This window comes from Macaca fascicularis, chromosome 19, assembly GCF_037993035.2.
Source record: "Macaca fascicularis isolate 582-1 chromosome 19, T2T-MFA8v1.1".
Classification (NCBI taxonomy): Eukaryota; Metazoa; Chordata; class Mammalia; order Primates; family Cercopithecidae; genus Macaca; species Macaca fascicularis.
The window spans coordinates 3,769,719-3,832,500 of NC_088393.1; the positions used below are offsets into that span (position 1 = coordinate 3,769,719).

The 62,782-nt window shown below is 56.5% G+C and overlaps 1 protein-coding gene across 1 annotated transcript; it reads left to right on the plus strand.

The window, feature by feature from the left end:
• Positions 1 to 23,298: 23,298 nt before the first annotated feature.
• On the plus strand, positions 23,299 to 52,240 carry GNA11 (G protein subunit alpha 11). Its single transcript, XM_005587494.4, has 7 exons — positions 23,299 to 23,724; positions 39,261 to 39,445; positions 42,149 to 42,303; positions 43,322 to 43,450; positions 47,163 to 47,292; positions 47,445 to 47,598; positions 49,303 to 52,240. Exons 1-7 carry the CDS (start codon positions 23,589 to 23,591, stop codon positions 49,491 to 49,493), a joined length of 1,080 nt encoding a protein of 359 aa, XP_005587551.1. The 5' UTR covers positions 23,299 to 23,588; the 3' UTR covers positions 49,494 to 52,240.
• The last annotated feature ends 10,542 nt before the right edge of the window (positions 52,241 to 62,782 follow it).

Genomic DNA, 62,782 nt, shown 5'->3' on the forward strand with positions numbered 1-62,782 from the left:
CACACCGTGGGTAGGGGGCAGAACCAAGATGTAATCCCAGGCCTTTGACCTTGACCTTGGGCCTTTGAGCACTCTGCAGTGTGGTTTCTGGCAGAGACACGATGGTGGCACGTGCTGCTGGGCTGAGGAGCTGGGATTTTATCTGGAGGGCACCAGGGAGCCACGGGAGGTTTTTTTTTTTTTGGTTTGAGACGGAGTCTCGCTCTGTCCCGCAGGCCGGAGTGCAGTGGCCGGATCTCAGCTCACTGCAAGCTCCGCCTCCCGGGTTTACGCCATTCTCCTGCCTCAGCCTCCCAAGTAGTTGAGATCACAGGCGCCCGCCACCTCGCCCGGCTAGTTTTTTTGTACTTTTTTTTTTTTTTAGTAGAGACGGGGTTTCACCGTGTTTGCCAGGATGGTCTCGATCTCCTGACCTAGTGATCCACCCGTCTCGGCCTCCCAAAGTGCTGGGATTACAGGCTTGAGCCACTGCGCCCGGCCCATGGGAGGTTTTAGAGCAAGATTTTTCAGTTAGTGCCATTGCATTCCACCCTGGGCGACACAGCGAGACTCCATCTCAAAAAATAAAAGTAGATTGCATCAAAATAGTGTTTATCCTGATGACTTAGGTTTTGGCATCCTCTTAGCTTTTTTATTTTATTTATTTTTTATTTATTTATTTATTTATTTATTTTTGAGACGGAGTCTCGCTCTGTCGCCCAGACTGGAGTGCAGTGGCCAGATCTCAGCTCACTGCAAGCTCCACCTCCTGGGTTCACGCCATTCTCCTGCCTCAGCCTCCCTAGTAGCTGGGACTACAGGCGCCCGCCACCTCGCCCGACTAGTTTTTTGTATTTTTTAGTAGAGACGGGGTTTCACTGTGTTAGCCAGGATGGTCTCGATCTCCTGACCTAGTGATCCACCCGCCTCGGCCTCCCAAAGTGCTGGGATTACAGGCTTGAGCCACTGCGCCCAGCCTGCTTTTTTATTTTTATTGTTTTTTTTTTGAGATGGAGTTCTGATTCTGTTACCCATGCTGGAGTGCAGTGGTGTGACTTTGGTTCACTGAAGCCTCAACCTCCCGGGCTCAAGCAATCCGCCCACTTCAGCTTCCCGAGTATGTGGGACGACAGGCGTGCGCCACCACGCCCGACTAATTTTTGTTTTTCATAGAGATGGGGTGTCACCATGTTACCCAGACTGGTCTTGAACTTCTGGGCTCAAGCAATCTGCCCTCTTCAGCCTCCCAAAATGCTGGGATTACAGGTGTGAGCTACCACGCCTGGCCCCTCTTACGTTTGACACCAGAAGAAAGGACCTCACGCTCAAGCACACTCACCCTGGTCCTAGCCCTGCCTCAATCAAACAGGGAAGTCTGCTGTTTGGACATTCTGGCCCAAATCATTCATTCTCTTGAGGGGCGAGGGGCGTCCTGGGCACTGCAGGGTGCTGAGCAGTGTCCGTCTACTCACTCCATGCCAGGGGCACCCCCGAGATGTTCCCCCCACAGATGTCCCCAGACATCGCCCAGTGTCCCACGAGGGGCACAATGACATGAGAATGAGCATCCCGGCTTCGAGCATGGAAGAAAGAAGGCAGCTGGTGGTAGAAGTTTCTCCCTGGTAGTGTGACGGGAGGATCAGGCGAGAGACGGGCAGCCTGGGCTGGGCCCACTGCAGAGAGCGTTACAAGAACAGAACGCGGGTGGCGGGAGGGTGAGGAAGGGCAGACGGCTTGCCGCAGGAGGGAATGTGTAATTAATTGGTGAGAATTGGGGTTTAAGCACATCACACTGTCTGGGTGGCTGTCCCTGAGCCCCCCTACCCCGCACACATACCCCTCCACCCCCGTCCCTGACCCCACGTGTCCAGCTCACAGTCTTTCCTCTCCCTGGGATTCTCAGGGCCACATCTGGGGCCAAGGCGGGGCGGGGATCTGTCTCATGGATCCAACCGTCTGAGACCAGCCTCAAGGCCTGGTTACAAATGAGTGCTGGGCCCCGTGGCCTCCAGGGCAGAGCCTGGCGCTGGCACGTGATGGATGGGGCTGCATGGCCATTAATCACAGGCCGGGGAGGGAAACAGGTGGTCTCCGTGCAGAAGCAGGGACCTCCCTCTGCTGGGCCCCGGGGAAGGTGGGGCTCAGCTGTCCAGCCCTGGAGTTGAGCGCCTGGACTGCTGCTACCTGGAGTTGAGCGCCTGGACTGCTGCTACCTGACCGGGTGACGTGGGGCCATACGCGTTGACTGTTCAAGACCTTAGTGTCACCCCACCCCCACTCCCGCATGCAACTTGCAAATACTTAGAGAGCACTTACTCTGTGTCAGGCATGCTTGCTTGTAAGTGGAGGTTCCGAGCAGTGACCAAGGAGGAGAGAAATCCCCCCTCCACCTTTTGGAGCTGATAAGCTTAAAACTTTTATTTATTTATATTTTCGGAGACAGAGTTTAGCTCTTGTTGCCCAAGCCAGAGTGCAGTGGCACAATCTCGGTTCACTGCAACCCCTGCCTCCCAGGTTCAAGCTATTCTCCTGCCTCAGCCTCCCGAGTAGCTGGGATTACAGGCGTGAGCCACCATGCCTGGCTAATTTTTTGTATTTTTGGTAGAGATGGTGTTTCTCCATGTTGGCAAGGCTGGTCTTGAACTCCTGACCTCAGGTGATCCTCCCATCTTGGCCTCCCAAAGTGCTGGGATTACAGGAGTGAGCCACCACACTCTGCCTTAATTTTTTATTCTTAGTAGAGGCAGGGTTTTGCCATGTTGGCCAGGGTGGTCTCGAACTCTTGACCTCAGGTGATCCACCTGCCTTGGCCTCCCAAAGTGCTGGGATTACTGGTGTGAGCCACTGTGCCCGGCTGACAGTAATTATTTATTATCCTCATATTCCTGATGAGGAAACTGTGGCTCACAAAGGGGCAATCATGGATTTTGTCTGCCTTCCTCTCCACCCCCAGAGCTCTGTCACACAACAGGCCTTCATTGAACACTTGAATGCTTGGTCTTCGTCTAGATGATAGGGATAGAGTGACCCACGTAGCTCCAACCTTACAGCCTAGCAGGGGAGCCAGACATTCATCAAATCACTATACAAACATATGTGGTTATAATCCCTCAGCAATCCCATTGGCTCCAGCTTTACCAATACACCCAGAATCCGATCAATTCCCACCAACTACAGGGTTACCATCCTGGCTCACGTCCCCATCAACTTGCTCAGTGCAGCAATCTCTCATCTCATGTAGCATTTTTTGGGTGGACGTGACAACAGTAATAACGACAAAAACAAAAACAAAAAAAAACGGAATGGCTTAAGTGCATGGAACTGAACATTCATGACATTAGGGTTGACTTCAGGCATGGCTCGATCCAGGGGCTCCAAAATTATCAGGATCCTGTGTCACTGTGCATAGCTGGGACAGCTGTCTCCCATGGCGGCAAACAAACACAGTTCCCCAGCAGCTGTAGGCTTTCATCCTCCCAGCTCAGCAACTCAGGCCAATTCCTTCTGCTTAATTACAGCATGTCTTAGGACTCATTCTCATTGGCCAGGCTTATGTTACACGACACCCCTGATTTAATCCCTGTATTCTGACTGGAATCCTCTGATTGACCAATCTTGGGTCACATGACTTTTCCATTTCAATCTTTTTTTTTTTTTTTTAAATGGAGATGGAGTCTCACTCTGTTGCCCAGGCTAGAGTGCAGTGGCATGATCCTGGCTTACTGCAACCTCCACCTACCGGGTTCAAGCGATTCTCCTGCCTCAGCCTCCAGGTAGCTGGGATTACAGGCATGTACCACCACGCCCAGCTAATTTTGTATATTTAGTAGAGACAGGGTTTCACCTTGTAGCCAGGCTGATCTCCGTCTCAAAATAATAATAATAATAATAGTAATAATAATAATAAAACAAGAGCTTCTTCTTTTTTTTTTTTTTTTAGACAGAGTCTCACTATGTCACCAGGCTGGAGTACAGTGGCACAATCTTAACTCACTGCAACCTCCGACTCCTGGGTTCAAGCGATTCTCCCGCCTCAGCCTCCTGAGTAGCTGGGACTGCAGGCACACGCCACCACACCCGGCTAATTTTTGTATTTTTAGTAGAGACGGGGTTTCAGCATGTTGGCCAGGATTGTCTCGATCTCCTGACCTCGTAATCCACCCAGCGTGGACGCCCAAAGTGTAGTGATTACAGGCATGAGCTGCCGCGCTGGGCCAAATGTTTTGTTTTTGTGCTTTTCACTGTCCCCAGCGCTCCCAGCTGCTGCCCTTGGGAGCCTGGTGTTGGCAGGACTATGAGTCACTGCTGGGGTGTTTAAGGGCCTTTAAAAGGTGTTCCCAGCATTTCCCGGGGGCTGTGCACTAATAAGGTGATTAGTAGGCTGGCTCCAGCAGATATCTGTTTGGGGATACCAGGGGACTGGGGGGAGCAGGGAAGTGTGGCTGCCAACCAGGCCTGCCCTCCAGAGGCCCCACTGCCTCCCCGTAGACACGCAAGGGGTAAATGCCAGCCTCAGCTTTGGGATGGGTGGGCTGTGTGTCTCTGGACAAGTGGCTGTCCCTCTCTGGTCCCATCTATCTGCTTTCCCATCTATCTAGTGGGCTGTGGGCATATACTGTGGTCCTGTAGGACCTGGAGCCACTATTCTTGCTCCCTGGTGCTCAGATACCTCTAACCTCTCCTCCCAGCAAAATAATCATCCCCTTTATCATAAATGGCTGAGGTTTACCAAACTCTCAGAGCCCCAGAACTGATCCAGGCCTTGAAGCTAGGTGCAGTTATTACTACCATTTTTTTCTTTTTCTTTCCTTTTACTTTAATTTCAGAGACAGGGTTGGGCTCTGTCGCCCAGGCTGGAGTGCAGTGGCGTGATCACAGCTCACTGCAGCCTCCACCTCCCAGGCTCAAATGATCCTCTCAGCTCAGCTTCCTGAGTAGCCAGGACTACAGGTGCACACCACCACGCCTGGCTAATTTTAACATTTTTTTGTAGGGAAGGGGTCTCCCTATGTTACCCAGACTGGTTTTGAAATCCTGGGCTCAATTGATCCACCCGCCTTGGCCTCCCAAATTGTTGGGATCACAGGTGTGAGCCACTGTACCTGGCCAAATTTTGTGGGATTTTTTTGTTGTTTGTGTTTTTTGAGACAGAGTCTTGCTCTGTTGCCCAGGCTGGAGTGCAATGGCACGATCTTGGCTCACTGCAACGTCCGCCTCCCAGGCTCAAGCAATTCTCCTGCTTCAGCCTCCCAAGTAGCTGGGATTCCAGCTGCCCACCACTATACCCGGCTAATTTTTGTATTTTTAGTAGAGATGGGGTTTCACCATGTTGGCCAGGCTGGTTTTGAACTCCTGACCTCAAATGATCCACCCTCCTCGGCCTCCCAAAGACCTGGGGTTACAGGCGTGAGCCACAAAAATTGAGTCCAATCTCTGCTCACACCAGAGACCAGGATAAACTCCCAATGGGGCAGACATCACAAACCAGGGCGAACCCAGCTTCTGGGATTCTCCTCCTCTCTCCCTCCCCACTCAGGGTGTGGATTTCAATGTGTTCAGCCTCCTAGACCCAGCAGGGGAGATGATCATGGGACGCAGAGTCTCTTGCGGGGGGGGGGGGGGTCCGTGGAATCCCATAACTCAGAGGGTCTCAACCAGGGTGATTCTCCTCCCAGGGGGCACTGGGTGATGTCTGGGGACATTTGTGATTGTCACAATGGTGGGTGCTCTTGGCATGGAGTGGGTGGAGGCCAGGGATGCTGCTCAGCACGCTGCAGTGCCCAGGATGGCTTCACCCCAGAGAACTATTTAGCTCCAAATGTCCACAGCGTCCAGGGGAGAGACCTCATTCTAGAGCTCAGTAGCCACCAACCATGCATGGTTACTTACACGTTTACACTGAGATGGATGGAAACGGGCCAGGCTGTAATTAACCCCAGCGCTTTGGGAGGTCGAGGTGGGAGGATTGATTGAACCCAGGAGGTCGAGGCTGCGGTGCGCTATGGTCGCGGCCCTGCACTCCAGCCTAGGTAGCGGTGACATGCTGTCTGTATTAAAAAAAAAAAAAAAGGCCGGGCGCGGTGGCTCAAGCCTGTAATCCCAGCACTTTGGGAGGCCGAGACGGGCGGATCACAAGGTCAGGAGATCGAGACCATCCTGGTTAACACGGTGAAACCCCGTCTCTACTAAAAAATCCAAAAAACTAGCCGGGCGAGGTGGCGGGCGCCTGTAGTCCCAGCTACTCGGGAGGCTGAGGCAGGAGAATGGCGTGAACCCGGGAGGCGGAGCTTGCAGTGAGCTAAGATCAGGCCACTGCACTCCAGCCTGGGTGACAGAGCAAGAGTCTGTCTCAAAAAAAAAAAAAACCAAAAAAAAAAGATAAAAATTAGATGAAAGATGCATTTCCTCAGTTGCCCTGGCCACGATTCAGGGGCTCAGCAGCCACCAATGGTCACCACGTGGGACGCCGCGGAGCTAGAATGTAGGCGTTGTGGCAGAACGTCCTAGTGGGCCGCGCTGCGCGGAGACCTCCCCGGGTGCAGGCGCTCCCCGCCCCCCACCCGCCCCCGGCACGCCGGTGCCGCCGGCCGCGGTTCCACAGATGCCCACACGGGGGCAGTGTGTCATCAGGATCCCGCGCACCTTGGCTCAGGTCGCCTGCACCTGCCCTCTCCCCAGGGAGGGTGAGTGAGGCCACTAGGGGTTTGGAAACAGCAGCCTCTCGGCTTACAAATCCTTTGCGAGCCCCTGCTGTGTGCCAGGCTGTGTGCTTGGACAGCTCAGTAAATCAGTCTCATGCATGCTTTCTCCACCTGCTCACCGTGGACATCATGGGAGGGATGGTTCTTTGGGGCGGGGCTGTCCTGGGCACTGCAGGGTGCTGAGCAGCGTCCCTGGCCTCCACCCACTCCATGCCAAGAGCACCCACCATTGTGACAACCACAAATGTCCCCAGACATCACCCAGTGCCCCCTGGAAGCAGAATCACCCTCCAGATGAGACTCCCTGGGTTATGGGATTCCACAGACACCCAAGAGACTCTGCGTCCCATGATCCTCTGCCCTGCTGAAGTCCCAGGAGGCTGCACACATTGAAATCCACACCCTGAGTGGGGAGGGAGAGAGGAGGTGAATCCCAGGAGCTGGGGGTCCCCCTGGTTTACACCGACTGCCCCATTGGGAGCTTGTTCTGCTCTCTCGTGTGAGCAGGGAGCAGACTCAATTTTTCCCCCAAATAATTAATTAAGAGCTCCCCATTCTCGGCACTGTGGACGTTCAGGGCTGGATCGTTCTCTGGGGCGAGGCCATCTTGGGCACTGCAGGGTGCTGAGTAGTGTCCCTGGCCTCCACCCACTGCATGCCAGGAGCACCTCCTCCCCAAGTCCTGACAACCAGAAATGTCCCCAGACACTGCTGTCAATCTCCTTATCAGGGGGTGCAAAATCACCCCCACCTGAGAATTCCTTTCTTTTTTTTTTTTTTTTTTTTTGAGACGGAGTCTTGCTCTGTCGCCCAGGCTGGAGTGCAGTGGCACAATCTTAGCTCACTGCAAGATCCGCCTCTTGGGTTCGTGCCATTCTCCTGCCTCAGCCTCCAGAGTACCTGGGACTACAGGTGCCCGCCACCACGCCCGGATAATTTTTTTGTATTTTTAAAATTATTATTATTTTTTTAAATTTATTATTTATTTTATTTTATTTTATTATTTTTTTTTTTTTTGTATTTTTAGCAGAGATGGGGTTCCACTGTGTTAGCCAGGATGCTCTCGATCTCCTGACCTCGTGATCTGCCCGCCTCGGCCTCCCAAAGTGCTGGGATTACAGGAGTGAGCCATCACGCCCAGCCAATAATTCCTTTTTAGTGAATCAACTCATCACACATATGAATAAATAAATAAATATTTATTTATTTAGTTTTATTTAGTTTTTTTGAGATGGAATCTTGCTCTTCTCACCCAGGCTGGAATGCAATGGCATGATCTCAGCTCACTGCAGCCTCCGCCTCCCAGGTTCAAGTGACTTTCCTGCCTCAGCCTCCCGGGTAACTTGGATTACAGGCACCTGCCACTGCGCCCAGCTAATTTTTGTATTTTTTAGTAGAGATGGGGTTTTGCCATGTTGGCCAGGCTGGTCTTGAACTTGTTAAGGCTGGTCTTGGTTTCTATTAAAAATGCAAAAGTTAGCCGGGTGTGGTGGTGGAAGCCTGTAATCCCAGCTACTCAGGAGGCTGAGGCAGGAGAATCATTTGGCTGAGGCGGACGTTGCAGTGAGCCGATATCATGCTATTGCATTCCAGCCTGGGTGAGAAGAGCAAGATTCCATCTCAAAAAAATAAATTAAAAAAAAATTGGCCAGGCACGGTGGCTCACACCTGTAATCCCAGCACTTTGGGAGGCCGAGGCGGGCAGATCATGAGGTCAGGAGATCGAGACCATCTTGGCTAACATGGTGAAACCCCGTCTCTACTAAAAACACAAAAAAATTAGCCGGGCATGGTGGCGGGCGCCTGTAGTCTCAGCTACTCAGGAGGCCGAGGCAGGAGAATGGTGTGAACCCGGGAAGGAGAGCTTGCAATGTGCCGAGATTGTGCCACTGTACTCCAGCCTGGGTGACAGAGCGAGACTCCGTCTCAAAAATAAATAAATAAATTAATTAATTAACAGTAGCCAGGCACGGTGGCTCATGCCTATAATCCCAGCACTTTGGGAAGCTGAGGTGGGAGGATCACTTGAGCCCAGGAGGTTGAGGCTGAAGTGAGCCGGGATTGCACCACTGCGCTCCAGCCTGGGTGACAGAGTGAGACTCTGACTAAAAATAAATAAATAAATAAATAAATAAATAAATAAATAAAAACCCCTCCTTTTCACTTTATTTACCTATTTTCCAAATAGATTCATGGATTCTCTCTCTCTCTCTTTTTTTTGTTTTGTTTTGTTTTAGACGGAGTTTCGCTCTGTTGCCCAGGCTGGAGTGCAGTGGTACAATCTCAGCTCACTGCAACCTCTGCCTCCTGGGTTCAAGCAGTTCTCGTGCCTCAGCCGCCCTAGTAGCTGGAATTGCAGGCATGCATCACCACACCCAGCTTATTTTTGTATTTTTAGTAGAGATGGGAATTTGCCACGTTGGCCAGGCTGGTCTCGAACTCCTGATCTCAGGGTATCTGCCTGTCTTGACCTCCCGAAGTGTTGGGATTACTGCAGCCTCCCAAGTAGCTGGGACTACAGGTGCCATCACGCCTGGCAAATTTTATTTTATTTTTTGTGGAGACAGGTTCTCCCTAACAAGCCCAGGCTGGTCTTGAACTCTTGGGCTCAAGTAATGTGCCTGCCTTGGCCTCCCAAGGTGTTGAGACTACAGGCATGAGACGCCTCGCCTGGCCCAGAAGGAGGGGTTTAGAAGGGGTAAAAGGGAGAGACAAAGCTAGATTGTGCAGGGATGGAGTTCACACGGTGGGTAGAGAGTTCCAGGCAGAAGGCACAGGCTGTGCAAAGGCCCTGGGGTAGGACTGTGTCTGACGAGTTGGAGGAACACTAGGGAGACCTGTGTGGCTGGAGCAGAGTGAGGAAAGTGAGAGAGGGAGGAGGGAGGGCGGGGAGGGGCTGGCGCAGGTCCTGCAAGGCCTCGTGGGTCATGGGGCAGACTTGGGCTTTTCCAGCAGGAAGATGGGAGCCATGGAGGGCTGTGAGCCAAGGAGGGACAGGCGCTGACTCAGGTTTGAATTCAGCTGTGAAGGCTGGGTGTGGTGGCTCATGCCTGTAATCCCGGCACTTTGGTAGGCTGAGGCGGGAGGATCACTTGAGGTCAGGAGCTCGAAACCAGCCTGGCCAACATGGTGAAACCCCGGATCTACTAAGAAATACAAAAATTAAGGCCGGGCGCGGTGGCTCAAGCCTGTAATCCCAGCACTTTGGGAGGCCGAGGCGGGTGGATCACGAGGTCAGGAGATCGAGACCATCCTGGCGAACACGGTGAAACCCCGTCTCTACTAAAAAAATACGGCCGGGCGCGGTGGCTCAAGCCTGTAATCCCAGCACTTTGGGAGGCCGAGGCGGGCGGATCACAAGGTCAGGAGATCGAGACCACAGTGAAACCCCGTCTCTACTAAAAATACAAAAAATTAGCCGGGCGCGGTGGCGGGCGCCTGTAGTCCCAGCTACTCAGGAGGCTGAGGCAGGAGAATGGCGTGAACCCGGGAGGCGGAGCTTGCAGTGAGCTGAGATCGCGCCACTGCACTCCAGCGTGGGCAACAGCGCGAGACTCCGTCTCAAAAAAAAAAAAAAAAAAAAAAAGAAATACAAAAATTAGCCGGACGTGGTGGCGCCCATCTGCAGTCCCAGCTACTCAGGAGGCTGAGTCACAAGACTCGCTCGAACCCAGGAGGGGAAGGTTACAGTGAGCCGAGATTGCACCACCGTACTCCAGACTGGGCAACAGCGTAAGACTCCGTCGGAAAAATAAATAAATACATAAATAAAATAAATATAGTGAGCCGAGATTGCACCACCGTACTCCAGACTGGGCAACAGCGTAAGACTCCATCGGAAAAATAAATAAATAAATAAATAGATATAGATAGATAAATAAATAAATAAAATAAAAATAATTCAATGTGAATTTAACACGAAGAGGCTTCTCCACTAAATCCATGTCTGTAGAAACCAGGCAGGAGCTGTCCCTGGCTGTGCGTGGGGACGTCTGTGGATGTTCAGACCTCCCTGGGCTCAGAATGGGCTTGTTTCAAATGCAGCTTCCTGGGGCCGACTCTCTGCACAGTCTAATTCAGCAAAGGCGGGGCAGAGTCAGAGCTGTGACCCCGTGTCCCGGGTGTTTCCCGAATCATAAGCTCAGATGAGCCTGTGGGCAGAAGCTTTGTAGGAGGCCGTGTGCGTGGCCAGAGCCGGCAGCGCTGGGTGCAATCCGTTTTGCCCTTACTTGGGAATAAGAAACTCAACCTGCTCACAGGATGAAATGGTTTCTAATGTTTGTTTTTTTAAAACAGAAAGTCTTGGCTCAGTTATTTGCCCGAAGCCAGAATTGGGATCATCAAGGAACTTAACCAAAACATTCATTCATTCGGATTTAGTGCATTTCTTTATTTTTATTTTTATTTTTTTAGGTACAGGGTCTTGCTCTCTCGCCTGGGCTGGAGTGCAGCGGTGCCATCATAGCTCACTGCAGCCTCAGCCTCCTGGGCTCAAGTGATCCTTCCTCCTCAACCTCCTGAGTAGCTGGGATTAAGGTGTGCGCTATGGCACCCTGCCAGATTTAATATATATATATACACACACACACACATATATATATTTGAGGTGGAGTCTTGCTCTGTTGCCCAGGCTGGAGATCATAGTGTGATCTCAGCTCACTGCGACCTCTGCCTCCCGGGTTCAAGTGATTATCCTGCCTCCTGCCTCAGCTCCCCAGTAGCTGGGACTACAGGCTTGCATCACCATGCCTGGCTAATTTTTGTATTTTTAGTAGACACTGAGTGATCCTGACCTCAGGTGATCTGCCTGCCTTGGCTTCCCAATTTTTTTTTTTTTTGAGACAGTTTCCCTCTTGTTGCTCAGGCTGGAGTGCAATGGCATGATATCGGTTCACTGCAACCTCCGCCTCCCGGGCTCCAGTAATTATCACGCCTCAGTCTGCTGAGTAGCTGGGATTACAGGTGCCCACCACCACGCCTGGCTAATTTTTGTATTTTTAGTAGAGATGGGGTTTCACCATGTTGGCCAGGCTGGTCTCAAACTCCTGACCTCAGGTGATCGGCCTGCCTCTGCCTCCCAAAGTGCTGGGATTACAGACGGGAGCCACCACGCCCGGCCACAGGTAACTCTTATATCCCTGTTTTGCCAAAAGGAAATGGAGGCTGAGGAAGGCTGAGTCCCTGGTTCAAGGTCACAGCTCAAGGTCATGGAGTTGGGTGGGACAGCAAGGAGGGAGAGTGGGGATTTGAACCCAGGGATTGTGGGTGCAGGGTCTGTGTTGTTATCTGCCCCAAAACTTCTCCACATGTGCACAGCCTCCACCTGGGCACAGCCCTATCCTCCCTCACCTTGACGAGCCAAGTCCTGTCTGCCCTGGTCCCCTTGATGCAGGACAGGTGAGCCCCAAAACTGGGGCTTGGCCTGGGAGGGTTCTTGGCTTGACCCAGGAAAGATTTCAAGGGCAGGTGGAATTAGAAAGGAGGTTTTTGTTTGTTTGTTTGTTTTTTGTTTTTTGAGACGGATTCTCTTTCTGTCACCCAGGCTGGAGTGCAGTGGCAAGATCTTGGCTCACCGCAGCCTCTGTCTCTTGGGTTCAAGCGATTCTCCTGCCTCAGCCTCCCAAGAGCTGGGATTACAGGCACGCGCCACCACGCCTGGCTAATTCTTGTATTTTTAGTAGAGTTGGGGTTTTACCATGTTGGCCAGGCTGGTCTCGAACTCCTGACCTCAGGTGATCTGCCTGCCTCGGCCTCCCAAAGTGCTGGGATTACAGGCATGAGCCATGGTGCCCAGCCTGTTTATTTTTTTGAGACAGGGCCTTGCTCTGTTGCCAAGGCTAGAGTGCAGTTGGTGCAATCATCGCTTACTACAGCCTCAACCTCCCAGGCTCAAGCAATCCTCTCACCTTAGCTTCTTGAGTAGCTGGGACTGCAGGTGCATGCCACCACACCTGGCTACTTTTTAATGTTGTATTTTTAGTACAGATGGGGTCTGGATATGTTGCCCAAGCTGTTCTTGGACTCCTGGGCTCAAACAATTCTCTGGTCTCAGCCTCCCAAAGTGCTGTGATTCCAGGTGTGGGGCACTGGGCCTGGCCAAGCATCTTTCCATGTGCCCATTGGTATATGGAAATTTTTATCACTACACTTGTTTCACCAATGAAGAGATGGAGATTCAGAGAGGGCAAGCCGCCCCCTGAAAGTCACACAGCCTGGGGAGGGTGTGCTAGATGAGAACCAGAGAGCTGGACTCCCAGCTTCCAGCAGCGTAAACCACGGCTGTTGTTAGTATGGAGCGTAGGCGTCTGTATTGACATGTCTTCATTTCTGTTGGCAAAATACCTAGGAATGAAATGGCTAGATCCTGTTTACTTATTTAAAATAAATATAAATAGATCCTGTTTATTTTATTTATTTATCTATTTATTTATTTAATATATATTTTTTCAGACGGAGTCTCACTCTGTTGCCCAGGCTGGATTGCAGTGGCATCTAAGCTCACCGCAACCTTCGCCTCCTGGGTTCAAGCAATTCTCTCGCCTCAGCCTCCCGAGTAGCTGGGATGACAGGCACCTGCCACCACGCCCAGCTACCTTTCATTTTTTTTTTTTGAGACAGTGTCTCGCTTTGTCACCAGGCTGGAGTGCAGTGGCGCGATCTCTGCTCACTGCAACCTCTGCCTCCCTGGTTCAAGCGATTCTCCTGCCTCAGCCTCCTGAGTAGCTGGGACTACAGATGCGTGCCACCACACCCAGTTAATTTTTGTATTTTTAGTAGAGATGGGGTTTCACCGTGTTGGCCAAGATGGTCTCGATCTCTTGACCTCGTGATCTGCCCACCTCGGCCTCCCAAAGTGCTGGGATTACAGGTGTGAGTCACCGTGCCCGGCCACTTTTGTATTTTTAGTAGAGACGAGGTTTCATCATGTTGGCCAGTCTGGTCTCGAACTCCTGAGCTCAAGTGATCCACCCACCTCGGCCTCCCAAAGTTCTGGGTATACAGGTATGAACCACTGTGCCCGGCCCTAGATCCTGTTTAAATTTTTAAGAATCCAGCCAGGCGCGGTGGCTTATGCCTGTAATCCCAGCACTTTGGGAGGCTGAGGCGGGTGGATCACAAGGTCAGGAGATCAAGACCATCCTGGCTAACACGGTGAAACCCCGTCTCTACTAAAAAATACAAAAAAAATTAGCCGGGCGTGGGGTTGGGCGCCTGTAGTCCCAGTTACTCAGGAGGCTGAGGCAGGAGAATGGCACGAACCCAAGAGGTGGGGCTTGCAGTGAGCCGAGATCATGCCACTGCACTCTAGCCTGGGCAACAGAGCGAGACTCCGTCTCAAAAAAAAAAAAAAAATTAAAAAAAATTCTGCTAGACGTTTTTCCAAAGTAGCTGCACTATTTCAAATTCCCACCAGTCCCAAAGGAGAATTCCAGTTGCTCCCTTTTTTTGTTTGTTTGTTTTTAGATTAGAGGTTCTCGTTCTGTGTGCCAGGCTGGAGAGCAGTGGCGTGATCATAGCTCACTGCAGCCTCGGATTCCTGGGCTCAATCGATCCTGCCACCTCAGCCTCCCAAGAAACTGAGACCACAGGCATGCACCACCATGCCTTACTCATTTATTATTTTTTGTAGAGATGGGGTCTTGCTGTGTTGCCCAGGCTACTCTTGAACTCCTGAGCTTAGATGATCCTCATGCCTTGGCCTCCCAAGTAGCTGGGACCAGAGGCATGTGCCACCATTCCCAGCTTGATGATTTTTTTATTTTTTTTTTTTTATTTTTTTTTTTTTTTTTTTTTTTTTTTTTTTTGAGACGGAGTCTCGCTGTGTCGCCCAGGCTGGAGTACAGTGGCCGGATCTCAGCTCACCGCAAGCCCCACCTCCCGGGTTTACGCCATTCTCCTGCCTCAGCCTCCCGAGTAGCTGGGACTACAGGCGCCTGCCACCTCGCCCGGCTAGTTTTTTGTATTTTTTAGTAGAGACAGGGTTTCACCGGGTTAGCCAGGATGGTCTCGATCTCCTGACCTCGTGATCCGCCCGTCTCGGCCTCCCAAAGTGCTGGGATTACAGGCTTGAGCCACCGCGCCCGGCCTATTTTTTAATTTTGAGACAGAGTCGCTCTGTGCCCCCAGGCTGGAGTGAAATGGCGCAATCTTGGCTCACTGCAACCTCTGCCTCCCGGGTTGAAGCGATTCTCCTGCCTCAGCCTCCCAAGCAACTGGGATTACAGGCACCCACCACCATGCCCGGCTAATTTTTGTATTTTTAGCAGAGACAGGGTTTCACCTTGTTGGCCAGGCTGGTCTCGAACTCCTGACTTCAGGTGATCCACCCACCTCGGCCTCCCAAAGAGCTAGGATTACAGGTGTGAGCCACTGTGACTGGCCTGATGATTTTCTTTTTCTTTTGAGATGGAGTCTCTCTCTGTTGCCCAGGCTGGAGTGCAGTGGTGTGGTCTTGGCTCACTGCAACCTCCGCCTCCTGGGTTCATGCCATTCTCCTGCCTCAGCCTCCCGAGTACCTAGGACTACAGGCGCTCGCCACCACGCCTGGCTAATTTTTTTTTTTTTTTTTTTTTTAGTAGAGATGGGGTTTCACCGTGTTAGCCAGGATGGTCTCCGTCTCCTGACCTCGTGATCCACCCGCCTCAGCCTCCCAAAGTACTGGGATTACAGGTGTGAGCCACCGCGCCCGACCTTTTTTTTTTTTTTAATTTTTGAGACAGAGTCTTGCTCTGTCGCCCAGGCTGGTGCAGTGGCGTGATCTCAGCTCACTACAACCTCTGCCTCCCAGGTTCAAGCCATTCTCCCACCTCAGCCTCTTGAGTAGCTGGGATTACAGGCACCTGCCAACATGCCTGGCTAATTTTTGTATTTTTGTAGAGATGGGGTTTCACTGTGTTAGGGCTGTTCTTCAACTCCTGACCTCAGGTGATCCACCTGCCTCAGCCTCCCAAAGTGTTGGGATTACAGGCGTGAGCCACCATGCCCGGCCGATTTTCTTTTTTTTTGAGATGGAGCCTGGCTCTGTCACCCAGGCTGGAGTGCGGTGGCACAATCTCGGCTCACTGCAATCTCCGCCTCCCGGGTTCACGCCATCCTCCTGCCTCAGCTTCCCAAGTAGCTGGGACTACAGGCGCCCACCACCTCGCCCGGCTAATTTTTTGCATTTTTAGTAGAGACGGGGTTTCACCGTGGTCTCGATCTCCTGACCTCGTGATCTGCCCGCCTCGGCCTCCCAAAGTGCTGGGATTATAGGCGTGAGCCGCCGTGGCCGGCTGCCTGGCCGATTTTCTTTATGCCAGGCAATGACTGCCCATTTCCACCCTGAGGCCTGGAGGGGCCGGTATTTGGGTGCGGAGGGTGCTGCCCCCTGACTCCGGAGCTGTGGTTCTGGCAACAGGTGCCCCTGCACCCTGCCTGTCCTCAGCGTGGGTTCTCGTCACCTTTGTCCTCACTCGCAGCTCTGTGCCAGGAAATGGCCTTGTTCTCGCCCCGGGCCCTCATAAAATCCAGTTCCTCAAGGTCCAGGAGGCCAAGGCCACAAGGAAGGGAGGAGGCTGTGGGGAGCTGAGGAGGGAGGGAGGGGCCTCCAACGCCGTGAAGGCACTGCTGTGAGTGTGGACTTTGTCACTCTGGGCCGCTGGGTGGGGATGCTGGAGTCAATGTTCAGCTCCGGGTTGGGGCCCAGGGCCAACTTCCCATCTCTTGATGGGCCTCAGTTTCCCCATCTTATCCACTGGAGGCTTTCTGGGTCCTGGCCCAGTTCCTGGCACACAGTGGGCACTGAGAATGGAAGACCCCCATGTTGCTCTGTTGTTTCTTTTCTTTCTTTCTTTCCCTGCTCCCCTCTGTTCCCCTCCCCTCCCCTCCCCTCCCCTTCTTTTCTTTCTTTTTTTGAGGAGTCTCACTCTGTCCCCCAGGCTGGAGTGCAGTGGCATGACCTTGGCTCACTGCAACCTCTGCCTCCTGGGTTCAAGTGATTCTCCTGCCTCAGCCTCCCGAGTAGCTGGGATTACAAGTGCCCACCACCACACCCAGATAATTTTTGTATTTTTCGAGAGAGACGGGGTTTCACCATGTTGCCAGACTAGCCTCAAACTCCTGACCTCAGGTGATCCGCCCGCCTTGGCCTCCTAAAGTTCCAGGATGACGGGTAACAGCCAACACGCCTGGCCTTTTCTTTTTCTTTCTGCCAGAGTCTCAGTCTGTCACCCAGGCGGGAGTGCAGCAGCACAATCACAGCTCACTGCAGCTTCAAACTCCTGGCCCTAGCAATCCTCCCACCTCAGCCTCCCAAAATGCTGGGATTATAGGCGTGTGTCAATACACCCAACTACTTTTTAAATTTTTTGTAGAGATGGGGTTTGTGGTGATGGCCAGGCTAGTCTCCAACTCCTGGCCTGTAGCGATCCTCCTACCTCAGCCTTCTGAGGTGCTGGGATTACAGGCGTGAGCCCCTGAACCTGGCCCAGATTGTTGTTCCTGCTCCCCATTGGATCTCCTCCCAACAATGCCCAGGGCGGCGGCCCTGCAGCCAAGACGGGGTTTCTACAGAGTTTGTTTAATAAATGCTCAAGGCTGGGCATGGTGGCTCATGCCTGTAGTCCCAGCACATTGGGAGGCTGAGGTGGGCAGATCACAAGGTCACAAGTTCGAGACCAGCCTGGCCAACATGGTGAAACCCCATCTCTACTAAAAACACAAAAATTAGCTGGGTATGGTGGCGCACGCCTGTAATCCCAGCTGCTTGGGAGGCTGTGGCAGGAGAATCGCTTGAGCCCAGAGGCGGAGGTTGCAGTGAGCCGAGATTATGCCACTGCACTTCAGCCTGGGGGACAGAGCAAGACTCCGTCTCAAACAAACAAACAAAAAAATTTCTCAAGGCCAGGTGTGGTGACTCACACCTGTAATCCCAGCACTTTGGGAGGCTGAGGCAGGCAGTTCACTTGAGGTCAGCTATTCAAGACCAGCCTGGTCAACATGGTGAAACCCGTCTCTATTAAAAATACAAAAATTAGCAGGGCGTGGTGGCAGGTGCCTGTAATCCCAGCTACTTGGGACGCTGAGACATGAGAATCGCTTGAACCCGGGAAGCAGAGGTTGCAGTGAGCTGAGATCACGCCACTGCACTCCAGCCCGGGCAACAGGCAACAGAGTGAGACTCCATTTCAAAACACACAAAAAAATCAAAAAGTAAGTAAATAAGTAAATATCCAGTCTAGTACTTGGCCCATAGCAGATGCCCAGTCAATAATCATCAATAAATAGATCCCATTTCAAATTGTGACAAAGTCTCTGAAATAAAAGAACAGGGCATTATGGCAGAGACTGGTTGAAGGGGGAGGATTGTTTGAGCCCAGGAGTTTGAGATCAGCCTGGGCAAGCTAGTGAGATCCCATCTCTACAAAAAATTAAACAAATTTAGCTGAGTGTATTGGTGGGCACCTGTAGTCCCAGCTACTTGGGAGGCTAAGGCGGGAGGATCTTTTTTTTTTTTTTTGAGACGGAGTCTCGCTCTGTCACCCAGGCTGGAGTGCAGTGGCCGGATCTCAGCTCACTGCAAGCTCTGTCTCCCAGGTTTATGCCATTCTCCTGCCTCAGCCTCCCGAGTAGCTGGGACTACAGGCGCCCGCCACCTCGCCCGGCTAGTTTTTTTGTATTTTTAGTAGAGACGGGGTTTCACCGTGTTAGCCAGGATGGTCTCGATCTCCTGACCTCCTGATCCGCCCGTCTCGGCCTCCCAAAGTGCTGGGATTACAGGCTTGAGCCACCGCGCCCGGCGAGAGGATCATTTGAACCCAGGAAGTCGAGGCCGCAGTGTGCTGAGATCGTGCCACTGCACTGTAGCCTGGGCAACAGATCAGGATCCTGTCTCAAAAAAAAAAATTAAAATAAAAACTGGGCACGGTGACTCAAGTCCGCATCCCCAGCACTTTGGGAGGCTGAGGCGGGTGGATCACCCGAGGTCGGGAGTTCAAGACCAGCCTGACCAACTTGGAGAAACCCCGTCTCTACTAAAAATACAAAATTAGCCAGGGTGGTGGTGCATGCCTGTAATTCCAGCTACTGGGGAGGCTGAGGCAGGAGAATCGCTTGAACCCGGGAGGCGGAGGTTACGGTGAGGTGAGATCGTGCCATTGCACTCCAGCCTGGACAACAAGAGTGAAACTCTCAAAAAAAAAAAAAAAAAAAGAAAAGAAAAGAAAAGAAAGAAAAAGACACCCTATATCATGGCAGGAGAGGTAATCAATGAATAAAGAGATAAATAAGATGCTTTCAAGCTGTGAAAAGGCCTATGAAGGCAACTCAACAGGATGTGACAGGAGGGAGGGCTTGAGGTGGGGGTGGCATTAGTTAGAGGTATTCAGGTAGGACCCAGTGGAGGAGAAGGTGTTTTTAGCCAAGGCCTGAGTGACAATATTGTTGTTGTTTTTAACAGACACAGGATCTCACTATATTGTCCAGGCTGGTCTCTAACTCCTGGGCTCAAGCGGTCCTCCCGCCTTGGCTTCCTAAAGTGTTGGTATTACAAACATGAGCCACTGTGCCTGGTCAAGTGAGTGACACTGTTTTGACCACAATTTGCCCTCTGCTTGTAAGTTTCACATGCAATTGGAGCTTTTATCTATTGAGGCGGGAACTCCAGGAGCACCCTGGCTACTTGCAGCTGAGGTGGGGCTGGCAGCCCAGAAGATGAGCTTTTCAAGGAGCTAATCTTTCGGCCAGGCACGGTGGCTCACACCTGTAATTCCAGCACTTTGGGGGGCCGAGGCAGGTGGATCACCTGAGGTCAGGAGTTCAAGACCAGCCTGGCCAACGTGGTGAAACCCTGTCTCCACAAAAATACAAAAATTATCCGGGCATGATGTGGGGATGCCTGTAGTCCCAGTTACTGGGGGAGGCTGAAGCGGGAGAATCGCTTGAGCCTGGGAGGTGGAGGTTGCAGTGAGCCGAGATCATGCCATTGATTGCACTCCAGCCTGGGCCACAGAGCAAGACTCTGTCCCCCCCTAAAAAAAAAGTGAGCTAATCTTCCCACACACCCGAGGAACTGATAAACGGAGACTTTGACCCTCCCTTTGCCCTCTTATCTCAAGACAGGGAGAAGGGTATATCAAGGTGTACCTCTGAAGATGAGGGATGGGCTCCTGGTATTTGGAACCTGGGAAGGGCCAGGTAGAGGGAGGAGGTGGTGAGGAGGTCAGGCAGCATTGGGGCTGAGAGAGGTGCCGCAGTCAGGGAAGTTGTGCGCAATGGTGCCTCAGTTCCTTCCTTTTTTTTTTGAGACAGAGTCTTCCTCTGTCACCCAGGCTGGAGTGCGGTGGCCAGATCTCAGCTTACTGCAAGCTCCACCTCCCAGGTTTATGCCATTCTCCTGCCTCAGCCTCCCGAGTAGCTGGGACTACAGGCGCCCGCCACCTCGCCCGGCTAGTTTTTTGTATTTTTTAGTAGAGACGGGGTTTCACCGTGTTAGCCAGGATGGTCTTGAACTCCTGACCTCAGATGATCTGTCTGCCTCGGCCTCTCAAAGTGCTGGGATGACAGGCATGAGCCACCGCGCCCAGCCAATTTTAATTTTACTTGCGTAGAGTGTGTGTGTGTGTGGGGTCTTGCTATGCTGTCCAGGCTGGTCTCAAACTCCTGGCCTCAAGCAATCCTCCTGCCTCAGCCTCCCAAAGTATTGGGATTACAGGCATGAGCCACTCTTCCCAGACCAGGCTCTTTTATCCCTTTCCCATCATTCCAAACACATCGACTGAGCACCTAGTGTGTGTTAGGGCCTCATTCTAGGTCTCTTTCTGTAAGGGACCACATAGGAAATCTTTTAAGATTTCTTGTTGGCCGGGCGCGGTGGCTCAAGCCTGTAATCCCAGCACTTTGGGAGGCCGAGGCGGGTGGATCACGAGGTCAGGAGATCGAGACTATCCTGGCTAACATGGTGAAACCCCGTCTCTACTAAAAATACAAAAAACTAGCCGGGCGTGGTGGTGGGCGCCTGTAGTCTCAGCTACTTGGGAGGCTGAGGAGGGAGAATGGCGTGAACCCGGGAGGCGGAGCTTGCAGTGAGCCGAGATCACGCCACTGCACTCCAGCCTGGGAGACACAGCGAGACTCCGTCTCGAAAAAAAAAAAAAAAAGATTTCTTGTAATGCTGCCCTGTGGGGTAACAGTAGCCAAACTCAGTATGGAAATCAATGGATGTGACTGGCTTCCAACAAAACCCTATAAATGGACACTGAAATTTTAGTTTCATATAATTTTTTCTTTTTTTTTTTTTTTGAGACAGTCTCCCTCTGTCACCCTGGCTGGAGTGTGGTAGCGCGATCTCGGCTCACTGTAAGCTCCGCCTCCCGGGTTCACACCATTCTCCTGCCTCAGCCTCCCGAGTAGCTGGGACTACAGGCGCCCGCCACCTCGCCCGGCACATTTTTTGTATTTTTAGTAGAGACGGGGTTTCACTGTGTTAGCCAGGATGGTCTCGATCTCCTGACCTCGTGATCTGCCCTCCTCGGCCTCCCAAAGCGCTGGGATTATAGGCGTGAGCCACCACACCAGGCCGAGTTCCGTATAATTTTTACGTGTACCGAAAGTTTACTTTCTTTTGATTTTTAAAAACTGTTTAAAAATGTAAAAGCCATTCTGAGCTTATGGACCACAGGAAAACCTAGTGGTCAGCCAGAGCTGTCGGAGGGTTGTGGTTTGCCCATCTTTGTTCTAGGTGACCCAGACAGGCTCTGACCTCATGGAGCTGATGGCCAATTTGGGAAACTGAGTCTACAGAGAGACGCTCAGAAGAATATATAATTTCTTTCTTTCTTTCTTTTTTTTTTCAGAGATGGAGTTTCACCCTTGTCACCTAGGCTGGAGTGCAGGGGTGCAATCTCTGCTCACTGCAACCTCCACCTCCTGGGTTCAAGAGATTCTCCTGCCTCAGCCTCCCGAGTAGCTGGGATTACAGGCGTCCACTAATTTTTGTGTATTTTTAATAGAGATGGGGTTTTGCCATGTTAGCCAGGCTGGTCTCAAACTGCTGACCTCAAGTGATCTGCCTGCCTTGGCCTTCCAAAGTGCTGGGATTACAGACATGAGCCACCACACCCTGCATTTTTTTTTTTCAGACGGAGTTTCACTCTTGTTGCCCAGGCTGGAGTGCAATGGTGTCATCTCAGCTCACTGCAACCTCCACTTCCCAGGTTCAAGTGATTCTCCTGCCTCAGCCTCCCAAGTAGCTGGGATTATAGGCGTGAGCCACCACGCCCAGCTAATTTTGTATTTTTAGTAGACACAGGATTTCTCCATGTTGGTCGGGCTGGTCTTGAATTCCCGATCTCAGGTGATCTGCCTGCCTCGGCCTCCCAAACTGCTGGGATTACAAGTATAAACCACTGCGCCTGGCTTTTTTTTTTTTTTTTGAGACGGAGTCTCACTCTATTGCCCAGGCTGGAACGCAGTGGTGCGATCCCAGCTCTCCGCAACCTCTGCCTCCCGGGTCCAAGCAATTCTCCTGCCTCAGCAAAAGTAGCTGGGACTACAGGTACCCACCACCACGCCTGGGTCATTTTTGTATTTTTAGTAGAGACAGGGTTTCACCATATTGGCCACGCTGGTTTTTTGTTTTGTTTCATTTTATTTTTATACAGGGTCTTACTCTCATTTCCCAGGCTGGAGTGCAGTAGCTCCATCTCTGCTCACTGAAACATCTGCCTCCTGGGCTCAAGTGATCCTCTCATCTCAGCCTCCCGAGTAGCTGGGACTACAGGCGCCCACAACCGCGCCCGGCTAATTTTTTGTAATTTTTAGTAGAGACGGGGTTTCACCGTGGTCTCGATCTCCTGACCTTGTGATCCGCCCGCCTCGGCCTCCCAAAGTGCTGGGATTACAGGCGTGAGGCTTTTTTTTTTTTGAGACGGAGTCTTGCTCTGCCGCCCAGGCTAGAGTACAGTGGCCGGATCTCAGCTCACTGCAAGCTCTGCCTCCCGGGTTCACGCCATTCTCCTGCCTCAGCCTCCCGAGTAGCTGGGACTACAGGCGCCCGCCACCTCGCCCAGCTAGTTTTTTGTATTTTTAGTAGAGACGGGTTTTCACCATGTTAGCCAGGATGGTCTCGATCTCCTGACCTCGTGATCCGCCCACCTCGGCCTCCCAAAGTGCTGGGATTACAGGCGTGAAGCCACCGCGACCGGCCTCCGTTAACGCTTTATAATGGATGAGTGAAGGTTCCTGTCAAGCAATGTCAGGGAGCTTCCCGGGCATCTGGAGACCCAGAGAGCGCAGCGGCCGCGTGGGCGCCTCCCCGACCCGGACTGGGCCGATCTGGCCGAGCCGAGCGGGGCCGAGCGGGGCCGAACGAAGCCGAGCGGAGCCGAGCCTGGCCGGCCGAGTCCGCCACATTCCCACAATCCCGGGCGGCCCCGCCCCGGCTCCCGGCTGCGCGTCCCCCTTCCCACGTCGGCGCAACCAAACCCGCGGGCCCCCCGCCCTCGCCCCGCCCCGCCCCTTTCGCGCCCGCCGACGCCCCGCCCAGGCCGCTAGTCCCGCCCCCACGGTGGGCGCGCGTGGCCGCCGGCCCCTCCCATTGGCCACACCGTCTGCCTGTCGCGGGCTGCGCTCCCAGCCTGCTAGGTTGTCCGGCGCTGTCGCTCGGTTGCGGCGGCTGCGGTTGGCGGTGGCTGCGGCGGCGGCGCGGGCTAAGTGCGGCCGCGCGGGAGTCCGCGGCTGGCGCGGCCCGAGCAGGGACCCGGCGGCTCGCCAGGCGGCGGCCGAGGCGGGGCGGGCCGGCCCGGGGCCGAGGGCCGGGGGCCGAGGCCGGAGGGCCGCGGCGGGCGGCGGCCGAGGCGGCTCCGGCCAGGGCCGGGCCGGGGACCGGGGGGCGGCGGCGGGGAGTCGGCCGCGGCGGCCGGGGCCGGGACGATGACTCTGGAGTCCATGATGGCGTGTTGCCTGAGCGATGAGGTGAAGGAGTCCAAGCGGATCAACGCCGAGATCGAGAAGCAGCTGCGGCGGGACAAGCGCGACGCCCGGCGCGAGCTCAAGCTGCTGCTGCTCGGTGAGTGCGGCCCCCGGGCCTGCCGGCTGCGGGCCCTGCCCTGCCTGTGTCCGCCCTGCCTGTCCGGGTCGGGCTGGGACCCTGTGGGGTCAGCCCTGCCTTTGCCGTCCGGGTTGCGGGACCCTCCGGGGTCAGCCTTGCCTGTGCCTTCCCTGCCTGTCCGGATCGCGGGACCCTCGAGGGTCAACCCTGCCTGTGCCTGCCCGGCCTGTCCGGGTCGGGGCGGGGCCCTCCCGGTTCAGCCCTGCCTTTGCTGTCTAGGTCGGCACCTGGGACCCTCCGAGGTCAGCTCCGGGCCCCAGATTCCTTTGGGGTCAGCCTCTGCCTTAACTGTTCATATTGGCACCTGGGATCCCGGGGTCAGCCCCTGTCTGTGCTGTTCACGTTGCCACCAGGGACCCTCGGGCGTCAGCCCCTGTCTGTGCTGTCTAGATCAGGCCCGGGATCCCTCCTAGGTCAGCTCCCAGTTTCTGCCGCCACATTGGGCCTCCAGGACTCCAAGATTTGCCTTGTGTCACTTCTCAAGGGACCAGCCCCTCCCTGCTCAGGGACCCTCTGACCTTACCCCACCTGAGTACCCACCCCTCGCTACCCCTTCAGGGCCAGACCTTTGGGCTGTAACCCACAGGGCATACTCACCCCTCACTTCTCAGGGCCCCGCGTTGACCCTTCCCTCCAGGTAGAGCCCTGTACCCTCCATGCAGGCCCCATACACCCCCCAAAGACTCCTCCGTGCCCCCTAACCCCCCATTCCCTTCAGGGCCATTCTCCTGCCTTCCTGTTCCGGGAAACCCCATAGTCCTCTTGGCTGGAAAGCGCCCTGTGGGAAAAAGACAGGGTTCTGCTCAGCTGAGGGTGGGGCGATTGACACCTGAGGGAGCCTTTGCTTGTTGTCCGAAGCAGCTGTCTCGGCAGCCTCCCCCGCCGCCTTCCTTAGAGTCTTGGTGGGAGCCACACTGAGTCCCCGTTGGGAGCAGGCCCCCACCTCCCGGCTCCTCCCCACCGTCCTGGAGAAGGTTTGCTGCTGAACCTCGTCTCCCCAAGGCACGCCTGCTGCAGGGAGCCAGTCGGGCCAGCTGTAAAGTGTTGTCACCCCAAATAAGGGTCCCTGCAGTCGTTTACAAAACAGAAAGCTCTTGCCCTGCCCCGCCCCTGCCCTCCCGAGCTCCTAGGTTAGCTCCTGGCCTGGGGGCGGGGGCCAGGGGCGGTGGGGAAGGTCAGAAATGGGTGCAGAGGCAGCAGGGACGGAGGAGGGGGTGTGCTGGTGGCGGTAGCTCCTGGGGAGGAGGCAGGTTGGGTGCTGTGTGGGGAACACGGTTGCCTCTCTCCTGCTGTGACCCTGTTGCGGCCTCCATGTCCCCGGTTAGAGAGGTGCCTTGGATGAAATGCCCTCCTGATTTTTTCCCCCAAACTTGTGTTTTGATTTACCTAAGGGGTCTGAAGTGGGCCGTCTTTCCAGGGGACACGGGTAGGCAGAGCCCGCGTAGTGGCCCCTTGCACAGAGTGGCACTGACTGGCTTTTGTAGTGGGTCATGGACTTTGTTTGGATGGAGGGGAGTTAGGAATTACTGGTGTCATAAAGATCTTACCAGATGGCCTTGCTCTGTGGCTCTGTGACCTCCCGAATCCCTGCCACCTTTTCCGCGTGCACCCAGGCTTCTGTGCCTGCACTTTGGACTTGAGATTGACACGGGGTTCAAGGACGAAGGTCAGGGGCTCCCGTGTCTGCAGCCTTGGCTGCTTGGAGCAAATCTGGAAGTGATTCGGCCCTTCCTGCATCCTCTGTGCAGTGCCCAACTGTGGCCCGGGGTGTCTGCTGCAGGAGCACCTGTGTCTGCAGCCCCGCCCCTCCCACTCTGTGAGCTGGAAGTTGACCCCTATCAGCTGGTAAGATGGGAGGCTGCTGTCAGGCTCAGGGCCAGGCGGGGCAGATAGGGCAGTGACGAAGATGTGAGCTTATGTACGACCCAAGGAGGACGGGTGTCAGTGCCACGTAGAGGGCCAGGGGCTGCCAGGGGATTGGAAGGGCTTCACACTCTAGGTGCTGGGGCCAGGGACCCCTCTGGGAATCTGATGCGACAGGCCCTCAGAAAACTTCCCCTCCAAGCAACCTTGCGTCCCAGCTGGAGGGCCCCTTGCTGGGAGGACTTTGACCACCTGAGGTCCAGGGGCTGGGGCTCCAGGGTACAGGAGAGGGGACCTCTGTCAGGCTCCCTGCCTGCTTGTGGGAACTCATTCCACTCTCCCAGGAGGCCAGCCCCGAACTTGCGATTGCCCCTGTTTTTCAGGGAGCAGCGGGAGGGTGGGGCCGAGGCTCCCCAGGAGGAGGGGGCTGTTGGGCTGCAGCAGGTGGCTGTGGTGCCTGCAGCCCATGGAATGTTCAGAGACCTCTGGGCGGAGGTCCTAGTGCTCCGCAGGAGGCCCAGTCAAGCTGGGTCTGCCTCTCCCTAGAATTCTTTCCTCCCCTGCCCCTGCCCCTGCCCCTTAGCAGTGGGGGCTCCATCCCTCCATCTCCCCTATGGCTCTCGTGCAGCGTTGTGGAGTGGATGTCGGGGAGGGAGGCAGGGGCCTGCCACCGCACCCCTGTGGCATCTGCCGCCCAGGAGGGTCTCGTTTATGTGGGCGGTGCTGGTTCCTTCCAGGCTTGGGGGCAGCAGGGCTCCGGGACTCTGCCCTGACTTCTGGGTTTGCAACCAGGTGGAGCATGTTCTGGAAGAATGCGGTGTCTGCTTGCTCTCATCCACTGCCTCCCTGGGGCTGCACACGGCCTGTGAGGTCGGTCAGCCTGGCGAGGACGTTCCATGCCCTGTTTTTGGGGTCGGGAGGGACCTCATGGAGGTCCCTAGAGCTGGACGGGGCTCGCTGCTGTGCCGCCTCCCTCGTGGTGGCTAAAATGTGCTGTTCACGCCTCAAATGGGCCTCTCCGTTAACACACACAGGTCTCCCCAGGGCCCTGTGCACATTGGACCTGATCGGTCTCTGGGGTGGGGCCGCCCTGGGCACTGCAGGGTGCTGAGCAGCGTCCGAAGCCTCCACCCACTCCTCGCCAGGAGTGCTCCCAAGTCGTGACAACCACAGATGTCTCCAGACAGTGCCCATTGTCCCTTGGGGGGCACGTTGCCCCCATTTGAGACCGTTTACTGTGTGGTAGCATACGATGTAAAATGCTTGTGGCAAAGCCGAGGGATAATCAGTGCAAATTATTTTCACAGAAGTTTTCATGAGTGCTTATAGAGTCTTTTTCTATGCACAATCAAAGCCGTGTGTGTGTGAATTCGCTACTCGGTGTATGCAAGGGTGTGTATGCATATATTGTTTTATACCCGGGGTATTCCGGGTTTGTCCTTATGAACACGTCTGTCGATGGTGGTGACAGCTGTGGATGGGAACAGGAGTGGTGAGAGTGTACTGTGCGCTTAGCGCACACGCTGCTCCGGCCTCCGTGCCGCGCCGCCGCCATCCCAGGGTCCGCCCTGTGGCCTGGAGAACTCTTGCAGGCCCCGCCAGGAGCTCTTGGATCTGGGTTCCCATTCCCCAGGCCCGCTGGGCCTCTGCCTCTCACGGGCAGCCCTTGGCTGTTAGGTTTCCATCTCACTGGTAAACTGTGGAGGGGCCCCCCCGTAGAGTTCCTTGTGGCAGGTTTGTGGTTGGAAACGTGGGGACTTCCATGGGAATGCCTGTTCCCGGGGCCAGAGGCTGCTAGTGAGGCTGAGCCGGAGTGGCTCCAGGCTTTCTAAATAAAGCAGGATGGTTAGTTCCGGAGGCTTCCTGTCCGGCCTGCGCCGGCCCCCACGGGCAGTGACAAGGCCCGGGATCCAGCATGGGGTGCGGTGGCCCCACGGGAAGGGCCGGGCCTCTGTTGGCCCAGCGTTGGGAGGCGTGGAGCGTGGCCTCTGGCGCCTGGCAGGGTGGCTGTGCCGTGTCCCAGAAGACTCTGGGAGCAGGAAGCGCCCTTGGATGGCCTCGTCCAACCTTGACTTCCCAAGCCCGAGCCCAGGCTGGGGAGACGTGGGGACTCGGTCCAGGCCTGCTCTCACGTCCTCTGCGTTTATATGTAATCAGTTATGATGACTGTGGCTGAAAGGGTCTGCTTTGCCCGGGCCCGGTCCGGGAAGCTCCGTGGAGCTTCCGCCCGAGCCTCCTGCCCGGCTCTGCCGGTGCTGCGGTGAGAGCGGAGGAAGTGCTTCCCTCCGAGATTTAACCACGAGAGGTTTCACTTTCTGAGTCTTGTGGTGGAGCCTGTCTCTGTCTGGCACCGGGACCCTGGGCAGCACGGGGAGGATGCCCTGGCATCAGGAGGTTGGAGAGGTGTGTGGTGGAGTCTGACGGATCTTAAGAGGGGCGCTCGCGGAGCCCTCTCGTCCCTACCCTGTAGACAGAGCTGGTACCTGGCGCCCCTTCTGGGTCCCCAGCAGGGCTCTGTTCTCCCCGCTGGGCACCCCAACTTGTGAGTAGAGGATGGGAAGCCTCGTGTGGCTTGCCCACCTAGGTGAATGAGAGCGGTGGATGCGATTACGGGCGGCCAGGGGCTCTGGGAAGGCCCACGTGCAGGGTCGTTATTTGATTGAAATTAAGTCCTTTCGCAGAACCGGGATCCTAAGTGCCGGGTTGCTGGCGTGCGGGTGGTTGCAGGCGCCTGTAGCTCCTGCCGCCAGGCCCTGCGTGGAGCATTCCCCCCGTCCCGGGGAGCGTCCCACTGTCTGTCCTCCGTAGGGCACCTGGCAGGTCTTCAGGACTGTCTGGAATTGGCTGTCCTGGATCCGGACTCTTGCTGTCATCTGGGCTTGGGCACATTCCTCCCCCGTCAGGATGTCTGTGGTCCAGTCTCCCACCCTCCATCTGTGCTCCCTGCCTCTGGGTCAGAAACCTCTGATGGCCTCTGCTGTGGGGATTCCTGGTCCGGCCTGGCCTCCTGCGGCTGACAGGCGCTCTCAGGACAGCACGGGTAGGCGGCACCTCGGGCCATCTGCAGGGCCTGGGAGCAGTGTGGTGTCTGGGTCAGGTGCGTGGCCTGGGGAGACTCAGGTTCAGAGCCCACCCCTGCTACTTGCGACTGTGGGACTTCAGGTCTATGCCTCAGTTTCCTGAGGGGGCGGTGGGGTGAGGACTCAGTGGTGCTCCCCATTCCACTGCAAGTGGGCACCTGCTGAATGCTGGCTGCTGCGCCCGCTGCCGGCGTGGTGACATCGTGTCGCGCCCACGGCACCTGGCGTGTGTGGCACATACTGGATGTTCCATGAGAAACTGCTCCGTTGGGGATCCCGCCCGGGATCTGGGATCTGGGATCTGGGATCTGCCTGCAGACACCGTGGTGAGGACTCCCCAGCTTCAGCTCCGTGGATGTTTGGCACTGGATCACTCTCTGGGGTAGGGCTGTCCTGGGCACTGCGGGATACTGAGCAGCGTCCCTGGCCTCCTCCCACTCCAGGCCAGGAGCACCCCCCAGTTGTGACAACCACAGATGTCCCCAGATATTGCCCAGTGTCCCTGGGAGCAGGACCCCCGACCTATGTGTTTTAGCAGCCCCCGTCCCTTCTCGTGGCCATTGTCAGTTATGTGTCCTTGGTTCCCTGCTTTCCTGCCCATGTCACTGAGCTGTGCAGGCCTCAGAGATGCTTGGCGAGTGACCATCATTGGCTGACTGAAGGCAGATCACGCAGGGAAGTGGAGAGGAGTGGCCCAGTACTGCTCAACGCCCTGCAGGCTGGCCTGGTGCACGCCAGGGATCTCTGCTGGGGCAGGCTCGGTTGCCACCTGCCTGTGGCCTCTGCACCGGGCAGAAGGGGTCCTCGAGGACAGTGCGCAGCTGGCTCAGAAGCTCCTCCCTGAGTCCCGCCTGTGGCCTGGGCTGCCCTGGGCCGACCAGCACTGGGCAGTGGGGGCACACTGGAGGGAGCCAGGGGCGAGTCATTTCCCTCTCCCAGCCTCAGTTTCCCCATCGGTCACTTGGGAAAAATGTTCTTCCCCCTGTAGGATTGTTGAAGGATTAAATGAAATGAGGCCAGTGCAGCAGACAGCAGGGAGGGAGCCCTCTTGTCCCCTGTGGCCGCCTTTCCTGCTGGCTGCTTTGCACCGAAAAGCTTCGAGTAACCCTGGGCGGTGGTGCTCCCTGGATGGCATCCACACGGGGACCCCAAGGCCTGGGAGGCTCCAGGAGGGACGGTGCTGGCCCAGGTTTTTGTCCCCGTCTGACTGCAGAGTTGGTGCTCTGGGTACCGCACCGTCTGGCGGTCCAGGCTCCTTTTTCTCTTCTGTCAAAGCTGTGGGGTCACACTGATGTTTCAGGGTACCTGCAGGGATGGAGTGGGGTGGGGGGCTGAGGGGTATGGTCAAACTGGAGGGCGCTGTGTCTGTTGCCATTGTTAACCGCGTCCACACTGATGGGTGCTGGGCCCTGCCACCGAGCGGCCTGCGGAGACGTGGCTGTTCTGTTGCCTGTCCTAATCCCCAGGGGCTGTGGGGCCGGGTCTGAGCTGTGGGATGAATGAAGCCCCCAGGGCTGTAGTGGGGCCCGCCGCAGCCCCAGGCTGTGGGATGAATGAAGCAGCCCTTCAGTCAGTGGCACCGGCGCCGGTTTGCTCGGCCTCAGTCCTACTGGATGGGGCGAGGGTTGACCAGTCAGGCACGTGCTGGTGGCCTGGGCAGGTGTCTGGAGAGGGGCCCTGGGCCTCTGGACTCCCGCCCTTCCCCCATCAGCGATCTCATCCCAGACTCCTTGGCGATGGTCATTGAGCTGGGCAGGGGCAGGGGTCTGTCCCTGTCCCCAGGTGGAGATGTTCAGACCAGTGCCCACAACTGGATTAGATGGGCTGGGCAAGGCTGGGGACCCAGGCTCTCGGGGGGCTTCAGAAAGGGCTGTGGTAAGACCCAGCGTGTGAGGAGAGGGGAGCTCAGAAATTTTATGGCCAGTGCGGTGGCTCATGCCTGTAATCCAAGCACTTTGAGAGGCCGAGTCAGGCAGATCACTCGATTCCAGGAGTTCGAGACCAGCCTGGGCAACATAGTGAAACCCCCGTCTAAAAATGCAAAAAAATTAGCCAGACTTGGTGGTATGCACCTGTAGTCCCAGCTGCCTGCGTGGCTAAGGTGGGAGGGTCACTTGAGTCCACGAGGCAGAGGTTGCAGTGAGCCAAGATTGCACCACTGCACTCCAGCCTGGACGACCGAGGGACAGACTGTCTCAAAAAAAAGAATAGAAAACGTGGGTGAGTGACACCAACCACTTCCGGTGGGGAGGGTCACTCCCACTTGGGAACCAGTCTGTATGGAGGCCTCCGCTGGAATAGAACAAGGTGGCATGGCCCCTGGCCGGCGAGGGGCAGTTGGTGTCTGCACCTTTGAGGCACCTGGGGACTCTGCTGCTGTGGAGATGGGACTGGGTTCCAGTCCAGAGGCTGTCCTGCCATCGCTGCCCCTGGCTGTCACGCCCCACCTAGGGTAGTGCGTTTCGTGGTGGCTCATTCTTGAGCCTCAGCAGTGGGGCCAGCTGGGTGCCCTTCCTCTCTCAGGGCGCCCTGCCTGAGGGTGCGTGCTGGAACAGAGAGCACGCCCTGGGCTGCCGGCAATAAGCTGTGGAACCAGGAGAACCAAGTCTGTTCAGGCCCTGCAGTGAGGGGTTGTGGGACTTCAGGGAGGCCACTTGACCGCTCTGTGCCTCAGTTTCCCCTCCAGTCAGTCCGGCGCTGAGGTGCTGTCTACCTCCTGGGGTTCTGAGACAGAAGCGGGGCAGGCATGAGGCCCCTTGTGAAGCTGGATGAGGGGCGTCTGTCCTCCGCTGCAGGAGGGCTGCCGCTCCTCGGGCCCCTGCGTCAGGTTGGTGCCTGGCTCTGATCCCACACCCGCTGGCACAGCTCGTGGTCAGGGTTAGATTTCCAGGCTGTTTCCAGGAGCCGGGATCATAGGCACACGCATGCACACGCGTGGGCCACCACCGACCCACCTTCTCATGGGAGCTGATGCGCGGTCGTGTGACTTCCCCGGGTGGGGCCCTGCGGCTCTGGCCTTGCTCGCGGTGTGTGCACTGGCCTGGGCCTCCCCACAGCCCTGTGGGGGCTTCCTGCGTTCTCGGCCCACATCGCACCGTCTTGGGCACTGCGGGGCTCGGCTCAGGCGTCGTAGGCGGGAAGCAGCCTGGAACCCTGGAAGTCTGGCTCCCAGGTGTTGGCTCCCAGGTGCTGGCTCCCAGGTCTCAGCCCTGCCACTAGGGTCATGGGTTACTTACTTGAATCTTTTTATGTAATTTTTATTTTTATTTGTTGTTTGTTTATTTATTTATTTATTTTTGAGACAGAGTGTCACTTTGTCGCTTAGGCTGGAGTGCAGTGGTGCAATCTCTGCTCACTGCAACCTCTGCTTCCTGGGTTCAAGTGATTCTCCTGCCTCAGCCTCCCCAGTAGCTGGGACTACAAGCGCCCACCACCATGCCCGGCTAATTTTTGTATTTTTAGTAGAGATGCGGTTTCTCCATGTTGGTCAGGCTGGTCTCAAACTCCTGACCTCAGGTGATCCATCTGCGTCGGCCTTTCACAGTGCTGGGATGACAGGTGTGAGCCACTGTATGTGTGAGCACGGCCTTGAATCTTTTTTTTTTTTTTCGAGACAAGGTCTTACTTGTCATCCAGACTGGAGTGCAGTGGTACAATCTCAGCTCATTGCAACCTCTGTCTCTTGAGTTCAATTGATTCTCGTGCCTCAGCCTCCTGAGTAGTTGGGATTACAGGCGCCTACTGCCACACCCAGCTAATTTTTTTTTGTAATTTTTTTTTTTTTTTTTGAGATGGAGTCTCTCTCTGTCACCCAGGCTAGAGTGCAGTGGCGTGATCTCAGCTCAATGCGAGCTCCACCTCCTGGGTTAACGCCATTCTCTTGCCTCAGCCTCCCCAGTAGCTGGGACTACAGGCGCCCACCACCTCGCCCGGCTAATTTTTTGTATTTTTAGTAGAGATGGAGTTTCACCGTGTTAGCCAGGATGGTCTCGATCTCCTGACCTCATGATCCGCCCTCCTCGGCCTCCCAAAGTGCTGGGATCACAGGCGTGAGCCACCGCGCCTGGCCATTTTTGTAAATTTTTTGGTAGGGATGGGGTTTCACCATGTTGGCAAGGCTGGTCTCGAGCTCCTGATCTCAAATGATCCACCTGCCTCGGCCTCCCAAAGTGCTGGGATTACAGGCGGGAGCCTCCGTGCCCGGCTTTGAATCTTGAGTGTGAGATAAGTCCCCAGCTTCTGCTGTCCAGGCTGCGCCCTCTTGTGGGGCTTGGAGCCTCCTTTTCTTCCGTCTTCCTTTCCTGTGGTTTGGGGATGTTTGCTGGGAGCCGGGAGGCAGGGTCCAGGAGAACCAGGTTCCTCCTGGTTGGCCTCCAGATCTTGGCCAGCGGGTCCAGTCCGGAGGGTAGTTCTCTCCTCTGGAAGCTGGCTCAGTGGGAGCAGCGGGCGGACTCTGGCCCCTCCTAGTGGTGGCGTGCTGAGTGCACCTGAGGGTTGCCTCCTGAAGGCTCCCTAGCATCTGGGGTCCACTGTGGGGCGGCCTGCGGCAGGCCCGCCAGGAACCATGCTTGCAGAGGCAAAGCACCTTGCTTGTGGTCACGTGGGGGCCTCCTGGAGACCTAGACTCCCTCAGGTGTGGGAGATGTGGGCTCCATTCTCCCAGGAGCCGTGGCTGGTGACACGCAGTCAGGTCCATCCTGACGGGCAGTGGAGTGCAGGGGACCCGATGGGGACGTGAGGGATCCAGCACCGTGGACCAGGGCCAGGTTCATTCAGTTCACTCAGGAAACATGTACACAGCGCCTTCTGCGTAGGGGCTAGGGATGCAGGTGGGTAGGGCAGCCACAGCCCCTGTGCTGGGAAGCTGGCGCGGCAGGCTGCAGATGGGGACCACCACACCTCCCTGAGGAGGGAATGGCAGAGCCACCCTCGAAGGGCCCGTGCTGCGGGGGTGCTGGGCGCTTCCTGAACGCCGGACCTTTGAATTTCTGCAATGGGAGCTCCCCGGGCATTAGGGAAGGGGAAGGGCCTGATTGAAGGGGTAGTTGATATTTAACCCTGGTGCTGAAGCAGGCGTCGCACACAGCTGCCAGTGCCCGCGGCGGCCTCCTGGGAGGCTGAGCTCACCAGCTCCAGACCCAGTGTGAGGCAGGAACCTGGGGGTCTCACAGCGGGACCCGGCGGTGGGTGCGGCCTCGTGGCGGGGAGGGAGGGTGGGAGGACTGCATGTGAAGCTGGGTTTGACTCGTCACCTGTGGAGTGTGTGCTCCCCCGCCACAGGCAGCGGCCAGGCAGCATCTGCCCTGCAGGACCCTCCCAGCTGCCCTTTTGTGCCGGCCCTGGCTGGACCCCTGGCTGGATCCCCGGCTTCCCCCAGTGTCCTCTTTTCCTAACATTTTGTTGCTGTCTCAGTCAGCTCGGGCTGCTGTGACAATACTGCAGGCACAGTGGCTTGTAAACTACCCGAGTTTGTCTCCCATGGTTCTGGAGGCTGGACGTCCAAGATCAAGGTTCTGTGGATTTGGGGGGCGGGTGACGTGGTTGCGCTTCCTGGTACATAGATGGCGACGCTGTGGATTCGGTGTAGGGGGTGGTTGTGTTTCCCGGTTCATAGACGGCGGTGCCTTCTTGCCGTGTTCTCACGCGGACGTGATCCCTCCTGGACTCGTCAGTGCACTCACGAAAGAGCCCTCAGAGCTCCACGGCAGAAGGAGCTGATCTGCCTCCCAACACCCCTGCCTTAGGGGTAAGGATTTTAACACAGGAATTTGGGAGGATCACAGACATTCAGTGCTGTGGGTGGGACCATTGGTGCGTTGCCCTGGGGTGGTGGTGTGGTCCGTGGTCCGTTCCTTCCCGGGACTGGGCAGTGGTCCGTTGCGTGGGGTCTTTGCGCCCGTGCACCTGTTGAAGGGCCTGTGGAGCTTTGGCTTTTTGGCTTTTAGGAGAAAAGCTGCTGTGGTGCTTGGTGTGCGGTGAGGAGTGGACAGAAGGCTCTGCCCTGGCGGGTGGCCTGAGATGGGGTGATGAGGGCCAGCAGGGGGCTGTGGACGAGTCCAGAGTGAGGCGGAATCTCGGAGGGGCTCACCCATTGTCTCGGGAGGAGTGGGCTGGCGTTTCTTTCCAGTGGGCAGCTGTTGAAGATTTTGGAGCCAAAAGAGCCTTCCAGCTCAGACTTCTTTCAGGAGGAGTGTGGCTGCCGGCGGGGCAGGCTGGCTCAGGGTGGAGCCATGTGGGCTGAGGCCCGAGTTGGGGCTGCTGCTTTGGGGCCACATGGCGGCCGGTCAGGTGGGAACGAGCCTCTGCTGACCAGGATCTTTAATGTGGAGCCCCAGCCGCGGGGTGTGAGGGCTCAGGCAGGACCCAGGCCTTCAGACATGGGGTCTGCTCTGCAGGAACCCCTGCATCCCAGCTGCAAGGTGCTGTGTGACGGGAGGCGGCAGCAGCTGGGTTGGCGCAGGGAGACAGGGCGACTTGAAAAGCAGGCTGGGGCCAAAGCATCTTGAAAACCCGAACCTAGTGGCGTGGCCTGGCTTGAGTGCTGTCCAGAGCCTCGCCCTTGGCCCCTGCACGGCCAGGCTTAACAGTGGCCAGCACCTCAGGGCCACCAGAGGCCCGGGGCCACCTGGCCTGGCTTGGCTTCCAGTGGCCCAGAGCTCCTGCTGGGCTCCTGCCGGGCTCCTGCCCCGCTCTGTGACCGCTCCTGGCTTTAGTGGGTTACGTGGGGGACACGGGTGGCTTCCACCCAGCGTGAGTGGTGCACATGGCTTAACACGCAGCTGCTAGCTGTGTATGGGCTGCATGTGTGTGTACATGTCCATACGTGTGTGCATACATGCATGTGTGCACGCAGTGTGCATGTGTGCTGAGGTACATGCACGCACACGTGTGCATTGTGTGCATGTATGCACATTCATGCATATATATGTGTGCACGCAGGGGTGCATGGGTGTGAACCGCCTCCCACCCCATCCGTGTACCCATATTGCCTCTGCAGAGCTCCATGGGGGTCCTTGGCCAGCCAGGGCTGTGGTTGTCATTTTTGCCTTCCTTACGAAACCCAAAACAGGCTGGGCGCAGTGGCTCCCAGCACTTCGGGAGGCCGAGGCGAGTGGATCACCTGAGGTCACGAATTTGAGACCAGCCTGACCAACATGGAGAAACACCACCTCTACTAAAAATACAAAATCAGCCGGGTCTGGTGGCGCATGCCTGTAGTCCCAGCGACTCGGGAGGCTGAGGCAGGAGAATCGCTTGAATCCAGGAGGCGGAGGTTGTGGTGAGCCGAGATTATGCTGCTGCACTCCAGCCTGGGCAAAAAGAGCGAAACTCTATCTGCAAAAACAAAACAAAACCCCAAACAGTAGTACTGAGTCAGTTCTCATCTGGGCAGCGACCTCTGGCATTTCAGACTCCTCCTCGGCCGTCTTTGTCTTCCCGGCATCCTCACTGAGAGCTGAGGCTTGCTTTTCTGTTTCATAGTTGAGGTGTTTATGGCCTGAGGGACCTTGTGTGTTGGGTGCAAAGTTACCAAGGGGTGGCGCCTTCTGACAGGAGTGCAGGGCCCTCCCCGCCCCCTGTGCTGTGTGGGGCCTGTGCCGGGGTGCGGGCTTGAGGGTGTGCCGGCCTTGCGTCGGTGTGGCCTTCAGTGTGTGTGAGTGTTTGCTGTTTCCAGGTGCAGCACCCTCCCAAACCAACCCACGGAACAGCCATGTTTTGTAACAGAGTTTTCTTAAACAGAGTCTCATCTGGGGGCAGTCTTGACCCACGGGACACTGGCCGTGTCTGGGGACATCTATGGTTGTCACAGTTCGGGGGGTGCTCCTGAGATGGAGTGGGCGGGGGCCAGGGATGCTGCTGAGCACCCCTCGGGGCCCAGCGTTCACACCCGTCAGTAGAGCTGAGGCCGCTCAGATCACATCCCCTCCATGCCACCACCCTTCCCTTCAGGGCGCGGTGAGGGAAGGGCGTGTGGGGGTCCCTCTGGGGAGAAGGTGGTCTCACCTGCACACCCACTCTCACCCCTCGTGTCCCGGAACTTGGGTGGGTTTGACCTTTTGTGGATGAGGTAAGGTCTGGGAGGCGGATCACTGCCTGAGACAGAATCAAAGTCCATTTTCTTTCTTCCGAAAAGGACGCAGCGTGGTTGAGAAAAGGACTGGGAGGAGGCAGCTGCCGCTGGGACTCCCCACTCGGGATGTGTTGGGTGTTCTGTGAGACCCCCCCAGGGAACACAGGTGCTGTGAGCAGTTCCTGGGCTTTGTCGAGGGCCTCCTGAAGGCAGCTGTGGCCACTGTGGGACCCACGCAGCCTGTCTCGCCTCCAGCAGCTGCCAGGCGAGGGGGCTTGCGACAGGCACCTGCACAACGATGTCCACTGTGGGCAGCAAGGAAGGTTCCAGAAAGCACAGGAGGGAGACTTGTGTTGGGGCCTCGGGGGCTTTGTGGAGCAGAGGCTGTGAGAGGAAGTGAGCTGGGTCCCAGCACCAGGCAGCCTTCAGGCAGCCGTGATTGGGACAGCACTGTGGGCAGAGGGCACAGCGTGCGACGTGTGTGGAAGTGGGGAGGTGCCAGAAGATTCAGAGACACAGGGTGGTGAAGGTGAGCCTGGAGAGGTGGGCTAGGGGCACGCAGGGAGGGGCGGTGACGCTTGAGTCTCTAGGCCAGCGGGGGCCTCAGCAGGGTTATTACTTGAGTAGGGAGTTGAGGCAGTTTCTTTTTAGAAATTAGAAGTTAGCTATTGTTGTGTAATAGTTTGCAACTTAAATTAACAAAACTTTGCAACTTAAATTAAGAAAACTTACTTCAGATAGTTTCTGAGGGTTGGGAATTTGGGAGCACTTGGTTGCGTGGTCCTGGATTGGGCTCTCTCAGAAGTTGTAGTCACGATACCAGCCAAGCAGGGCCACATCATTCGAAGGCTGGACCGGGGCTGGAGGAGCCTCTCACAGGCTGGCTCCCTCTAGTGGCTGTTGGTGGGAGGCCTCAGTTCCGTGGAGCTGCTGGAGGGTGCTCACAGCAGGGCGGCTGCCTTCCCCAGAGCCCGTGACCCCAGAGGGAGAGCAAGGATGCAGCCCTGTGCCTTTCGTGAACTAGCCTTGGAGATGGCACACTGTCACTTCCATCACATTCTGTTTGCTAGAAGCAGGTCACTAAGTCCAGCCCATCCTCAAGGGGAGGGGAGTTAGCCTCCAGTATTGGAAGGGATGAGCATCAGAGATTTGTGGACACATTGGAAAACCCAGCATTGACATCCCAGCACGTGGGGGTGAAGAAAAGTGGGGAGACGGAGTCTCTGCCCAGGAGGTGACCAGGTAGTGAGAGGCAGAGGCAGGAGATGGGCTGGAGTGAGGATCCCCCTGTCACCCAGAATGCGTGGGGGGCTCATCTGGAGGCTGGGGTGGAGAGACAGCTGGCCACGTGGGCCCCTTTCCCGATAGTTTCTCCAGGCTGACTTGCTGGTCCTTTTGATTGTCTGGGGCCCTGGGACCCTCAGTGTGCCCATCTCTGAGATGGGGTGGTAGCGTACTCCTCTCTGGAAGCATCGTGGGTATTAGCAAGGTCATGGCAGACATGGAGACGTAAAGGGGTTCAGGCACGTGCTCAGGGCCACCTGCGGCAGGCACGACTGTCCTGGCTGACCCCGCCACAGCACCAAGAGGGAGAGGGGAGAGCCTCGGGGGTTCTTGGCGTACGGGGGCAGGGTGGCCGGGGGCAGGGTGGCCGTGGCCACTGAGCAAAGCTCTGGGGAAGGGGGCGCCCAGCCCTTGGAGTGGTCTGTGCAGAGAAGCCCTTGGGGTGAGCCCATCTGTCGGGGCACCGCCGCCGCATCTGTGCGCTGTCCCTCTGGCGGCCATTGATCATGAACTGGTGTGGCCGTGGGGGAGCTGTGCAGTCCCAGCTGGGGGCCAGTGCCGTGTGGCTTTTTTTTTTTTTTTTTTTTTTTGAGACGGAGTCTGGCCCTGCCGCCCAGGCTGGAGTGCAGTGGCCGGATCTCAGCTCACTGCAAGCTCCGCCTCCCGGGTTCACGCCATTCTCCTGCCTCAGCCTCCCGAGTAGCTGGGACTACAGGCGCCGCCACCTCGCCTGGCTAGTTTTTTTGTATTTTTTTAGTAGAGACGGGGTTTCACCGTGTTAGCCAAGATGGTCTCGATCTCCTGACCTCGTGATCCGCCCGTCTCGGCCTCCCAAAGTGCTGGGATGACAGGCTTGAGCCACCGCGCCCGGCCCAGTGCCGTGTGGCTTGATTTGGCCTGAGACTGTGTGGTCTTTGACGTAAATACCAAATTGGCCCCCAGGAAAGTGTGTCCTCGCAGAACTTCTGGAAAAGGGTGGTTCCAATAAGACCCTGGCTTGGAGGAGAATGGGAAGGGCGCTTTGTAAACTCTTTCTGAGGAGTCAGGAGGCTGTGGCGTCTGCTGGAGACGGTCAGCCTCACGTGCTTTGGTTTCCTATGCTGGGCGCTGCAGCGTGGCGGGGTCTGGATGAGAGGGGGCAGCGGCACGAGAGCCGGGCCCCGACTGCCACCCGCCCTCACGTGCCCCGTCCCCAGGCACGGGCGAGAGCGGGAAGAGCACCTTCATCAAGCAGATGCGCATCATCCATGGCGCCGGCTACTCGGAGGAGGACAAGCGCAGCTTCACCAAGCTCGTCTACCAGAACATCTTCACCGCCATGCAGGCCATGATCCGGGCCATGGAGACGCTCAAGATCCTCTACAAGTACGAGCAGAACAAGGTGAGCCGCGGGCGCCTGGGGAGGGGAGCGCCTGGGCAGCTGTGGGCTTGGCAGTGAGCACGGTGGCCGCATTGCCGGGGTGGGGCTGTGCCGGGGGTCCCGGCCAGCCCAGGCTACCCCTGGTCATCCATCCGTTCCTCTCATGGACGTGGAAACAGCAACCACCGCCTTCCTGGGGGCCAGCTGGAGAATTGTGACGGGCATTGCATGGCCGAGCCCCACAGCCTCCCTCCCAAGTAGCTGTGGGCTCAGGTGATCCCACCTCAGCCTCCCGGGTAGCTGGGACTACAGGTGCACCACCACGCCTAGCTACTTTTTGTAATTTTTGTAGAGATGGAATTTCACATGTTGCCCAGGCTGGTCTTGAACTCCTGGGCTCAAGCAGTCCTCCTGCTTTGGCCTCCCACAGTGCTGGGATTACAGGTATGAGCCACCATGCCTGGCCTCCGCCCTGGTTTTTTTGTTCTTTTTTTTAATAAAGTAGAGGTTGTTTGATGCCCTGTTTTTAAATCACAGCTTTATTGAGTTATAATTCACATTCTATGTACTTTACTTGCTTAAAGGGTATAATCTGGTGGTTTTCGATATGTTTGCATAGTCGTGCAGCCATCACCGCTGTCGGATTCCGGAACGTTTCATCTTCCCAAAGGAAACCCCTTCCCCATTGGCTATTACTTCCACCCCCTCCTCCAGCCCCGGTACCCACACATCCGCTTCCTGCCTCTGTGGCTCGGCCTGTCCTGAACATTTCATAGAAATAGGATTGCACACTGTGTGGCGTTTTGTGTCCAGCGTCTGTCACTGAGCGTGACGTCCTCAAGGTGCATCCACACTGTGACGTGTGTCAGAGCCTCGTCCCTGTTCATGGCTGAGTCATGTTCCAGCGCATGGAGGGACCGTGTATGTGCCCATTTATCCCCTGGCGGACGTGTGAGCGCCTTCATGTGTGTGCTGTTGGGAATGGAGCTGCTGTGACCGTCTGTGGACATGTGTTTATGTGGACCACGTGTTCCCTTCCCTCAGTTGCATACTATGCCCGGGAGCGGAATCGCTGGGTCCCAGGGTTACCCTGAATTTGCCCTCTGAGAAGCCTCCAGTTTCCCTGAGTGGCCGCCCTATGGGGCAGGCCCAGCAGCCGTGCAGCCGTGGCTCCTGCCAGTGGCCTCCCTGGGGCCTTCTAGCCGAGGGGCCGTTGATCCCGCTTTTGTAGCCCTGTTTTCAAGGATGGGGCTCTTGTGCTTAGATCTTGGTTTGCCACTTGCCCTGTCTCCCGCTGTGATCTCCTCCAGCTGTGGCCCCCTCTGAGCGTCCACATTCATGTTTGGGCATAGATCTCCATCAACATCTGAAACAGGTATCTGCAAACTACAGACTGATTTTGTCGATAAAGTTTTATTGGTACTTACCCATTTCTGCCATGTTGCCCATGGTGCTTCGGCAGCAGCAGCAGAGCTGAGTGCTGGAGACGGTCCGTGTGGTCGGGACAGCTGGGCGTGCTCTCTGGCTCTCTGCAGAAGCAGATTGCTGATCCCTAATCTGGAAGTTTCCAGGAAGTGGGATTTTTGGGGTTTGTGTCTCTTTTTCCAAGTCCCCCTAGGTGTGCTTATCCCAGGCCAGATTGAGAGGCTGGGGGCAGGGCAAGGGGAGGGCTGAAGTTGGAGTCGGGGCCAGGGAGCTTTGCTCAGAGGGGACAAGCAAGGGCTGAGTCTCCACTCTGGGGGGCCTGGGAGGGCCCCATGGCTCCCAGAGCCCAGGGCAAGACTCCCTTCTTTCCCATCTGGGTCCCACCCAGTATGTCCCCTCCCCAGTCCCTCAGCCAAACTGTGGCTGGTCATGTCGGCTTGTGCCCCCGGGGGACGGGGATACGGAGCGTCAGGAGGGGAATGGACAGTCCCCTACGGTGTCTGCCGCTGAAGGGTGTGCGTGTGTGTGTGCAAGCACGTGTCTGTGCGGTTGGCCTGCCTTTGTGACAGGGCAGCAAGCTGGGGCCTGAGGCCGCCCACTGCCCAGGGTTGCGTGAGGGGGAGGCGGCTCGTGTTGGGGCAGCGGGTGAACTGTTGGTAAACTGTTGAGTGCGGCGGCTCGGGGGCCGCATGCCGTCCTTAGCACCGGGTGTGGTGCTTGTCCTTGATGGTGTTTGATAAGCAGTTTTTGGATGAAAGAGAGAAGCCAGGCGGGGCAGAAACTGAGTCTGGAGCTGCACACTGCGGGCGGTGCCGCTGGTTGCAACGCCCTGTGTCTGGGCTTCTTGCCTCCCAGTGTCTCTGGAGGCAGTGAGTGCTGGGGCTGTTCGCCCGCTCTGGGCGCCGCCGCCGTCTGTTCTGTTGTCGTGCTCCATCGTGCTCGGTGCTGCACTGCCCTCCTGCGGGTCCCGGGTTTGAAGCGTGTGTGTCCCACGCGTGCTTGTTCCCCACGCCGTCCCCTCCCCACCTCTGAGAAGTGAATCGAAGCCCGGCCTCCCGGCACCCTGCAGACAGCACCACTGGGAGACTTTGGTTTTGGAGCCTTGTTGGAGGAACCGCACTGCGAGGCAGCCTCGTGTTTTTCTGACACATGGTTACACGAAACTGTCAGTGGTCCTGACTGCGCAGCCTGCAGAATGCTGCCCAGGCCAGCCAGGCTTGGAAGAGGGGCCGCTCGAGCTTTCTGGTGGCTCCGTGGCCCCTGGTGAGCTCTCGGCCTCTCCCCTGCCCGCCCTCGCAGGCCAATGCGCTCCTGATCCGGGAGGTGGACGTGGAGAAGGTGACCACCTTCGAGCATCAGTACGTCAGCGCCATCAAGACCCTGTGGGACGACCCCGGCATCCAGGAGTGCTACGACCGCAGGCGCGAGTACCAGCTCTCCGACTCTGCCAAGTAGTAAGTGCGGCCGCACCGGAGGCGGCATGGGAACGGTGGCTGCGGGCCGGCGCCCGGGACCCTTCGGGAAGCCCTCCGCAGCGCCTGTGGTGCCCCCTGCCCGCTCGCCTGGGGCAGGGACATGGTGGGCCCCAGCTACCTGGCCGGAGGGACCAGAGCAGAGCAGACCCTGGACGGGCCATGCTTTGGCAGGAGCCCGTGGACTCTGGTGTGACACTGGCCTCCTTGTACGCCTGGCCCTGCCACTACCCTCCCTGGGTCAGGACTGAGCTCCTGGCCACCCTCGGTGCTGGAGCCTGGCCTGTGGCCTGTGGCGCAAACCCACAGTCTCCTAGAAGGGCCGTGGGATGGGAGGTGGATACACCCTGGGCTGTCTCACTCCTGCCTGTGGCATCGTCCCCAGAGCCACGTCTCCCACTAGTGACTGGCTGTGACCCTGACTGATGTTGGGGTTCTCCCAGTCTCTGGGCCTGGGATAGGGGATGACTTGTGTGCTGACAGTTGGCCGGGCCATGGCTGCAGGAGGCCCCCGCGCGGCAGGCTGTGCATTGCTGCCCTCCATGCTTGGCAGGCAGAGGCCCTAAGGGGACAAGGACAGGCCCATCCCCCGCCCCTCCTCTTCCGTGTGTTCCCTGCCTCTGGGAGGCTGTGGGAGGGCCCAGATAACCAAGCACTTGCAGCCAAATGCCAGGGCCTGCGGGTGGTGCCGGAAAGGTCTGTGCAGGCACCCGGCCTCCCAGGCAGACCACTCGAGAGTCGCCCCACTCAGGACTGCCCAGGGCGTCAGAAATGGGAAACGGTCACAGCCCAGAGGGCCTCAGGAGACCCTCTGATGCCAGGTGGGGTCCCAGAGAGGGGTCGCGGGCTGAGCAGGAAAAGGCATGAGGGGAACCGAGGAAGCCGGAATCAGGCGTGGACTTCAGTAGCTGCGCTGTGTAGACGTTGGCTTGTTGCTCTGGGTGGTTGCTGCACCCCCGGACGGGGGCAGCTGGCCTGAGCGACCCCCGCTGTGTTGCAGCTACCTGACCGACGTGGACCGCATCGCAACCTCGGGCTACCTGCCCACCCAGCAGGACGTGCTGCGGGTCCGCGTGCCCACCACCGGCATCATCGAATACCCTTTCGACCTGGAGAACATCATCTTCAGGTACCGCCCGGGCCGCAGCAGGCGGGGGCCGCTGAGAGGCTCCTTTGCCTGCTGTGTCAGCTCACGCCTGCGCACCCAGCGCTCTGGGAGGCCAAGGCGGGAGGATCGCCTGAGTCCCGGAGTTGGAGACCACCCTGGGCAACATAGCAAGACCTCGTCTCTAAAAAAATTTGAAAAGTTAGCCGGGTGTGGTGGTGCGCACCTGTGGTCCCAGCTACTCAGGAGGCTGAGGCAGGAGAATCGCTCAGGCCCAGGAGGTCGAGGCTGAAGTGAGCCATGATGGCGCCGCCACTGGACTCCAGCCTGGGCGACAGAGGGAGACCCTGTCTTGTCCTTATTAAAGAAAAAGAAGCCCATGAGTCTTCATCCTCAGGGTGTGTTTGACCAGGCCGGGAGATAAGATTTCTCTCTAAGTATGTGTGAGCCAGGGCCGCACAGGGAAGGAGCTGTGGGGGTGTGGGGGTTGTAGCCACATCCATCCAGACTGGGAGCCAAAGAGACCTGGCGGGGAGGACATTGGACGGGGTCTCCACAACGGGCCAGGGCCTGGATGGAGCGACCATGGGGCTGGGGTCTGGAGTGTTGGCTGGAGGAGGGGGTGCCGCAGGCTGCGGGAGGGGTCGTAGGGACTGAGGCTGCCAGGGCAGGGGGGTCATGGGAATTGAGGCTGCTGGGGAGGGGGGTTCATAGGTACCCAGGGTGTGAGGGGAGGGGGGTCATAGGGACCGAGGCTGCGAGGGGAGGGGGGTCATAGGGACCGAGGCTGCCAGGGGAGGGGGGTCATAGGGACCGAGGCTGCCAGGGGAGGGGGGTCATAGGGACCGAGGCTACGAGGGGAGGGGGGTCATAGGGACCGAGGCTGCCAGGGGAGGGGGGTCATAGGGACCGAGGCTGCGAGGGGAGGGGGGTCATAGGGACCGAGGCTGCCAGGGGAGGGGGATCATAGGGACCGAGGCCTCAAGTGGAAGGGAAGTCGTAGGAACTGAAGCTGTGAGGGGAGGAGTGGTCATAGGGACCGAGGCTGCGAGGGGAGGGGATGTCATAGGGACCGAGGCAGCGAGGTGAGGGGGTTCATAGGGCCTGAGGAGGGAGAGGACGAGGGGTCGTAGGGACCGAGGCTGCCAGGGGAGGGGTTCATAGGGACTGAGGAGGGAGGAGGGCTCCAGGCTGGGGTGGAGGTGCTGGGTGGTGTGGGCTGGATTCTGTTCTTCATGGGCTGCCCCTGTGGATCCCGTCTGGTCTCCGGGGCTCCAGGTCCACTGTGGCTGGGGGCCGGCCAGCAGAGCAGAGTTCTCCCTGGGGACCCTCCGTGGGTCCTGTGCCGGGTAGGCTGCGCAGCTGGCTGGACTCTGCTGTCTCTGGGAGTGTGGACCCTGCCTGCCTGGCCCTGGCCCCGTACAACATCTCCAGTGCTAAGGCCCTGGCTGCGGTCGGGCCGCTGAGGGGCCGGGCTGGGCGTGCCTGTCCTGGGCTGCTGGGGCCAGGTGTGAGACTCCCTCCGCAGGCCTTATTCCCGCCCAGTGCTTGAGGCCAGAAGGCTGAGATGCAGGTGTGGGTGGGACCGGGTCCTTCTGAGGCGGAGGGGATCTGCCCAGGCCTCACCCGGCTCCTAGTGGTGGCTGCATCCTTGGCTTGTGGCCACGTTGCCCCATCCCTGCCCCCTCTTCATGCGGCGTCCTGCCTGCATGCGTCTTTGCCTCTGTTCTCTTATCACCTGTCCTTGGCCAGGGCCACCCTACCTCTGTGTGACGTCATCTTAACCGGTGACATCTGCACAGACCCCGTTTCCGGATCAGAACCGTCCCCGGGTTCTGCAGGGGACGATTCTGCAGTGCAAGCTCGCCCTGGCACTGGGCCTCGTGAGGGAATGATGCCTCCCGGCCAGGGTGTCCCCACCCAGCTGGTGCACGGCCGAGGCCGTCGTGAGGGTTCCAGGAAGTCTGTGGGGTTTTCCTTGAGGGCCCTGCCCTGAAACCCACCCCAGGGCTGGGGGCGCCACCCCCTGCCGTCCGTCTGTTCTCCCCGCCTGTCCTCCCAGCTCGGCCTCCCAGCGCAGGCAGGGAGGGTGCGGCGTGAGGATGGAGGCAGGGACGGAGCAGCGTGGCCACAAGCCAAGGAATGCCAAGCTCTGGGTGGCTCCTGGGACCAGAGCAGGCCGGGCCGCAGAAGCTGTGGTGTCCTCTCTGGACATGGGCGATGGTGTATGTTGTTTCAGGAATGCAAGTTTTTCTTGTTTTTTATTCACACGGGGCCCATGACCCCGGGATAAAGCTGAGGCTAGCTGGGCACAGGCCAGGGTGTGGCATGACCATCCCCTCCCCACCTCGTGTCTCAGGGTCCCCTCGCAGCGCCACGCTGGCTCCTTCACAGCGCAGGCCTCTGTGTTCTCTGTCAGAAATGTCCTGTCCCCTCCCTGAGCTCAGGCCAGGTGTGTCACCTCCCCACCACCTTCCGGGCCCTTCCCAGCTCCGGCTGTGCCCTCTGTGCTGGGTGCAGAGCCCCGTCCTGAGCCCAGTCCTCTGCCACCGTCATTTCTCTGCCAGCCGCCTCTGTCTGCCATGAGCCAGCAGAGGGCCGGCCAGGTGCTCTGGGATGCAGCTGGAGGCCAGATCCCTGTCTGGAGGCCTTGAAGGCTGGTGGGATCGCCCCAGTGCATGAGGAGGGTCTCCTGCCCTCTCAGGTGGGGACAAGACACAGGGGGACCTGGATCCCAGCCCTGCCGGCTGCCACAGGCATGCAGGAGACTCCTCACACTCCAGATGGGCTGTGGCCTGGTGTCGGCACACCCATTGCCCTCCCGCCTGGCCGCAGCTGCTGGTGCGGGCCCTCTTGTCCCTTAGAGTCACCTGGCACATCTGTCATCCACCTGTGCCTGCTGGACTCCTCTGCAGACCAGACCAGGTGGATTTCACGGCTCACGTGCCCAAGGCAGCCCGGCTGTCCTCGGCAGAGCTGCAGGGACCCCGGCCTTCCCTGGGGCCTGGGGCCGAGGCCTGAGCGGCACTCTCCGCTTCTGCCTTTGTATTCTTTCAAGAAGACCAAAGTGCCTTTCCTCATTACAGAAAACTTAGAAAAGTCACAAGTAGAAAGAGGTAAACCTCCTGTAAGGAACCCACGCCCACAGGTACCATCTGAGCTGATTTTTTCTCCCGTTTGTGTGTGGCCCGAGAGTGTGAGGTTGGGCTGCTCACCAGGTGGGGCTGCTCTCCTGCCCCAGGACGATACCAGCAACTCTGCCCTCTGCAGCCGTCACTGGGGGTCCTGCAGGGGGCAACTGTGGCATCAGTGTTTACTCCTGTGAGCGACACTTGGTGAACATCTGTGTCTCTGGCCCTAGCGAGGGGAAAGGCTTCTGTACTCAGGGTGACATCCAGATGCCGGACGTAGGGTCTGTGGTCACCCATCGCAGGTTCCCGCAGCAACTGGCGCCCAGAATCCTCTGGGTTCTCGCACCCCCACCCTAGCGCCCGGTCCCCTGGGCCCAGTGGTCTCGGGCCCCTTTGCCAGTGAGGGAAGGGTCTGCAGTGGTCACTTCTGGAGGCGGGGCGGCTGCTCTCTGAGCGTCCTTGCCGGTTCTAACAGTGGGGGCTCTTCCTGCTCCAGCCGCTGTCAGTCTGGTATGGCAGGAGGGTCCTGTGTGGTAGCCGTCCTGGGATTGCAGACTGGGCCTTGGGGCCCCAGGTGGCTGAGTCCTGGCGCTGTGTCCTTTCAGGATGGTGGATGTGGGCGGCCAGCGGTCGGAGCGGAGGAAGTGGATCCACTGCTTTGAGAACGTGACATCCATCATGTTTCTCGTCGCCCTCAGTGAATACGACCAAGTCCTGGTGGAGTCGGACAATGAGGTGGGCCCTGCCCTGAGCAGGGGCAGCATGGGGGACCGGGCCTTCTCCACTTGCTGAGCCTGGGTCCCCTCACTCGGGTCCCCTCAGCTGCCCCTCGGGCTGTGTGCAGGGGGGAGGGCCCCTCTGATCCCCGGTGCCTTCGCTTCCGCCAGAACCGGATGGAGGAGAGCAAAGCCCTGTTCCGGACCATCATCACCTACCCCTGGTTCCAGAACTCCTCCGTCATCCTGTTCCTCAACAAGAAGGACCTGCTGGAGGACAAGATCCTGTACTCGCACCTGGTGGACTACTTCCCCGAGTTCGACGGTGCGCTGGGCTGCGGCACGGGGGACTCGGGTGGGAGGGGTCCTGTGGGGCGGGGGACTCGGGTGGGAGGGGTCTCCCGGGGCGGGGGACTCGGGTGGGAGGGGTCCTGTGGGGCGGGGGATCTCGGGTGGGAGGGGTCCTGTGGGGCGGGGGATCTCAGGTGGGAGGGGTCCTGTGGGGCGGGGGACTCGGGTGGGAGGGGTCTCCCGGGGCGGGGGATCGCGGGTGGGAGGGGTCCTGTGGGGTGGGGGATCTCGGGTGGGAGGGATCTCCCGGGGCGGGGGACTCGGGTGGGAGGGGTCTCCCGGGGCGGGGGACTCGGGTGGGAGGGGTCTCATACCAGGAGGGCACCATGGGGAGGGGGAGTTTTGTATCGGTGGCTGTCATACGGGAGGGAGTTGTCGTATGGGGGTGTCCTGTATAGGTGATCCCGTATGGGAGGGTCTCACAGGAAGGGTTCATGCACACTGTCAGCGCAGCCCCGTGGGGACCTTGGTGGTAGCCCCGGCGTCCTCCTCTGTGCGTAAGTGCCCGCAGGCTTGGGCCCCTCCCTCACTGTGTGGCCCCTGCCCCTCGGGGCGGTCAGGGCAGCTGAGCACTGAGAGTCTTCACATGCCCAGCCCTCTCTGGGCCTGCAGATGACGGTCAGGGGAGGGTGTCGTGTGCCCTTTTCTGTGTGGTCAGTGGCTGCCGTTAGCGCTGTCACCACTCAGAGCTGTCCCCGCCAGGCGCAGTGAGGCCCTGGACAGCTCTGGTGCCCTCGCTTCCACCTGGGATCTATGCTCCTCCCGCGAGTCTCGGTGTCATCGTCAGGAGGGCCGCTCGGGGCGCTCTGCCTCTGGAAGGGCAGCGGGAGGGAGGGGTCTGGCGCGCGGTGTGACCTCGGTCGCTGGAGCAGGTGCGGGGCCCTGCTCTCCCTGGTCAGGGGAGTGGCAGGGGGTGCTGCACCTGCTCCAGCCACACGTGGCCCCTGCCTGGCAGCCTGTCCTGTGGGCTCAGGGAGCCCTGGTGGGGGGAGGCCAAGGGACTGGGCATGGAACCCTGTCCCGCCAGTCCCCAGAGTGGTCCCCTGAACACCCCCAGGGGCCTTTCCATCGGGGCAGTCAGGAGTTACTGGGCGGGGTGCCGAGTTGTCCAGGGTGGCGGAGGGCAGGGGTGGCGGAGGGCAGGGGTGGCGGAGGGCAGGGGTGGCGGAGGGCAGGGGTGGCGGGTGGGAAACAGCGCGCCTGCTGGAGCCTCTGGGACGTCTCCGAGGCCCTGCCTGCAGCAGGGGCACTGTGGGTGGGTGGGGGCTGCTGTTCCTGCTCTGTGGGCTCTCTGCCCAGCCCTGGGGGCCTCTCCTCTCACCCTGGGCCACGCAGGGCAGCCATGCCAGAGGCCTGCCCTAGAAGGCTGTGGCTGTGGAACTGAGTGGGTAGAGGCTGGCAGAGGGCTGAGCAGAGGAGCAGCGGGGGTACGGAGCCCCCGGTTGGAGGCCTGGGCCCTGACAGCAGTGCCCTGGGGCTGCAGTGGGATGGGCACCGCAGCTCACCCGGGTGGGGGAGCAGCGGCCCGTCAGGCATGCAGTGGGCTCTGGGCTGGCGGCGAGCCGGGTGGGCTGTGGGCCTTGCTCACTCATCCCCTGGGAGTGACAAAGGGGCCCACACATCCCTTGCCCTGGGCTGGGCTGGGCCGGGCACAGCCTCACCCTCCGCCCTCCCCCAGGGCCCCAGCGGGACGCTCAGGCGGCGCGGGAGTTCATCCTGAAGATGTTCGTGGACCTGAACCCCGACAGCGACAAGATCATCTACTCACACTTCACGTGTGCCACCGACACGGAGAACATCCGCTTCGTGTTCGCGGCCGTGAAGGACACCATCCTGCAGCTCAACCTCAAGGAGTACAACCTGGTCTGAGCGCCCAGGCCCGGGGAGACAGGACGGAGACACGGGGCAGGACCTGCCTTCCACGGCGCCCGCGGCTGCCGGGCGGGTGGCGCTGCCGAGCCTGGGCCGGGGCCTCTGCCCGCGGGAGGAGTTTCTTTCTTTTTTTTTTCATATTTTTAACAAATGGTTTTTATTTCACAGTTATCAGGGGATGTACATCTCTCCCTCCGCACACGTCGCACACCTTCTCACCTTCTGTCAGCGGCAAAGCAGCCTTTTTCTGGCCTTGACTTACGGCTCGCTTTTTTCTAAAAAAAAAAAAAGAAAAAAGAAAAAAAAGCAACGAAGCATAAAACCCACACACGCCCCATGCCCCCAGTGACTCCGGGCCTCACAGAGCCCCTGCCAGCCAGCATGGGGGTCCCCGCCTCGCAGCCCCCCGCGGCTGTCCTTCCAACCCCACCTGCTGCGGCTTTCTCCTTCCCGCTTCTTTTCTTCCTCACGAAAGGCCTGGAGACTCGGAGACCGACGTTTTCCCCCTTTTTTAAGTTATTGACGCCCAGTGCGCCTCGCCTCTTCACGAATCAATGCTGTGCTTCGCTCACTGGACTCCTGAAGAGGGGGTGGGGGACTCCCTCAGTCGCCCACCCTGGGAAGTGCCTAACCTTTTTTTTTTTTTTTTTTTTTTTTTGAGGAAAAAGAACGCCTGACTCACAGGTTGAAGAAACGCCCTGGGCCCTCTGTCATGGCAGGGTCCCCCGTCTCTCTGCAGAGGCTGGGAAGGGTCCCCGGGCTGGAGCCACGGGGGCTCCTCTGGGCTGTGCCTCCAGGGCCAACACTGGCCTCTTGGGGCTGCCCGGGGACCCTGCCCTGGCTGGAGCGCACCCCACCGGAGCCCACATGGGCTTGGCAGCTGGAGGGATGGCTCCCCGGTGACACTGGGAGAAACGCCAATTGGATGGGGGCATTTATTTTCGTTTTGTTCTGCTTTGTGTTGTCACCAATTTGGAAACAGTGAGGGTGGGGTGAGGACTTTTATAGAATATTCTCAGGTGTGTACCCGAGAGGCAGAGAGAGGGACGTGGCCGGCTGCTCTGTGCGTGGCCTTGTCCTGAGCACTTGTGCCCGCCCCCGAGCCCTGCCCCGGGGGAGCGGAAGCCAGCACTCGCACTTTGGCCAGGGGTGCGTGGAAGGTGGCGGCAGGCACCGGCCTGGACGGCTTCCAGGCCTGGCTGGCCACGGCCACGGCCCGTCAGGTCACGCCGCACTGAGCCACAGCCCCGGGGGCCACTCCTGGGCCCCCTTAGGCACTGAGGCACCAAGACTGGCTCTCCCCGAGAGACTCGGAAGGTGGGAACGAGGGGACTGTGTTTGGGGAGGTGGCTTTTTCATCCGCTGTTGACTGAACACTACCACGCCCTGTGGATCTGGGCTTCGCACAGCTGTCCCAGGGATGGATCGCCCGTGCTGCCTTTGCCCGCCGCCACTCCGGGACCCTGCACGGCTGCTTCGACAGATGACGAAAGACAGCCCCAAAATACGGCCACCCCGACCAGCAGTTCCTGCCCGCCCGCCCGCCACTGTCAGGCCTGCCTTGGCCTCCTTGCCCGCAGGGCTGTCTGCTGGCTTCCAGGGGGAGAAAAGCGGGGAGCCCCGTGGAGGGGGCAGGGTAGATGTGTGCAGGTCAGGGCAGCTACATTTCTGGTGATCAGCCCCACGGGGAGACGGGGCCGGCGGGACCCCCCCGGCTTCCCCACGCCACTTTTCTTCCGCCTCACCCAGAAGCATCCTTTTTTTGTGCCAGGTGTCCACCTAAGAGGGTTGGCTCCAGAAGCCCCGTGGCGAGTGCTGGGGCCCGGCGATGCCTTGGGGGAGCAGATGGGGCCACCCCTGGCAGGGCCGCAGCAACCTTTTCCAGCAGCAGAGTCCTGTGGGGGGCCTGTGCTTGTGGCATCTCTGAGGGCCCAAATCGCACAAGGTGACCTGGCCGTGGCCTGAGGGTGGAGTCGTCCAGCACACGGCCGGGGCGCTGCCAGGCTACGTATTAGCCCTTCCCAGGGAGGGGGCCGTGCCAAGCATCCCAGAGCCGGGCTGGGGCCGCCAAAACGTCTTGGCCTGGGTCCTCTGGGTCTGAGTGCCTGATCCCCTGGCACCCCAAAAAAGCGGAGGTGGGTGTCGCAGGCCCGGGGCAGGGGTGCCTGCTCCAGGAGGGTCCCAGGCGGTGGTTCTCGTGCCAGTGGCACCCAGGGGCAGGGACAGCTGACCCCAACCCTTGCCACGTGTGGGGTGTGTGTTTTTACCTTGGTGAATCTCACCTGCCAACGCTTTCTCGTGAGTGCCGACCACCTTCTCCGACCATGTCACGCCCAGGCGGCAGCAGCCCCCGGCCACTGCAAGACCCACACCCTGGGTCTCCCGGCTTCCACAGAGGGGCATCCCCGTGCCAATGTCCCCAGTGGTGGCAGCGGATCCTGCGGCTGGCCTGGTGGACGGGACCCGGTGATACTTGTATATTACACAGTCCTGATTTCAGACAATTTCAACCTTAATCTATTTAAAAAAAATATTCTATACAAGCTGTTTTTAAGCCTTTTACCATTTGAAATGCATGTGTTGTGCGCGTTGAGGGATGGGAGGAGGGGCTGAGAGGCGGCTCAGTGTCACCTCCCACAGCCACCGGCCCTGACCCTTAATCCAGACACCGATGGAAGTCGACTTTTCATATCTTTCTCCTGAAATGAACTCTGTTTTAAATTGGAATAAATTTTGTTCCTAAATGCTGGCGGCCCCTTCTGGTTTATTTCCTGTTGCCCTTTGAAGGGGGCTGGGGGGAGTGAGCAGAGGCCTGGCCCCCAGGAGCCCTGGAGTTGCCTAGGCCATTGCCTGCCCTGAGTGGGGACACCGTCCCCGCACGGTGTCCCGGGGCCCCTCCCCATCATCGTGTTTGACCCTTGGCTTCAAGTTCATTTCACTAGCACCAGGCCAGAGCAACCCGCTTGGGAAACGCCGCCTTGTTTGGGGGCTGGGGACGCGGAAGTGAGACGGGGAGGAGCCCAGGTCCCAGGCCGGCCTGCCCCTCAACCTCCAGGGCGCCTGTGGGGAAGTCATGCCCTCTGGGCCTCCATTTCTTTAAGCTGCGAATGTGGTACTTATGCAGCCTTCCTTCAGTTATTTTTTCCATTTGAAAAAAAAAATTAATTGTAAAATACAGATAACAAATTTCTTTTCTTTTTTCTTTTTTTTTGAGGTGGAGTCTCCCTCTGCCACCCAGGCTGGAGTGCAGTGGCGCGATCTCAGCTCACCGCAACCTCCGCCTCCTCAGTTCGAGCAATTCTCCTGCCTCGGCCTCCTGAGTCGCTGGGTTTACAGGTGTGTGCCACCACGCCCGGCTAATTTTTTTCTGTTTTTTAGTAGAGACTGGGTTTCACCTTATTGGTCAGGCTGGTCTTGAGCTCCTGACCTTGTGACCCGCCCGCCTCGGCCTCCCAAAGTGCTGGGATCACAGGCATGAGCCACTGCGCCCGGCAGCAGATAACACATTTCTGAGTGCACAGCTCAGTGGCATTAAGTGTATGCACACGGTCATGCAGCCATCACCATCATCCTCTCCAGAACTTTATCTTCCCAAATTGAAACTGTGTCCCCACGAAAGACTCATTCCCCGTCCCGCTCCCCAGCTCCTGGCGCCCCCCATCCTCCTTTCCGTGTCTGTGGATCTAACGGCTTTTATGGACCTCCTCGGAGTGGAACCACGCGGGATGTGTCCTGTGTCTCTGGCGTCTCTCACTGAGCGTGATGTCCTCAAGGTGCATCCACACTGAAGCCTGGGTCCGCATTCCCTTGCTTTTCTTTTCTTTTCTTTTTTTTTCTTTTTTTTGAGACGGAGTCTCACTCAATCCCCCAGGCTGGAGTGCAGTGGCGCGATCTCGGCTCACTGCAAGCTCCACCTCCCGGGTTCGTGCCATTCTCCTGCCTCAGCCTCCCGAGTAGCTGGGACTACAGGCGCCTGCCACCTTCACCGGCTAATTTTTTTGTATTTTTTTAGTAGAGACGGGGTTTCACCATGTTAGCCAGGATGGTCTCGATCTCCTGACCTTATGATCTGCCCGCCTCGGCCTCCCAAAGTGCTAGGATTACAGTCATGAGCCACCGTGCCCGGCCCGGATTCCCTTCCTTTTCATGACTCAGTAATATTCCACTGTGTGCATGGGCCACGCTGTGTTGATCTGTCTGTCGTTGATGGACGCCTGGGGCGTTTCCACCTTGTGGCTGTTGGCAGTTGTGCCACTGCTCACCTGCGTGTGCAAGCTTCTGTTTGAGTCCCTCCTCTCAGTCCTTGTAGGTGTGCATCCAGAGGTAGCATTGCTGGGTCCTCTGGTCCTTTTTTTTCTTTTGGATGTACCTTGAGGAGTCTCGCTCTGTCGCCAGGCTGAAATGTAGTGGTGCGATCTCGGCTCACTGCAGCCTCCACCTCCCAGGTTTAAGCAATTCTCCTGCCTCAGCCTCCCGACTAGCTGGACTACAGGCGCCTGCCACCATGACCGCTAATTTTTGTATTTTTAGTAGAGATAGGGTTTCACCATGTTGGCCAGGATGGTCTCTATCTTGATCTCGTGATCCAGCCACCTCAGCCTCTCAAAGTGCCGGGATTACAGGCATTGGCCACCGGGTCCGACCTCTATTTTAATATTTTGGGGAGCCGCCCGACTGTTCCCCACAGCAGCTGTGCCATGTCACATCCTGCCAGCTGTGCACAAGGGTGCGATTTTCCCACATCCTCTTTCAGTTTCATTGAGTCCGACAGGCCTGTCCGTCAGGCCTCGAGGACCCTTGCTGTGCCTGACACTGCCCTAGACACGACAGTACAGCAGAGAAAGTGGCACTTACCAGCACGACTTCATCTAGGAAGAGAAATGAAGCAGGGAAGTGGGACAGGACGGGGAGATGGTGGCTGTTTCTTTTTTTTTTTTTTTTTTTGAGATGGAGTCTAGCTCTGTCACCCAGGCTGGAGTGCAGTGGTGCGATCTCAGCTCGCCTCAACCTCTGCCTCCTGGGCTCAAGCGATTCTCCTGCCTCAGCCTCCCGAGTAGCTGAGACTACAGGCGCCCGCCACCACGCCCGGCTAATTTTCGTATTTTTAGTAGAGACGGGGTTTCAGCATGTTGGCCAGGCTGGTCTCGAATTCCTGACCTCTGGTGATCTACCCGCCTTGGCTTCCCAAAGTGTGGAATTACAGGCGTGAGCCACAGCCCCTAGCCAATGGTGGCTGCTTCTGGCGGGCTGTTCCTGGTGGGCTGTACAGGAAAAGCCTGAGAAAGTGGTGCGTGAGCAGCATCCTAGGAGACAGGAAGGGAAGGAGCCACGCTGCGTGCGGCCTGAGGGTGAGCCAGGCAGAGGCACAGCTTGTGCAAAGACCCTGGGGCAGGACCACACCTGGTGTGTTGGAGGAGCAGCGAGGAGGCCCGTGTTGTTGGAGTGGAGGGAGGGGGAGAGAGGGAGCGGGGAGGGGAGGGGGTTGGGCTTTTACACTCGGAGGAAGGTGGGAGCCCTGGAGGGGTTCGGGCAGAGCAGGGACAGGACCTGACAGATGCTCACAGGCGGCCTCTGGTGGCTGCTGCTGGGAGGACAGACGGGCAAGGGCGGGAGCCAGGGGACTAGGCTGGTGCAGGTGGCAATGATAGGGGTGGACCAGGTGGCAGAAGCAGACGTGGGGGAGTCAGCTAAGGGGCATTAAGTGCTGGGGGGAACTGGGCCAGGCATGGATATTGCAGGTGCGTGTTGTGCCCCCAGTGGCCAGTAGGAGTCGCCCAAGACAGCTCCTTGCCTGCCCCTAGCCCCCTGTCCATCCTAAAAGGAAAACTGAGGCACAGAGGTGAGCATCTTGCCTGAGGCAGCTTGCCCTGACGGCTGGCTGGCCCTTCCTACAACTTGACAACCTCCACCTCCCGGGTTCACACCATTCTCCCACCTCAGCCTGCTGAGTAGCTGGGACTACAGGCTCCTGCCACCACGCCCGGCTAATTTTTGTATTTTTGGTAGAGACGGAGTTTCACCTTGTTGACCAGGCTGGTCTCGAACTCCTGACCTCAAGTGATCCACCCACCTCGGCCTCCCCAAGTGCTGGGATGATAGGCATGAGCCACTGCACCCGGCCTCCTCGGAATTTTTAAGCAGGGTCCTGTGTTTTCAGTTTGCTCCAGGCTCGATGGATTCTGCAGGGGGTGCTGGAGCTGCCTGCTGGCTAAACAGGCTGGGACTGTCAGAGTGAGACTCCGTCTCAAAAAAAAAAAAGAAAAATCTTGGAATTATTGGAAGTGTAAATTAGTGCATGCACTTTGGCAAAAGATAGTTAATATCTAGGAAATACTTTATAACCCAGCAATTCTACCATTGGGTATTTACCTATAGAAAGCCACACATGTAATCACAAAAGACAGACATGTACTAAATGTCCATAGCTGCCCTATTCATGACAGTCCTAAACTGAAATTTAACCAAATGCCCATCAACAGTAGAATGGATGAATAGATTGTAGTTTATTCATCCATTATGTAGAGGAATAGTCTATGACAATTATGTAGAGGAATAGTCTATGACAATCAGGATTAATGAACCACAACCATGTGCAAAATATGAGTTCATCACACAAACATCACGTGGAATGATAGAAGCCAGACGCACCTGAACTCTATTTATTTATTTGTATTTATTTATTTACTGAGACGGATTCTTGCTCTGTCGCCCAGGCTGGAGTGCAGTGGCGCCATCTCAGCTCACTGCAAGCTCCGCCTCCTGGGTTCATGCCATTCTCTTGCCTCAGCCTCCCGAGTAGCTGGGACTACAAGCGCCCGCCACCTCGCCCGGCTAGTTTTTTGTGTTTTTTAGTAGAGATGGGGTTTCACCGTGTTAGCCAGGATGGTCTCGATCTCCTGACCTCGTGATCCGCCCGTCTCGGCCTCCCAAAGTGCTGGGATCACAGGCTTGAGCCACCGTGCCTGGCCAATTTTTTTGTATTTTTAGTAGAGATGGGGTCTCACCATGTTAGCCAGGATGGTCTTGATCTCCTGACCTCGTGATCCACCTGCCTCAGCCTCCCAAAGTGCTGGGATTACAGGCATAAGCCACCACACCCAGCCAAACTCATTTTATGTAATTCTGTGTGCATAATGTTCAAAACTGGCAAAAATTCACTATAATTTTGAAGTTTTCTTTTTTCTTTTTTCTTTTTTTTTTTTTTTGAGATGGAGTCTTGTTCTATTGCCCAGGCTGGAGCACAATGGTGCAATCTTTGCTCACCTCAACCTCTGCCTCCTGGGTTCAAGTGATTCTCCTGCCTCAGCCGCCCGAGTAGCTGGGATTACAGGTGCCCGCCACCACGCCCAGCTGATTTTTTGTATTTTTAGTAGAGACAGGGTTTCACCATGTTGGCCAGGCTGCTCTCAAACTGCTGACCTCATGATCTGCCCGCCTCAGCCTCCCAAAGCTGGGATTACAGGCATGAGCCACCATGCCTGGCCGATTTTTAGGATTTAAAAAGTTGATTGTAAATCTATAAAGAAAAGCAAGAGGCCGGGCGCGGTGGCTCAAGCCTGTAATCCCAGCACTTTGGGAGGCCGAGACGGGCGGATCACAAGGTCAGGAGATCGAGACCATCCTGGCTAACACGGTGAAACCCCGTCTCTACTAAAAAATACAAAAAACTAGCCCGGCGAGGTGGCGGGCGCCTGTAGTCCCAGCTACTCGGGAGGCTGAGGCAGGAGAATGGCGTAAACCCGGGAGGCGGAGCTTGCAGTGAGCTGAGATCTGGCCACTGCACTCCAGCCTGGGCGACAGAGCAAGACTCCATCTCAAAAAAAATAAATAAAAAAAAAATAAATAAAAAATAAAATAAAGAAAAGCAAGAAAGGAACATTACATAATAAACAGTAAGAGGATGAATTAACCAAAAGGACATATTAATCTTTCTTTTTTGTTTTTTCTTTTTTTGAGACGAGGTCTTGCTTTGTCACCCCCGGCTGGCATGCAGTGGTATGATCCTGGCTCACTGCAACCTCCACGTCTCGGGCTCAAGTGATCCTCCCACCTCAGCCTCCTGAGTAGCTGGGACCAGAAGTGCATGCCACCATGGCCGGCTAATATTTTGTATTTTTGGTAGAGACGGGGCCTCACCATATTGCCCAGGCTGGTCTCAAACTCCTGAGCTCGAGTGATCCGCCCACCTCGGCCTCCCAAAGTACTGGGATTACAGGTGTGTGCTACTGTGCCCGGCAGGACATATTAATCCTAAATGTGTATTTATAAACTATATGAAGCAAGAATGGATGGAATTAAAGGAAGAAATATTGAGAGGCCGAGGCGGGCGAATCATGAGGTCAGGAGTTCATGACCAGCCTGGCCAACATGATGAAACCCCGTCTTTACTAAAAATACAAAAAATTAGCTGGATGTAATGGCGGGTGACTGTAATCCTAGCTACTCAGGAGGCTGAGGCAGGAGAATCACTTGAACCCAAGAGGCGGAGGTTGCAGTGAGCTGAGATTACGCCACTGCACTCTAGCCTGGGTGACAGAGCGAGGTTCCCTCTCAAAAGAAAAAAAAAAAAAAAAAAAGGGAGAAATAGACAAATCCACAATTATGTTTCCAGACTTCAACATTTCTCTCTCAGTAACCAATAGGAGAAGCAGACTGAAAATCAGCAAGAATACAGAAGATCTGAATACCACCGTCAACCACACTGACCTAACTGACATTTGTATAGAACACCCCACTGAGGAACAGCAGAATATACGTTCTTTTCTTGTCTTTTTCTCTAAAAAGAAGGATCTTGTTTTGTCTCGCAGGTTGGAGTGTGCGGTGGCTCACTGCCTCTTCTAATTCCTGAGCTCAGACGATCCTCCTGCCCCACCTCCCGAGTCGCTGGGGGCTATGGATGTGTGCCACCACACCTGGCTAATTTTTCAATTTTTTGAGGAGATGGGGTCTTACCAAGTTCCCTGGGCTGGTTTCAATCTCTTAGGCTCAAGCAGTCCTGCTGCCTCAGCCTCCCAAAGCGCTGGGATTACGGCCGTGAGCCACAGCACCTGGCCTGTATGTTCTTTCCAAGAGCACATGGGATATTCCTCAAGATAGGCCATATTCTGGGTCACAAAGCAAATCTTATCAAATTTTAAATAACTGAAATCAGGCCGGGCACGGTGGCTCACGCCTGTAATCCCAGCTACTCGGGAGGCTGAGGCAGAAGAATAGCCTGAACCCAGGAGGCAAAGGTTGCAGTGAGCTGAGATTGCACCACTGCACTCCAGCCTGGCAACAGAGCAAGACTCCATCTCAAATAAATAAATAAATAAAATTGAAATCATTCAAAGCATGCTCTTTGACCATAAGAGCATCAAACTAGAAATCTATAACCAAGAGAATCAAATTAGAAATCCGTAACAGAATGATTAGTATTTGAAAAGTCTTTAGTCCAGGCACGGTGGCTCACGCCTGTAATCCCAGCACTTTGGGAGGCTGAGGCGGGCGGATCACAAGGTCAGGAGATCGAGACCATCCTGGCTAACACGGTAAAACCCCGTCTCTACTAAAAATACAAAAAATTAGCCGGGGGTGGTGGCGGGCGCCTGTGGTCCCAGCTACATGGGAGGCTGAGGCAGGAGAATGGCGTGAACCCGGGAGGTGGAACTTGCAGTGAGCTAAGATCCGGCCACTGCACTCCAGCCTGGGTGACAGAGCGAGACTCCGTCTCAAAAAATAAATAAATAAATAAATAAAAATAAAAATAAAAAAAATACAAAACAAATTAGCTGGGCATGGTGGTGGGTGCCTGTAGTCCCCGCTACTCGGGAGGCTGAGGCAGGAGAATGGCGTGAACCCGGAAGGTGGAGCTTGCAGTGAGCCGAGATTGTGCCACTGCACTCCAGCCTGGGCGACAGAGCAAGATTCTGTCCAAAAAAAAAGAATAAAACTTTAGACCTGAATGGTTTTAGTGGTGAATCCTATCAAACATTTAAAGAAAAAATAACATCAAAGTCTTCACCATCTATTTCAGAAAACAGGATGGAATACTTCCCAACTCATTTTATGAGGCCAGTATTATCCTGATACCGAAATTAAAGACAGTACAAGGAAATTACAGATCAGTATACTCAAAAACATAGACACTAAAATCCTTAACACAGTATTAGCAAATGAAATAATGAAATCCAGTGATCTATAAAAAGAAAACTACCTCACCACCAGGTGGCATTTATCCCAGGAATACAAGACAAGCTTAACATTGGAAAATCAGTCAATATAACTTGCCATATTAACAGAGTAAAGAAAAACCACATGATTGTATCAATAGATAAAGAAAATGAATTGGATACAATTCAACATTCATTCATGATAAAAATTCTAAGCAAACTAGGAGTAGAAAGGAACTTCCTCAACCTGATAAAGGGCATCTGTAACAAATCACAGCTAAACAACAACAAAAATACTATTGGCCGGGCGTGGTGGCTCACGCCTGTAATCCCAGCACTTTGGGAGGCCAAGGTGGGTGGATCACCTGAGGTCAGGAGTTCAAGACCAGCCTCGCCAACATGGCGAAACCCCATCTCTACTAAAAATACAAAAATTAGCTGGGTGTGGTGGTGCATGCCTGTAATCCCAGGAAGGAAGGAAGGAAGGAAAGAAAGAAAGAAAATAGAAGAAAGAGAAATATGGTCTCACTATGTTGCCCTGGTGAAACCCCATCTCTACTAAAAATACAAAAATTAGCTGGGTGTGGTGGTGCATGCCTGTAATCCCAGGAAGGAAGGAAGGAAGGAAAGAAAGAAAGAAAATAGAAGAAAGAGAAATACGGTCTCACTATGTTGCCCAGGCTGGTCTTGAACTCCCAGGTTCAAGCAGTCCTCCCACTTCAGCCTCGAAAAGTGCTCGGATTATAGGCGTGAGCCAACATGCCCAGCTGAAATAAATCTTATTAGCAAAAAATATCCCCCAAACCTGGAAATAAATATTAATATCATAGAAGTCAGAAGGGTAGTTACTGCTGGGAAGGTGGAGATCACTATGGGGAAAACACTAGGGGTCTTTGTGGGGCTGTCTTTTTTTTTTTTTTTTTGAGACGGAGTCTCACTCTGTCGCCCAGGCTGGAGTGCAGTGGCGCAATCTTGGCTCACTGCAACCTCCACCTCCCAGGCTCAAGCGATTCTCCTGCCCCAGCCTCCCGAGTAGCTGGGATTACGGGTTCTCACGACCACACCTGGCTAACTTTTGTATTTTTAGTAGAGACGGAGTTTCACCATATGGTCCAGGCTGGTCTTGAACTCCTGACCTCAGGTGATCTGCCTGCCTCGGCCCCCAAAGTGCTGGGATGACAGACGTGATCCGCGCCCGGCCTGATAATGTCCTTAGTCTTGGCCTCAGTGGATCCTGTGGATACTGGCTTCACAACAATTTATTAGGTGATACATTCATGTGTTATGTGTTTTCTGAAAGAAATATTTTCTACACACACAAGCTCACCCTGGTGTTCCCAGCTGAACTAATAATACACAACAAATGCTCAGTACAGCGGCCAGCATGTGGCGAGGAAGTAGCTCTGCCTGTTTTAGGGAACTGCGAGGGAGCTCTGTTCAGAAGCCGGAGAAGTGGGCAGAGCCTGGGCCCTGGATCCAGGCAGCTGGCTCATTTATTCTGAAGCCAGTGGGAGCCACACAGGGTCTGCCACTCTGGTCCAGGCTGTGAAGATGGTGGGTGCTGGTGTCCTGTCCAAAAATGCCAGCAGGGAGATGCTAGGAGAGTGGCCCCCGGCTCACCCTGTGGTGCCTGTGGCTCAGCCTTGTCTCCCAGTTTTGCCGATCATTTCTGTTTCAGCCGCCCTGGAAAGTCTGCACGGCCACGACCTATTTCTGCATTTCTTCCCCTGACCCGGGTGGGAGTGCCCCTCGTTGCCGCCATCCGGTTGGGGGCGGGAAGGTGGGTGACTGGATGGGCAGACGGCACCTGCTAGCCTCAGTGACCAGACGGGGGCCCCTATCGTTCTTCCCATCTGTCATTCGTTATGAATCAACAGTGGAGAAAACCGCACATTCGTGCTGGGCGGTTGAAGCTGCGTCAACGGCTGTCACTGAGCCCAGGTGTCCGGGAGGAGGTGGGGACGGTGGCTGCCAATGGCTCTGTGACCCTGGGCATGTCACTCGCCCTCTCCAAGCCTTGCCCTATCTGTAAAGGGACCAGAGGCCCCCGACTTACATGTATCTCTTGGGGAGGAGAGTTTTGATCCAGAACTTTCTAGAATTTTCTACAGACTCTCAGTGGGGGTGGGGAATCTTCACCCAAACGCTCTGGCTCTGAGTATCTAGGAAGCAGCAACATTTTTACCAAGCTACCAGCCGCCAGCCGCCAGCCTACCCCTAGGGCCCTGAAGTCCCAGAGGGATCAGGACAGGGTGGCCTCACGGCCCTCCTTGGGAAGTTCTCCTTGACCAGTGAGGTCCACTCCTAAAGTCCCTTTTACACCCAATTTGCCTGACTTCTCCTGATCCCGAATATCACTTGTCTGTGCGATCTTTGTTGATCCATTTAGAGCAACAACCTTGAACCTCCCCCAATAACATCTCTGCTTAATTTTTCTCGCAGAATTTTTCACCATCCAACAGGCTCAGGTGTATAAAAAAATATATTTTATATTTATGTGTATATCTACATATATGTATATTTTATGTATAATATTTATATATTATAAATTTTTTTTTTTTTTTTGAGACGGAGTCTGGCTCTGTCATCCAGGCTGGAGTGCAGTGGCCGGATCTCAGCTCACTGCAAGCTCCGCCTCCCAGGTTTACGCCATTCTCCTGCCTCAGCCTCCTGAGTAGCTGGGACTACAGGCGCCCGCCACCTCGCCCGGCTAGTTTTTTGTATTTTTTAGTGGAGATGGGGTTTCACCGTGTTAGCCAGGATGGTCTCAATCTCCTGACCTCGTGATTCGCCCGTCTCGGCCTCCCAAAGTGCTGGGATTACAGGCTTGAGCCACCGCGCCCGGCCTATATTATAATTTTTTATAAATTATATTATATAAATAATAATATATAAATTATATAATTTATATATTATACATAAAATATACATATATGTATATTTTATATGTATATGTATGTGTATATGTATATTATGCATAAAATACACATGTATATATGTATATTAATATATATTTTATGTGTACATGTATATACATACGTGTATATATATGTATGTGTATACACATATACATATATGTATATGTGTGTATATATGTGTGTGTGTGTGTGTGTGTGTGTGTGTGTATAGAGAGAG

What these genes read in the sequence shown, in the direction of transcription:
- GNA11 (XM_005587494.4), top strand. Translation starts at nt 23,589, where the DNA reads ATGACTCTGGAGTCCATGATGGCGTGTTGCCTGAGCGATGAGGTGAAG. An exon ending in GCTCAAGCTGCTGCTGCTCG is followed by an intron (nt 23,725 to 39,260) that starts GTGAGTGCGGCC and finishes CCCCGTCCCCAG; the next exon opens with GCACGGGCGAGAGCGGGAAG. An exon ending in CTGGAGAACATCATCTTCAG is followed by an intron (nt 43,451 to 47,162) that starts GTACCGCCCGGG and finishes GTGTCCTTTCAG; the next exon opens with GATGGTGGATGTGGGCGGCC.